General features: G+C 45.7%; 3 protein-coding genes across 3 annotated transcripts; 2 read left to right on the top strand and 1 right to left on the bottom strand.

Annotated features, from left to right (window-relative positions):
• Window positions 1-15,544: 15,544 nt before the first annotated feature.
• LOC128846062 (olfactory receptor 488-like) lies at window positions 15,545-16,177 on the bottom strand. Its single transcript, XM_054045141.1, has one exon. The coding sequence runs from the start codon at window positions 16,175-16,177 to the stop codon at window positions 15,545-15,547; it is 633 nt and encodes a 210-aa protein (XP_053901116.1).
• Window positions 16,178-37,960: 21,783 nt separating this feature from the next.
• Window positions 37,961-38,944, top strand: LOC128846061 (olfactory receptor 11A1-like). Its single transcript, XM_054045140.1, has one exon. It carries the CDS (start codon window positions 37,961-37,963, stop codon window positions 38,942-38,944), a length of 984 nt encoding a protein of 327 aa, XP_053901115.1.
• Window positions 38,945-56,387: 17,443 nt separating this feature from the next.
• On the top strand, window positions 56,388-57,095 carry LOC128846980 (olfactory receptor 11L1-like). The gene has a single exon (XM_054046280.1). The coding sequence runs from the start codon at window positions 56,388-56,390 to the stop codon at window positions 57,093-57,095; it is 708 nt and encodes a 235-aa protein (XP_053902255.1).
• Window positions 57,096-72,089: the final 14,994 nt, after the last annotated feature.

The following is a 72,089-nucleotide window of genomic DNA, read 5'->3' as shown; positions in this document are numbered from 1 at the left end:
ATTTATAATTGCTCACAGGGGGCTGCCATTAGATTAGCACAACAGAGGGCTTGGGTTATTTCCTCTAGAAAGAAGAGAGACTTGACCGGATCCCTTTGGGATGGGGCCAATAGCAGCAGTGTGGAATATTTTTAAGAACCAAGAACATGATGAGAAATTGGGGCAACTAGAGAAGGCCATTGGCCTTGTTTCTGGAGCACAACTAACCCAGGTACAGGCTGGAGTTGGTGAGTTACATGTTATTTCCGCCCTTAGTTGAATGACCTAGAAGTGGCTGACAGAGATGATATTGAATATCACTGAGGCTGGGAAGGCATTGCAGTGGGATCTAGCATGCTCAGAGATTCAGGATTTCTTGAATGACCAGCTAATGGCCATTCGGAATGATCTAGAGCATCAGGCTTGGCCCACTGCCCTTACAGACACATCAGGAGTACCATCTGATCTGTGGCCATGGAGACATACTTGGAAACTTTCTGGGTGGAAGTGCAGACATTCTCAGTGCTCCTTCCAAGCATATGGACCGGTTCAGGGGGTGTGGGCTCCCACATACCGAATCCTGCCGGGTCCATGGGGAGGATGCATGTGGGATTGGGTAATTCACCGAGACATCTGGGAAATTAGACCTCCTGGTATGCCCAATCGATTTTTAGTCAGTGCTCCTGGGATTACATCTGACATTTGGATGGGGTTAGGGAGTCAATGGACATTTTGGCTGTTACACCCCCCACAGCTTCAGTGTATCCGTAAACTGAAGCCAGGAGAAGTTGTTACTCTTCATGACTACGTTTGCTGGGAGGGTAGGGGACAAGGAACTACCCTGACAGGACACTTATTTTTTTAAGCTAATGATAGCTGTGTGTATGTTAAAGCCACCACATTGCAAGACATACATTTTAATCTCATTACCACTGCAGATAATCATATTATTTACTGGCCTGCAGATAGAATTTTGCAAGTAGTCCTTAGGTTCCAGATACCCTTTAATTGGACTAGTTTAGTACCTGATCTATTTCAAAATTTGCTTTCACTGTTACCAGAGGTTCAGAAAATCTCTGAAGTACAAGGGCAAATTCACATGCTTCAAAATATGTATCAAGTTAAAAAGTATGCCTTTCAGACAGCTTATAGAGTATCCACCTTATGTACTAAGTATGATGTATTGTGTTATATGACTAAGATTGTACAACAACCCCATCATATTATCGCTATGGGAATGTTATTGCTTGTGTTGTGCAGGAGTATGTTATTGTTGTTGTAAAGGACGTAATAATAGTAATACCTTTCATGTCCATGCTCATCATGCATTGTCATTACATCCAATCAAAACCCCTAAGGTTGAAGCATCTGATGTAGAATCTGAATTCCGAGATTTAATGCAAATAGAGATTTGAAAATGTTTGTTGTACTAGTATTACAAAAGGGGGGGTTGTGGAAGCAGAGAAAGAACTGACAGGAAGGGGATGCAATACATGACAGTTCGTTAGCAAGAGTCAGGCTAACTGTAACCCTGATAACGCGAGATTTGTAGAAGCGAGGATTGTGTGAGGCGGGTGTGAAAGAACTGTGTAAGAAGTCATTATGACCTGGTATAGATAAGGTGTAGAAGACCTTGTGTAGATAAGGGATAGAAAATATTGTATGTTGGCAAGAGTCAAAACAAGTGAGGAAATGAGATATCAAGATGGGCTATGTATAAACAAAATGCAACTGTTGCTCATTATTGTCTGTAACAAAAGGTATAAATGCTTGCTGTAATTGTTTACCTGTTGAGAGACCTGCTTAGCTCTCTCCCTCTGCGCAATTGTGAGAGTTAATAAAGCATCTGACTTGCTATACCTAAACAAATAGTGAGAACTCTGTTTTTCTCTGACACCGGAAACCTACTGACCGCTACACTTACCTACATGCCTCCAGCTTCCATCCAGGACACACCACACGATCCATTGTCTACAGCCCAAAACTGGACTCAGTACTCCAGATGAGGCCTCACCAATGTTGAATAGAGGGAAATGATCACGTCCCTCGATCTGCTGGCTATGCCTCTAATTGCACTGTAACCCATAGGTCCTTTTCTGCAGAACTGCTGCCTAGCCATTTGGTCCCTAGTCTGTAACAGTGCATAGGATTGTTCCACCCTAAGTGCAGGACTCTGCACTTGTCCTTGTTGAACCTCATCAGGTTTCTTTTGGCCCAATCCTCTAATTTGTCTAGGTCCCTCTGTATCCTATCCCTACCCTCCAGCATATCTACCACTCCTCCCAGTTTAGTGTCATCTGCGAATTTGCTGAGAGTGCAGTCCACACCATCCTCCAGATCATTAATGAAGATATTGAACAAAACCGGCCCCAGGACCGACCTTTGGGGCACTCCGCTTGAAATGGGCTGCCAACTAGACATGGAGCTGTTGCTCACTACCCATTGAGTCCGACGATCTAGCCAGCTTTTTATCCACCTTATAGTCCATTCATCCAGCCCATACTTCTTTAACTTGCTGGCAAACAATACTGTGGGAGACCGTATCAAAAGCTTTGCTAAAGTCAAGGAATAACACGTCCACTGCTTTCCCCTCATCCACAGAGCTGGTTATCTCATCATAGAAGGCAATTAGGTTAGTCAGGCATGACTTGCCCTTGATGAATCCATGCTGACTGTTCCTGATCAACTTCCTCTCCTCTAAGTGCTTCAGAATTGATTCCTTGAGGACCTGCTCCGTGATTTTTCCAGGGACTGAGGTGAGGCTGACTGGCCTGTAGTTCCCCGGATCCTCCTTCTTCCCTTTTTTAAAGATGGGCACAACATTAGCCTTTTTCCAGTCATCCGGGACCTCCCCCGATCACCATGAGTTTTCAAAGATAATGGCCAATGGCTCTGCAATCACATCCACCAACTCCTTTAGCACCCTCAGATGCAGCGCATCCAGCCCCATGGACTTGTGCTCATCCAGCTTTTCTAAATAGTCCCGAACCACTTCTTTCTCCACAGAGGGCTGGTCACCTTCTCCCCATACTGTGCTGCCCAGTGCAGTAGTCTGGGAGCTGACCTTGTTCGTGAAGACAGAGGCAAAAAAAGCAATGAGTACATTAGACTTTTCCACATCCTCTGTCACTAGGTTGCCTCCCCCATTCAGTAAGGGGCCCACACTTTCCCTGACCTTCTTGTTGCTAACATACCTGTAGAAACCCTTCTTGTTTCTCTTAACATCCCTTGCTAGCTGCAACTCCAAGTGTGATTTGGCCTTCCTGATTTGATATCCTGCATGCCTGAGCAATATTTTTATACTTCTCTCTGGTCATTTGTCCAATCTTCCACTTCTTGTAAGCTTCTTTTTTGTGTTTAAGATCAGCAAGGATTTCACTGCTAAGCCAAGCTGGTCGCCTGCCATATTTACTATTCTTTCTACACATCGGGATGGTTTGTTCCTGCAACCTCAGTAAGGATTCTTTAAAATACAGCCAGCTCTCCTGGACTCCTTTCCCCCTCATGTTATTCTCCCAGGGGATCCTTCCCATCAGTTCCCTGAGGGAGTCAAAGTCTGCTTTTCTGAATTCCAGGGTCCGTATTCTGCTGCTCTCCTTTCTTCTTTGTGTCAGGATCCTGAACTCGACCATCTCATGGTCACTGCCTCCCAGGTTCCCATCCACTTTTGCTTCCCTACTAATTCTTCCCTGTTTGTGATGCAGCCCTTAATTTTTCCACTAAAGCCAATGAGGTCTAGTATTAGCTCATTAAACACTCATGAGGTTGTGACATTGCACCCCATAAAGCTTTATGGAAATATGCTTATAAATGTATATGACATAACTGGAATATGTTTTATGCTACATATGCCATGTAACATATCTCTGTAAAGGTTATGATCCATTGAATGTATTAATCCTATTTGTATGCATGTATCATTTTTGTATTCAAAGTTATGAATATTGGCTGTGTACTGGCTTGAATTCTAAATAACCTTAGTAGAGCATTTGGTCAGTTCCTGGAGAAAGGAATGTTGAAATTAAGTACCTAATCAAGAAACACTTAAAGGACAATGAATCTTGGAATGCTCCAATCCACATAAGAAGTCTACTTGAAGACATTCGAGGTAGCATGTGACTCATGGCTGCTACCTGGTAAGAAACTATGAGTCATGCATGGACATGTGACTTTCCCAGTGACTCCCGAACTCCATCTTAGAGCTGGACTTTGCATAGGAGAGAGGAGGGGGTCTCCATCCACAAGAGAACCCTCCATTTGGTCTTCAGCTGGCTAAAGCGAGAGCCTCTCCACCCCCAAAGATACCTGAAAGAAACTGGAACAAAGGACAGTAACTGCAAGGGGTGTGAGAGAGTGCTGGACCCAGACTAGAAGGAGATTAGTCTGTGAAAGAAAAGTATTGAAACATCTCTGAGGGTGAGATCTTATCTGTATTCGGTTTGATTAGACATAGATTTGCATGTTTTATTTTATTTTACTTGGTGACTTACTTTGTTCTGTTTGTTACTACTTGGAACCACTTAAATCCTATTTTCTGTGTTTAAAAAAAACACTTTTTACTTATTAATTAACTCAGACTATGTATTAATACCTCGGGTGGGCAAACAGCTGTGCATATGTCTCTATCAGTGTTTTAGAGGGCGAACAATTTATGAGTTTACCCTGTATAAGCTTTATACAGGGTAAAATGGATTTATTTGGGTTTAGACCCCATTGGGAGTTGGGCATCTGAGTGTTAAAGACAAGCACACTTCTGTAAACTGTTTTCAGTTAAGTCTGCAGCTTTTGGGCTCTTGGTTCAGACCCTGGGTCTGGGTTTGCAGCAGGCTAGCAGGTCTGGCTCAAACCAGGCAGGGCATTGAAGTCCCAAGCTGCCAGGGCAGCTTTTCTGTGTAATCTTGGCACATCAGGTGGCAGCCCCAAGGGGGTTTCTGTGATCCAACCCATCACAGAGGTATTGAAGGATTGGCCTTTTTGGAGCCTACAACATGCCAGAACATCTGATAACATCACATAAACATGCACTGAACTAATAAGTGAATGGGAAAAAGAGCTTGTTTGCACATCAAAACCCATTGTAGAGGGACCTGTCTCCACAGCCACCTATCAGCTAGGTGCTTCTGAAATCCTATTTGGACTCATCTGCATCCTAAAGTGTCTAAATACCTTTAAAAATCTGGCCCTTTGTCACTATTAAAAATGCCACCCTAGACACCTTCCTTACTTTCCTCTCTGTGTTCAGGCAATTAAATCACTGAGGTGCTTTAGAAAACCCTACTGTAAAATTCAGTGGCAGTTGAATGCCAAGCTCACTTAGGCCTCTGAAAATCCCAGCCGAGGTCACTAGACTCTGCTGTGACCAATGGGTGACTTTAACTGCTCCTTAAACTGTTTTATTTTTCTGAACTGGCCTAAATTCTGCTGAACTCCACAGATTTCCTGACAGCTTTTTCTCCAGGTTTCCTTTGTCTTCATGAAGGGATTGAGAGGTGGAGACAAGAAGGTGGAGATCTCTTTGTTCAAGTCTCTTAGTGCAACAGCGTTTTGTAGCAAACCAGCTATTAGGTCCCATAGAAAATTGTAACCCCAATGAGGTAAGAGGAGCAGGTGGAAAATGCCTTTTGCCTGTGGTCATGGAAGGGATTCTCAGGATGGTGGTGATGACACAAGCATAGGATGCCGGGGTCAATAGAAATGGGTCAGGGTGTCTATGGAAGAGGATCTGAAGGTCACCGGTCATCCAGGTGATGCCATGGCAGGAGAGATTGATAAGTGGGGTGAAGTCACAAAAGAAACGGTCAATTTCATTGGTGGCCACAGAACATTATTCGTTACAGCAAAGATGTTACTATGGTAAAAGTCAGAAATGTACTTATGCTACAGCCATTCACGAGGCTGCAGAATAGGGTGGTTTACATATTGATAAATACCAATCATAAGACATTGCTGCTAGCAGATAACATTCAGCCACAAAACCAAAACTATCACTATTTGGTACCCTACCTGCCCCTAGGATGCTGAGCCTAATTATACTGTGGGCGTTGCTGCTTAGTGGCTCCCTCTACTGTTATGCCTTGAATTAGATTCTGTATATTACTTTGATTGTACGTCTAAGGCACAAGGTAATACTCAATGGGTACAATTTGCAAAGCCTCTAAGTGATTTAGGAGCCTAAGTTCTATTTTCAAAAGTGAACAAGGTCCTTAGAAATGTACGTTTCAGTGAAAGTCAATGGGATTTGCGTTTTTAAGGCATTTAGGCACTTTGATAATTTTACCCAATGTGCGTCAGGAGAATAGATCCTGGCGTTTTTCAAATACAGAATTGAGTAGCATTTTCTCTACATGTACTTATATGATTTGTTGTTATAAACTGATGTTTCAACAAAAACATTTTTATCATTTATTGACTGATTATTGATTGATTGATTGATTGATTGATTGATTGATAGGAAACTATTTGGGTCTTCTAAACCTACTAATCTTTGCAAGAGAGCACATATTACAAAAATACAGTCTTCCCAGATACAAAATTAGGGAGCATTTCAGAATCCAGGACACAAAGGAGAGACCAAAGAGTGTAACAATCCAAACTCACCCACTGGAATCCAAAACCAGGGCTATGCAAAATGTGTTTTCCCAACTCAGTTAGAACAGAAGCAGGGCCGGCTCCAGGGTTTTGGCCGCCCCAAGCAGCCAAAACAAAAACAAAAAACAAACCAAAAAAAAAGCCGCGATCGCGATCTAAAAAAAGCCGCGATTGCGATCTGCGGCGGCAATTCGGCGGGAGGTCCTTCACTCCCAGGCGAAGTGAGGGACCGTCCGCCGAATTGCCGCCGAATACCTGGACCTGCTGCCCCTCTCCGGAGCGGCCGCCCCAAGCACCTGCTTGAGAAGCTGGTGCCTGGAGCCGGCCCTGAACAGAAGAGCAGATGAAATACGGAACTGGAATCTTGAATTGTGCTGTGTGGAGTGCAGAGCGTATCACTGTTATGTTTGCAGTGAGGGCAGTAGTAAATAGGAGCTCTAGTATTTAATGGGAATGCGGCTGTCCCAAAACTTAGTATGTCCTCACATTCCCCATGGAAGCTCCAATGGTCATGAGCGTGAGGCCATCTAGATGCTACCACCACTGCTAGTTCAGCCAGATGGATTTGTTCCCACAACAGTCACTCCTTCTGAATTCCTGTGAGCACCATCAATTTATGGATGATCTTTTTCAGGGCCTCCTTGACCTCTTTGTTCCTCAGGCTTAGATGAGGGGATTGACCAGGGGAGTCAGGGCAGTGTAGAAGACAGAGAACACTTTGTTGAGGTCTCTAAGAGTGTCAATGTCTGGTAAAATATAGACAATGATTATAGTCCCATAGAAAATTGTCATCACCATGAAGTCAGAGGAGCAGGTAAAACATGCCTGGGGATTGTTAAAATGGTGGTGATGATAAAAGTGTAGGATGCCAGGGTTAATAGAAATGGGAAAGGGATGCCTATGGAGGTGAGTGTGATCAGGTTGGAGTCATGACAGGAACATTTAATCAATGGGTTGACATCACAGAATAAATGGTCAAGAAGTGGTTCAGGACTATTTAGAAAAAATGGACAAGCACAAGTCCATTGGGGCCGGATGCACTGCATCCGAGGGTGCTAAAGGAGTTGGCAGATATGATTGCAGAGCCATTGGCCATTATCTTTGAAAACTCGTGGCGATCGGGGGAGGTTCCGGATGACTGGAAAAAGGCTAATGTAATGCCCATCTTTAAAAAAGGAAAGAAGGAGGATCCGGGGAACTACAGGCCAGTCAGCCTCACCTCAGTCTCTGAAAAAATCATGGAGCAGGTCCTCAAGGAATCAATTCTAAAGCACTTAGAGGAGAGGAAAGTGATCAGAAACAGTCATCTCATTCACCAAGGGCAAGTCATGCCTGACTAACCTAATTGCCTTCTATGATGAGATAACTGGCTCTGTGGATGAGGGGAAAGCAGTGGACGTGTTATTCCTTTACTTTAGCAAAGCTTTTGATATGGTCTCCCACAGTATTCTTGCCACCAAATTAAAGAAGTACGGGCTGGATTAATGGACTATAAGGTGGATAGAAAGCTGGCTAGATCGTCGGACTCAACGGGTAGTGATTAGTGGCTCCATGTCTAGTTGGCAGCAAGTTTCAAGCGGAGTGCCCCAAGAGTTGGTCCTGGGGACGGTTTTGTTCAATATCTTCATTAATAATCTGGAGGATGGCGTGGACTGCACTCTCAGCAAGTTTGCAGATGACACTAAACTGGGAGAAGTGGTAGATACGCTGGAGGGTAGGGATAGGATACAGAGGGACCTAGACAAATTAGAGTATTGGGCCAAAAGAAACTTGATGAGGTTCAACAAGGACAAGTGCAGAGTCCTGCACCTAGGACAGAAGAATCCCATTCACTGTTACAGACTAGTGACCGAATGGCTAGGCAGCAGTTCTGCAGAAAAGGACCTAGGGGTTACAGTGGACGAGAAGCTGGATATGAGTCGACAGTGTGCCCTTGTTGCCAAGAAGGCTAACGGCATTTTGGGCTGTATAAGTAGGGGCATTGCCAGCAGATCGAGGGACGTGATCATTCCCCTCTATTCAAGATTGGTGAGGCCTCATCAGAAGTACTGTGTCCTTTTTTGGGCCCCACACTACAAGAAGGATGTGGAGAAATTGGAAACCATCCATCGGAGGGCCACAAAAATGATTAGGGGGCTGGAGCACATGACTTATGAGGAGAGGCTGAGGGAACTGGGATTGTTTAGTCTGCAGAAGAGAAGAATGAGGGGGGATTTGATAGCTGCTTTCAACTACCTGAAAGGGGGCTCCAAAGAGGATGGATCTAGACTGTTCTCAGTGGTAGCAGATGACAGAACATGGAGTAATGGTCTCAAGTTGCAGTGGGGGAGGTTTAGGTTGGATATTAGGAAAAACTTTTTCACTAGGAGGGTGGTGAAGAACTAGAATGGGTTACCTAGGAAGTGGTGGGATCTCCTACCTTAGAGGTTTTTAAGGTCAGGCTTGACAAAGCCCTGGCTGGGATGATTTAGTTGGGAATTGGTCCTGCTTTGAGCAGGAGGTTGGACTAGATGACCTCCTGAGGTCCCTTCCAACCCTGATATTCTATGATTCTATGAAGATAATGGAGTGGCTGATATGGGACTCAGTTAATAAAGAGTGAAATATAGTAATGTAATGAATGCCAATCAACATAAGTTTATAAAAAAATATATCCCATTAAAATAACTTGGTACCTTATTTTGATGAGATTACAAGTTTGGGTGGTAAATGTGGTAGAGTTTACTCAATATACTGAGATTTCTGTAATGCATTTGACTAGATATCAGATGGCATTTTGATTAAAAAAATAGAATATTGTAAAATTAACATGGCACACATTAAATGAATTAAAAACTGGTTAACTGATAGATCTCAAACTGTAACTGTAAACATGGAATCATCATCAAGTGGGTGTGTTTCAGTTGGATCCCACAGGGATCGGTTCTTGACCTTACACTATTTAACATTTTTATCCATGACCTGAAAGAAAACAAAATTATAATTGATAAAGCATGCAGAAGACAGAAAAATTGGGGGAGTGGTAAATAATGAAGTGGACAAGTCACTGATACAGAGCCATCTGGATTGCTTGATAAACTGGGCAAAAACAAACAATTTGAGTTTTAATGTGGCTACATGGAAATGTGCACATTTAGGAACAAAGAATGTAGGCCATAGTTAGAAGAAAAAGTCTCTATGCTGAGAAGCAGTGACTGAAAAAGATTTGCAGGGTTCGTGATGGATAATCACCTGCACATGAGCTCCCAGCGCAGTGCTGTGACCAAAAGAGCTAATACAATCTTTGGATGCATAAACATGGCAATCTCAAAAAGGAGTAGTGAGGTCATTTTTCTTCTGTGTTTGGCACTGGTGTGACTGCTGCTGGAAAACCATTTTCAGTTGTGGTGCCCACAGTACAAGAAGGATGTTGGTAATTGGAGAGGGTTCATAGAAAAGCCACAAGAATGATTAAAAGATTAGAAAACATGTCTCATGGTGTTTGACTAAAGGAGCTCAATCTATTTTGCTTAACAAAGAGAAGGTTAAGGGGTGATTTAATTGAAGTCTATAAGTATCTACATGGGAAACAAATATTTAATAACACATCCTTCCCATGGGACCGTCCTGCCCGGCCTTTGAGCTCCCGGCTGGGGAGGCTAGTCTCCAGCCCCTCCCCCGCCGCTGCACGAGCAGCACTCTGGGCTGTGAGCTCCTGCCGAGCTCTAAGCAGCAAGATAAGGGGGCCGGGACCGGAGTCAGGGGGGTTAGATAAGGGGCAGAGGGTTCCCGGGGGCAGTCAGGGGACAGGGAGCAAGGGCCAGTTGGGTGGGGCGGAGGTTCTTGGGGGGGCGGTCAGGGGATGGGGAACAGGGGGGTTGGATAGGAGTGGGGTCCCGGGGGGCCTGTCAGGGGGCGGGGGTGTGGATAGGGGTTGGGTGACTGGGAGTAGGGGTTGGATATGGGGTGAGGTCCTGGGGGGCTGTTAGGGGTGGGAGTCCTGGGAGGGGGCGGTTAGGGGACAAGAAGCAAGGGGGGCTGGATGGGTTGGAGGTTCTGAGGGGGACATTCAGGGGGTGGGAAGTGGGAGGGGGCTGTTTGGGGAGGCCCAGCCTTCCCTACCAGCGCTCCATACAGTTTTTCAACCCCAATATGGCCCTCGGGCCAAAAGGTTTGCCCACTCCTGGACAAGATGATCACAATGGTCCCTTCTGGTCTTGGAATCTTTGAATCTATGAATCTAGTTTTAATTGATCCTGCCTAAGCACAGGGGGCTGGACTTGATCTCTTGAGGTCCCTTCCTGCCCAACATTTGTATGAATCTATGAAAAGGCTAGAAGGAACCACTGTGATCATCTCTAGTCTGACCGCCTGCGTCACACATTCCACAGGGCATCCCTGAGTTCATGCCTGTAAAACAAAGCATATTTTTAAGACAGATGTCCAATCTTGTTTTAAAAAAAATCTCCAGTGATGGAGAATCCACCACGACCCTTGATAAATTGTTCCAATGGCTAATTACACTGGTCTACAATTTTTGAGAAATCGTCTGCTTCAGAGATAAAATTTGCTATTTATTATGTATTTTGATGTGCTGAATTCAAATATGACAATTAAAACAACTGATTGGCTACTGTTTCTAAGATATTTAAGTTTTTACATTTTATGTCTATTTATATTGTGTAGATAGTAGAGTTCTAATCATAAATTGTAAACCTAGGTCTTTTCATGTGTTTATGGTTGCTTTACATGATAATATTTCACCTGTCCTGTTTATGTAACACTTTAAAAATCAGCAAAAGAGTTATATAAATACAATTTATTATGAAACAAAAGGCAAAAAACTATTATGTACGTAGTTTAGTCCTATTCAGTGTCTACTCAGCGCTTCTTGGCTTGTCTCTTGTATTCATTAAATGGAGAATCTCTTGTCACTGTCCAGCAATAGTCTGCAAGCATTGATGGCTCCATTTGCCCTGATAGCATTTCTCCATTGTTGCAATGTCCTGGTGAAATCGCTCGCCGTGCTCGTCGCTCACTGCTCCGCAGTTTGGTGGAAAAAAAATCTAGATGAGAGTGCAAAAAATGTATCTAGACGAGAGTGCAAAATTGTGACATGTTGCAACCAAGGCTTTTGTATGCCTTGAGGAGGTTTTCCACCAACAACCTGTAGTTGTCTGCCTTGTTGTTTCCGAGAAAATTTATTGCCACTAACTGAAAGGCTTTCCATGCCGTATTTTCCTTGCCACGCAGTGCATGGTCAAATGCATCATCTCGAAGAAGTTCATGAATCTGAGGACCAACAAAGACACCTTCCTTTATCTTAGCTTCACTTAACCTTGGAAATTTTCCACGGAGATACTTGAAAGCTGCTTGTGTTTTGTCAATGACCTTGACAAAGTTCTTCATCAGACCCAGCTTGATGTGTAAGGGTGGTAACAAAATCTTCCTTGATTCAACAAGTGGTGGATGCTGAACGCTTTTCCTCCCAGGCTCCAATGACTGTCGGAGTGGCCAATCTTTCTTGATGTAGTGGGAATCTCTTGCACAACTATCCCATTCGCAGAGAAAACAGCAGTACTTTATGTATCGAGTCTGCAGACCAAGCAAGAGAGCAACAACCTTCAAATCGCCACAAAGCTGCCACTGATGTTGGTCATAGTTTATGCACCTCAAAAGTTGTTTCATGTTGTCATAGATTTCCTTCATATGGACTGCATGACCAACTGGAATTGATGGCAAAACATTGCCATTAGGCAGTAAAACAGCTTTAAGCCTCATCTTCGATAAATCAATGAACAGTCTCCACTCATCTGGATCGTGAATGATGTTGAGGGCTGCCACCATCGATGTTGTTGCAGGCTACAAGATCACCTTCCATGAAGAAGAATGGGACAAGATCCTTTTGACGGTCACAGAACATGGAAACCCTAACATCACCGGCCAGGAGATTCCACTACTGTAGTCTGGAGCCCAACAGCTCTGCCTTACTCTTGGGTAGTTCCAAATCCCTGACAAGGTCATTCAGTTCACCTTGTGTTATGAGGTGTGGTTCAGAGGTGGAGGATGGAAGAAAATGTGGGACCTGTGACATTGATGGTTCAGGACCAGAAGTTTCATCCTCTTCCTCGTCTGACTCAAGTGAGAATGATTGTGGTGCATCAGGAACCGGCAGTCCTTCTCCGTGGGGTACTGGGCGTATAGCTGATGGAATGTTTGGATAATGCACAGTCCACTTTTTCTTCTTTGACACACCTTTCCCAACTGGAGGCACCATGCAGAAGTAACAATTGCTGGTATGATCTGTTGGCTCTCTCCAAATCATTGGCACTGCAAATGGCATAGATTTCCTTTTCCTGTTCAACCACTGGCGAAGATTTGTTGCACAAGTGTTGCAGTATATGTGTGGGGCCCACCTCTTGTCCTGATCTCCAATTTTGCAGCCAAAATAAAGGTGATAGGCTTTCTTAACCATAGTGGTTAGACTGCACTTTTGTGATGCAAAAGTCACTTCACCACAAACATAGCAGAAGTTATCTGCACTGTTCACACTAGTATGAGGCATCTCTGCTCACTTTGGCTAAACAGAAATGTGTCCCTTTGCAAAATCAAACACTGACAAATAAGAGAGCATGACACTGTATGATTTCTAGAGCTGATATAGGGCAATTTGTTCAGCAGAGTGATGTAAGCTTCGTTATGATTACATCATCCATGACTTCTAGGAATAACATGATGCAATTCATATAATGTATGACGCAATACCAGCTTCAGATTGCATCATTCATTGTTTTGCCTAAAAAGCTAGTACTCTCCAAACCTAGTCATAGATTTATTCATAGATCCAGTCAAAGATGTATTTTAGTCATTTCTGGTTTAAATAAAGATCCCTTTCCTTTATAACTCACTTATCCTCCGCCATTCCCAAGTCAAGGGTCATATATACTGACCCAATAGCATATCTTGAAAACTAGAGCCAATCAACAATTTTAAGCATCATTTTCATTCTCAGTGACCCAGAATTAGTAAAGTTTGACTACATTTATTTCAGAAGCATTTTGGCTTTAGATCAGTGTTACCTTCTCTGATAAAAATGTGTTCCTTTAGTCTGTCACTCTAAGGTAGGTTTTCCAATCTCTTAAACATTCTCGTGGCGCTTCTCTGAACCCTCTCCAGCTTATTAACATCCTTCTTGAATTGTGCTCAGCAGAACGAGACAAATTATTCCAGTGGTGGTTATGCCAGTGACAAATACAGAGGCAGTATATCCTATTTACTCTTACTCGAGATTCCCCTGTTTATACAGCCTAGGATCATATTATCCTCTTGGTCCAAGCAGTGCACTGGGAGCTCATGTTTAGCTAATCATCCAAATCTTTTTCCAAGTCACTGCTTCCCAGGATGAAGTCCCTCATGCTGTAATTATGGCCTATGTTTTTGCTCCTAGATGTACCACTTTACATTTGACCGTATTTGAATGTATTTTTATTGATTGTGCCTAATTTACCAAGAGATACTGATTTCTCTGCATAGGCGGTCTGTCCTTTTCATTATTTACCCACTCACCCAATCTTTGAGTCATCTGAAAACTTTACCAGTGAAGATTTTATGGATTTTTCAAAAAGGGTTAAACGCCTTAAGGCTTGCAGGGCACCACTAGAAATACAGCCACTAGGTGATGATTTCCCATTTACAATTACATTTTGAGACTTGTCAGTTAGCCAGTTTTTAATCCATTTAGTGTGTGCCATGTTAATTTTGTATCAATCTAGGTTTCTAATTAAAACTGAGCTGTGAAGATGGTATTTACAGGGGACCCTGCTCAGTTATATGGCTCTTCTGCCCAGGCTGGGAAAAGACAGATCAAAAGGACAGATACAGTTTAAAAAAAAAAAGAGAGAGAGAGAGAGTTGTCAGGGGCTCTTTGCAGGGAAACAAACTGACACATTGGGCTTGTCTATACTTACGGATAAATCGGCACTGCTGCGATCGATGCAGTGGTGTCGATTTAGTGGATATGATGAAGACAAGCTAAGTCGATGGCAGAATGGTCTCCCATGGACCTCTTTACTCCACCTCCCTGAGAGGTGGAAGGTAAGTCGGCTGGAGAGTGTCTCCTGTCAACACAGCGTGGTGTAGACATCGCTGTCAATCTACCTAAGTTACGTGGACTTAAATTACATAATGTACATAACTGAAGTAGCATAACTTAGGTCAATTTACAGCTTTAGTGTAGACCAGTCCATAGACAGGCTCTTCCGGATGGGGCTAAAACAACTGGTGCATGCTAAGCTTTTCCAGAGATGGTAAGCTCTAGGTTAGACAGACAGGCCTATAGGCTATTGCTTGTTTTAAAATCCACATTAGTTAAAGAAATAGGTCTGTATGATGCACAGTTGGTAAGATCTTTTCCTTCTTTAGGAATGACCATATTGGATACTTTGAAAACTCCTACCCACACTATCCAATTTTACATACCCTGCACAAAGTTTTATCTAACACAAAGAGCTGTTTGAAAAATGGTAAAGATTTCTCATAAAAACTCAAGCTCTTAATAATCATTTTCTTTCAGCATATTTTGAAAGGGACTACATTTTAATTTATCAAAAATTGTCATGACATTTATTATTGAAATATGGAGTTGAAGAAATCATTTACTATGTAGTCTGATGTTTGTTTCTTGCTTTTTCCACAATCTCTCTAGATTTTTCCCTTTCCTTTCCCCTTTATTCCCCTTCCCCATGTTTTTCTTTTTCCTATTTTGCCAATGAAAAGGGGGATTTAGGGGAAAAGGGGGAAGAAAGGGGAAAAAAAAGAAGTGAAAAAGTGAAAAATAAAGATAAAACAAACAAACAAACAAAAACAACAAATTCTCATGGCAAGTTCCAATGGAAAAATGAAAGAAGAAAATTTCAAAAACAAATGAACTAAATTTTTTCTGAACAATTTAGTTTCTGAAAAATTGTCATTTTTTTGTTTAAATATAAGCTGGGTTCTTTCAACTTGGTGTTATCCTGAATGGATTAGCTCTGATTGTCTGAATTCTTGGGAAAGCCAAAAACATACTGGCATATTTTTTCAGAGCCTGCTTTACATCTTTGTTTCTCAGGCTATATATAAGGGGATTGACCATAGGAGTTAAGACAGTGTAGAAGACAGAAAACAATTTGTTTAAATCTCTGAGTGTGTTGTTTTTTGGTAACACATAGACAATTATTAGTGTCCCGTAGAAAATTGTAACAACTATGAGGTGAGAGGAGCAGGTGGAAAATGCCTTTTGCTTTCCCGTGATGGAAGAGATTCTCAGGATGGTGGGTATAATAAGAACATAGGAGATAATGGTTAATAGAAATGGGGGCAGAGTGAAAAAATAGGCAAATAGGAACATTATAAATTCTACGACGTTGGTGTCACTGCAGGAGAGTTTTACCACTGGGGTGAGCTCACAAAAGAAATGGTCAATTTCATTGGGGCCACAGAAAGTTAACTGTGACACGAACCATACTATTATGCTCATAGCCAGTAATGCACTTATCCAAGACCCAGCTGTGAGCTGAAGGTAGAACCTGCCTGTCATACAGGTTGCATAATGCAGTGGTTTACATATTGCCAGATACCAATCATAAGACATTGCTGCGAGGAGGTAACATTCTGTAGCTGCCAAAGAACCAAAAAAACACATTTGTGCAATACAGCCCATGACAGAGATGGTTCTGTCCCCAGTCAGGAGACTGGCCAGCAGCCTGGGCAGGATGATGGAGGTGTAGCAGGTCTCCAAGCAGGCCAAATTCCCCAGGAAGAAGTACATGGGGGTGTGAAGGTGCTGAGCAGCCATAACTAGGGCGATGATGAGCACGTTCACGATCACAGTCACAATGTAGATCACTAGAAATACCAGGAAGAGAAGAACCTGCAGTTCCTGAATATTCTCAAATCCCAGGAAGATGAATTCTGTGATTATCGATTGATTTCCCCACTCAGTGTTTGCCGCTGATTGCATCTAGGGAAAGAAAATAATCTCAGCAATTTAAATTTAAAGGAGATACTTTTAAATTTTAGCCAAGCATCTTCTATTTAATCCCAGGAATACCAAAATCCTCACCTTTCTTCTGGGATCTGGGTTCTTTACCCAAGTGCTGGGCTATTTACTTTCCCAATAGGTGGGTCAAGACCCCAGATCAGAAAGGTGAACTTTCCTGTATCTTGACATTTTAACCAACCATGTATTAGGCTCCCAGCAGTTTGAATGTCTGATATTCCCACTATACAAATTCATTATAATTCTGGTAACCAATCTCCTCTTGTGAGAGTTCAAGCAGATGCTCTGTTTATCCACACACCTGGCTGGTGCCATCCAAACTCTTTCATCTTCTTTGGTGTCCTATCTCCTCACAGTGGAATATGAGTACTCAACTTCCTTAGACAATTTTTACAATCCCAAACTCTAAAGTCAATATTCATTTTTCCTTCCGTGACATTCCCCAGGGTACAATCCGGACTGTTGAACAGCTGTGTCCCCTCCATTCTCCAATCTGGGGTGCCTTTTACACTACTTCACTGTGAATGCCACCACACCTAGTCTGTTCACACACAATCTCCAGCATGTAAATCACTCCCAGCTATATTGTACGACTGCTATAACCAGCCACTCTTGAATTACACTTCAGAACACCTGCAAACTCCCAGTCCCTGACTTCCCCCCAGAAATGTGCGTCTTGTACAGCCCAGCTCTCTCCTTCTAGATAAGCTCATATAAAGTCTGTCACTTCATCAATAGAAAGGTGGAGGTGGTGGAATCTCCATCCTTAGAGGTTTTTAAGGCCTGGCTTGACAAAGCCCTGGCTGGGATGATTTGGTTGGGGTTGTCCTGCTTTGAGCATTGGGTTGGACTAGATGACCTCCTGAGGTCTCTTCCAACCCTAATCTTCTATGATTCTATGAAACTGATACACTCAAATCCTGTTATCTAAAATGGAGTTGCCAAACACTTCAATCCAAATACATTGGTTTAGATAAAATAATAAAACAAATTTATTAACCACAGCAAGATAGATTTTAAGTCATTACAGATAAGGCTGTGAGTTGGTCATGGAGGTCACAGAAGTCATGGATTCCATGACTTTCCAGGACCTCTGTGACATCTGCATTGGCCGGTGCGACTGGCCTGGGGGCCGCATGAGTAGCTCGGGCAGCCCCGTGACCAGCCGCACCGCCCGCTGCTGTGGGAGTCTTGAGCCATCACGCTCCCCCCCCCCAGCAGCAGCAGGTGTTAGAGTGTGGGAGGGGGCTCAAGGCTAGTGCAGGGGGTTGGGGCACGGAAGGGTTTGTGGATTCTGGGCAGCGCTTACCTTATGAGGATCTCTGGAAGCGGCGACATGTCCCTCCCTTGGCTCCTAGGTGGAGGCGCAGCCAGGTGGCTCTGCACACTGCCTCCCCCTGCAGGTGCTGCCCCTGCAGCTCCCACTGGCCATGGTTCCCAGCCAATGGGAGCTGCGGAGCCAGCGCTCAGGGTGGAGGCAGCACGCGTATACCCCTGGTTGTGCCTCTGCCTAGGAGCCGAGGGACATGTCACCGCTTCCAGGGAGCTGGAGCCAGGTAGGGAGCCCGCCAACCCCCCACAGCAGCAGCAGGGGTCCCTGGCTGGCACCCCCAGAGCACCCAGGCCATCCCCAGGCCACCCCCCCAGAGCACCCATATTTAGTCAGGGGTATATAGTACAAGTCATGGACAGGTCATGGGCCGTGAATTTTTGTCAGCTGCGAGCAGCGGCACAGAGGCAGCAAACAGGGCGGCTAACAGGGGAGTTTGAGAGGGAGTTCTCATTGGAGGAGAAGGTATCTGTGTTTGTGTCTGTCTTTGTTGTCCTTGTGTGTTTGTAGAGGCCTGCAGGGGCAGGGTGCTGGGAGGGACGCCGAGCCCTGATTAGGGGGCGGGGCTTAGCTGAGTAGGGGGCCCATAAAAGCGGCCGCCCAGCCAGGCAGCGGCACAGAGGCAGCAAACAGGGCGGCTAACAGGGGAGTTTGAGAGGGAGTTTGCAGGGGAGGGCAAGGGGGAGGCAGGAGGGCGGGGTGTGGTGTGTGCTCTGGTTCCCCAGGTGCTGTGGGCAGAGACTGCAGCAGCCATGAGCCAAGCAGCAGCAGCAGACAGAATGCAGATGGCTGCATGTGGAAGCTGTGGTATGTATATAGTCCTAGCAGGAGACCCGGAACAAAGGTATGTGTGTATGAAGTGTCGCCTTATAGTGTTACTGGAGGAAAAGATTAAGGGGCTGGAGATGCAGGTAGAGACCATGGTGGAGTTTAGGCGGGGGGTTGAGCAGCTGATGGAGGATAGGCAAGGCGGGGCTGAAGGGGAATGCTCTAGGGTGCAGAAGGAGGCAGTAGTAGATGACAGCGAGAGGGGAATGTTAGGGGGAGAACAAGGGAAGTGGAAGCATGTGACTGTGAGAAGCAGGCCAAGGAAAAGGAGGGCCAGTGAGGGGGGAATAGAACTCAGGAATAGGTTTGAGTGTTTGGATAACGAGGTAGAGGGGCAGCAGGTGGTGACTGAAGCTGGGAGTGTGAGGAAGAAGATAAGAGCGGCTAGTCCAAGAGAGAGGGGGGAGGAGTTGATGGAGACAGCACCAATTATGGGCCACCAGAGGATAGAGGAAGGCATAAGGGGGACCATAAGGGAAGATAGGAACAGACATAGGTCAGGACTAGAGGGATCAGTGACTAGATTACTAGATCGCACTGTTGCCAGGCGACGGCAGGTGTATGTAATTGGAGACTCTTTACTGAGGAGATTGGACAGGCCTGTGACCAGGGCGGACCTGGAGAACAGAAGGGTGTGCTGTCTACCGGGCGCAAAGATACGCGATGTGGACCTGCGGTTGAAAAGGATCCTAAAAGGAGCAGGTAAGAACCCCTTGATAATCCTTCATGTAGGAACAAATGACACGGCTAGGTTCTCGTTAGAGAGAATCAACGGAGATTATGCCAGGCTGGGAAAGACTCTCAAGGAGATAGAGGCTCAGGTTATCTTTAGTGGGATTCTGCCTGTTCCGAGGGAAGGGCAGCAAAGGGCTGATAGGATTGTGAGGATTAATAGTTGGCTAAGGGAGTGGTGCTATAAGGAGGGCTTTGGGATGTATGGCCACTGGGAGGCTTTCGGGGACAGACACCTGTTCTTGCGGGATGGGCTTCACCTGAGTAGGGAAGGAAATAGACTGCTGGGAGGGAGGCTGGCTCATCTTATCAAAAGAGCTTTAAACTAGGAAGTTTGGGGAGATGGTTGGGAGATGCACAGTTAATCTCCACGCCAGTTTCCAGTATTGAAAAGCTGAGTGTAATAGGAGGAGACATAGCCGGGGAGATGAGATTGGACATAGGAAGGACAGGGGGGATGAACACAAAGAGGCCCGCAACATACAGTGCTACTAATGGGAGACAGGCTAAACGACATACATTAGGGTGTTTGTACACCAATGCAAGAAGCCTAGGTAATAAAATGGAGGAATTGGAGCTCTTGGTCCAAGAATTGAAACCGGATATCGTAGGAATAACTGAAACGTGGTGGAATGGCAGTCACGACTGGAATGCAGGTATGGAGGGGTATGTGCTGTTTAGGAAAGACCGGGATAAAGGTAATGGTGGGGGGGTGGCATTGTATGTCAATAGTGAAATAAGCTGTAAAGAAATAATAGTGGATGGAATAGAAAACACGGAGTCCGTCTGGGCGATACTCAAGCTGGGTAAAAGGACTACTAGAGCCTCTCCGGGGATAGTGCTTGGGGTGTGATATAGACCGCCGGGATCGACCCAGGATATGGATAAGGAACTATTTAATGTATTAAGGGAAGTAAATACTAATAGAAACTGTGTAATTATGGGGGACTTTAACTTCCTGGATATAGATTGGGGAACAAACGCTAGTAGCAATAATAGGGCTCAGATGTTCCTAGATGTGCTTGCGGATCAATTCCTTTATCAAGTGGTAGCTGAGCCGACGAGGGGGGAGGCCATTTTAGATTTGATTCTGGTAAGTAGTGAGGACCTTGTTGAGGAAGTGGTAGTGGGGGACAACTTGGGCTCCAGTGATCATGAGCTAATTCGGTTTAAACTAAATGGAAGGAGTACCAGAATTAAGTCAAAGACTAGGGTTTATAATTTTAAAAAGGCCAATTTTAACAAATTAAGGGGACTGGTAGGGGAAGTGGATTGGGCAAACGTATTAAGGGATCTAAAGGCAGAAGAAGCCTGGTATTACTTTAAGTTAAAGATGTATGAGCTGTCAGAGGCCTGTATCCCCAAAAAGGGAAAATGATTACTAAGCAAGAGATTTAGACCGAGCTGGATGAGCGACCGACTGAAAGGGGCGATTAGGAAAAAACAGAAAGCGTAAAAAGAGTGGAAGAGGGGAGGGATCAGTAAGGAAACTTCCCTTAGTGAAGTCAGAGAATGTAGAGATAGAGTGAGAAAGGCCAAAGGCCGTGTAGAGTTGGACTTAGCAAGGGGAATTAAAAGCAATAGCAAGAGGTTTTACAGCCATATAAATAGGAAGAAAGCAAAGGAAGAAGAAGTGGGACCGCTGAAGACTATAGCCGGAGAGGAGATTAAAGATAATCTAGGCATGGCGCAATATCTCAATGAATATTTTGCATCGGTGTTTAATGAGGCCAATGAAGGTATTAGGGATACTAGCACCGTTACAGAGGGGCACACAGGATGGGGGATTACCGCATCCGAGGTAGAAACAAAACTAGAACGCCTTAATGGGACTAAGTCGGGTGGACCGGACGATCTTCATCCGAGAATATTGAAGGAATTGGCGCGGGAAATAGCAGGCCCATTAGCAATTATACTTAATGAATCTGTAAACTCGGGGGTGGTCCCATTAGACTGGAGAATAGCCAATGTGGTTCCTATTTTCAAGAAAGGGAAAAAAAGTGACCCGGGTAACTATAGGCCTGTTAGTTTAACATCTGTAGTGTGCAAGGTGCTGGAGAAGATTCTGAAAGAGAAACTAGTTGAGGACCTTGAGGTTAATGGCAAATGCGATAAATTACAGCATGGTTTTACGAAGGGCAGATCGTGCCAAACGAATCTGATCTCCTTCTTTGAGAAAGTAACGGACTTATTAGATAAGGGAAATGCGGTGGACCTAATATACCTGGATTTCAGTAAAGCGTTTGATACAGTACCCCATGAGGAATTATTGGTTAAAATGAAAAACATGGGGATTGAAATGAAAATCCAGAGGTGGATAAGGAATTGGTTAATGGGGAGAATGCAGCGGGTCGTATTAAAGGGTGAATTGTCGGGCTGGAGGGAGGTTACTAGTGGAGTGCCTCAAGGTTCAGTTTTGGGACCCATTTTATTTAATCTATTTATAACTGACCTCGGGACCGATTGCAAGAGTGGGCTGATAAAGTTTGCGGATGATACGAAGGTGGGAGGAGTTGCAAACTCGGAGGAGGACAGGGATATTCTGCAGGGAGACTTGAATGAGCTTGTGAATTGGAGTATCAGAAATAGGATGAAATTTAATAGTGAAAAGTGTAAGGTGATGCACTTGGGGATGAATAATAACAATTTTAGTAACAAGATGGGGACGCATTGGTTAGAAGTAACGGAAGAGGAGAAGGACCTAGGGGTCCTTGTGGACCGCAGGATGACTATGAGTCGACAATGTGACGTGGCGGTGAAAAAAGCCAATGCGGTCTTGGGGTGTATTAGGCAAGGTATATCTAGTAGGGATAGGGAGGTCCTGCTTCCGTTGTATAAGGCGCTGGTGAGACCTCATTTGGAGTACTGTGTGCAGTTCTGGTCTCCCATGTTTAAAAAAGATGAACTCAAACTGGAACAGGTGCAGAGAAGGGCGACTAAGATGATCAGAGGAATGGAAAACCTGTCGTATGAAAAGAGACTAGAGGAGCTTGGGTTGTTTAGTCTGACAAAGCGAAGGCTGAGGGGGGATATGATTGCTATCTTCAAATATATCAGAGGGGTTAATACAAGGGAGGGAGAGGAATTATTCCAGCTTAGTACTAATGTGGACACGAGAACGAATGGATATAAACTGGCCGTGGGGAAGTTCAGGCTTGAAATTAGACGAAAGGTTTCTGACTGTCAGAGGGGTGAAATATTGGAACGGCCTTCCGAGGGAAACGGTGGGGGCGACGGACCTGTCTGGTTTTAAGATTAAGTTGGATAAGTTTATGGAGGGAATGGTTTAATGGTAAAACATAGTAGCCAAGGAAGACCAAGCAATGGTACATGAATAGCATAATGGCCAACAGGAGTCAGGCTAGAGACTCTTGACTACATGTTTGGAGTCTTACTGATCGCCATATTTGGGGTCGGGAAGGAATTTTCCTCCAGGGTAGATTGGCTGAGCCTCTGGAGGTTTTTCGCCTTCCTCTGCAGCATGGGGCAGGGATCACTAGCAGGAGGATCTCAGCCGATTGAAGTCGCTAAAACACAGGATTGGGGACTTCAACGGCAGAGTCCAGGGAAGGGTCTTGCGGCCTGCATCATGCAGGGGGTCAGACCAGATGATCATAATGGTCCCTTCTGACCTTAAAGTCTATGAGTCTATGAGTCTATGAGACCTGTATATGACTTTTACTAAAAATACCAGTGACTAAAATGTAGCCTTAATTATAAGTAATGAGGCATACAGCTCAGGAATGGTTACAAAGAAATAAATATCGATAAACTAGGCAAATACAATTTAGATGGGGCTACTATAAGGTGGGTGCATAACTGGCTGGATAACCATACTCAGAGAGTTGTTATTAATGGTTCCCAATCCTGCTGGAAAGGCATAATGAGTGGGGTTCCGCAGGGGTCCGTTTTGGGACCGGCTCTGTTCAATATCTTCATTAACGACTTAGATATTGGCATAGATAGTACGCTTATTAAGTTTGCAGATGATACCAAACTGGGAGGGATTGCAACTGCTTTGGAGGACAGGGTCATAATTCAAAATGATCTGGACAAATTGGAGAAATGGTCTGAGTTAAACAGGATGAAGTTTAACAAAGACAAATGCAAAGTGCTCCACTTAGGAAGAAAAAATCAGTTTCACACATACAGAATGGGAAGAGACTGTCTAGGAAGGGGTATGGCAGAAAGGGATCTAGGGGTTATAGTGGACCACAAGCTAAATATGAGTCAACAATGTGATGCTGTTGCAAAAAAAGCAAACATGATTCTGAGATGTATTAACAGGTGTGTTGTGAGCAAGACACGAGAAGTCATTCTTCCGCTCTACTCTGCTCTGGTTAGGCCTCAGCTGGAGTATTGTGTCCAGTTCTGGGCACTGCATTTCAAGAAAGATGTGGAGAAATTTGAGAGGGTCCAGAGAAGAGCAACAAGAATGATTAAAGGTCTTGAGAACATGACCTATGAAGGAAGGCTGAAAGAATTGGGTTTATTTAGTTTGGAAAAGAGAAGACTGAGAGGGGACTTGATAGCAGTTTTCAGATATCTAAAAGGGTGTCATAAGGAGGAGGGAGAAAACTTTTTCACCTTAGCCTCTCAGGATAGAACAAGAAGCAATGGGCTTAAACTGCAGCAAGGGAGGTCTAGGTTGGACATTAGGAAAAAGTTCCTAACTGTCAGGGTGGTTAAACACTGGAATAAATTGCCTAGGGAGGATGTGGAATCTCCATCTCTGGAGATATTTAAGAGTAGGTTAGATAAATGTCTATCAGGAATGGTCTAGACAGTATGTGGTCCTGCCATGCGGGCAGGGGACTGGACTTGATGACCTCTCGAGGTCCCTTCCAGTCCTAGAATCTATGAATCTATGAATCTATGAAAAAGGTAAAACAAAACTAATATTTAACTTAACAAGCTAAGTGAATTCAAAACAAAGGTCTCTCTCACCACAAATTGCAACAGTCTTACTGGCTGAATCTTTCAGTCAGGATCCCTCCCCCAGTCCAATTCTGCTCCTTTGTTCTTCAGGTATTGCTGATGCTGTTGGAAGAGAGAAAGGGAGAGATGATTTTGGTTGTCTGCTCTCACCTTGTATTGTTATGTCTCTTGAACAAGAATCATCTCCCATTCAGGTTCAGGAGACAGAAAGTTTGTGTGGACAAGAAGCTTAAGCTGCTTCTTTTTCAAAATGTAATTTTTTTGCCGACATCCTCTCTCCTGCCAAAAAGTGGACACTTAATCTGTTGATGGCCCATTTGATCCTGTGGACACCTGGCTGAGCTCTTGGCTAGCCTTTTGTCTCTGGAACTGGTTTGTGACTGTCCTCCATAATATGTTGGAACATGTCTTGGTAACATCATACAGTGTAATCTTATAACCCTACATACAATGCTACCCCACATATTTTACCAAAACAATAATAATCAGCAGATTATGAGTTTACAAACGATACCTCACAAGGCCTACTTTGTACAAGATTTATCGTAGTCCTTTAAAAGGGGTCAATATAGGGTTACAGACTGTCATACCTTCCGAGTAGAGTTGGTCAGTTAATGCCATAAATCATGAAGTACAACACATCCCCATGAGTGGTCAGTACTAGATGTTTCAGATGAAGAGCTTCAATGGAGTTACTCCTGATTTACACCCAATCCCATTGCTTCCTCTGAGCCAGTAAAAAATAGGTCATAGTTTCCAAAGGTGTTATGCACAGTTTTTAATGCACACACTTTCCCTTCAGTTTAAGTAAAAAAAACCCAGTTCTCTGTCATCATGGCTATAGCTGTTTTGTATCAGAGAATCAGCGGAGAGTTAGGCTTGAGCTATTCTTTACTTTCTTCAATGAGGATTTGCAGATCTAGTTTCCTTCCTGCTATCACCACCCATTTGTTTCTTTCAGCCATTCTTGTGCCTGCCTTTTCTGCTTCAGGTGGGATATCAATGATTTCTCCCAGACATAATCAGAGATGTCCGAAGCTGAAAATTAGTTTGTCAGGACATAGATTCTACAGTGATTTGTATAATAAATAATAATAATAATAAAACAACCTAAAAGAGAAAGAGCATGAGAATGAGAGTGGAATCACCTAAAGAAGTGACTAGATTTTCAAAAGTCTTCAGCCCCCAGGAGCAAATATTTCTCTCCCTGACTAGGAATTTCAAAGGAGCCTAAGGGAGTTAGGCTCCTATGGCCAGCTTTTCAAATGTATTTAGGTACCTAAAGGGGCCGATAGGAGCCTAGTGGGATTGACAAAAATGCCTAAGCACATCATGGGCCTGACTCCCATTGAACAGAATGACCCAGCTGTCTACAATGTGTAAGAAAAAAAAATCAATGATCACAGGGGACTCCAATTTGAGTGACATTTGCTGCAGGTCTCATGCTAAAACATCCCTTGAATTTCTAAACATTATAGATGATAATTCCCGAATGCAAAAGGTGTTGAATCCTATATGGGGGAATTCTATATTAGATCTTGTCTTGACAGATAAAGAGGAACTGATCACAGAACTAAAAATTCATGGTAACTTAAGTACAAGTGATCATGACTTAACCACACATACAATGTGCAAAAAGAATAACGTCTAGAGCAGTCATATATATGTATACTTGGGGCTTTAAAAGGGCCAACTTCACAAAGTTGAAAACAGTTATGAGCCAAATCAGCTGGGAGGAATGATTTAGTTAGAAAAATGTGAATGATAATTGGGAATCATTTAAGGATGCTTTATTAGTCACCCAAAAAGACACACTTAAGGAAGAAATAGATATTAGCTAAAAAAAAACCTGACTTGGTTTAGAGGGAAGTGAAGACAGTTTTCAGCTTCATCAGTGGAAGAAAACATAAAATCTTCACTGAGAAAGTTTTCAGGCGAAAAAAAAAATGGGAGGAGTGGTAAATAAGAAGAGGAAAAGCTACTGATACAGAATGATCTGGATCACTTGGTAAACTGGGCACAAGCAATTTGCATTTTAATATGGCTAAATGTAAATATATGCATCTAGGAACAAAGAATGTTGGCCATACTTACGGGAAAAAGATTGGGGTGGTGGTGGATAATCAAGTGCAGATGTGCTCCTAGTGCAGTGCTGTGGCCAAAAGGGCTAATGCAATCCTTGGATGCATAAATAGGGGAATCTTGAGTAGGAGTAGAGAGGTTATTTTACCTCTGTATTTGGCACTGGTGTGACCACTGCTGGAATCCTGTGTCCAGTTCTGTTGCCCACGGTGCAAGAAAGATGTTGACAAATTGGAGAGGGTTCAGAGAAGAGCCCTGAGAATGATTAAAGGATTAGAAAACCTGCTTTATAGAGATAGACTCAAGGAGCTCAATCTATTTAGCTTAACAAAGAGAAGGTTAAGAGGTGACATGATGACAGTCTGTAAATACCTACGTGTGGAACAAATATGTAATAATGGGCTCTTCAACTTAGCAGAGAAAGGTCTAACACTATCCAGTTGCTGGAATTTGAGGCTAGACAAATTCAGACTGGAAATAAGGTGTAAATTTTTAACAGTGAGAGTAATTAACCAGTAGAACAATTTACCATGGGTCATGGTGGATTCTCCATCACTGGTAATTTTAAAATCAAGATTGGATGTTTATCTAAAAGATCTGCTCTAGGAATTATTTTTTGGGAAAGTTCTATTGCCTGTGTTATGCAGGAGGTCAGACTAGATGCTCACAATGGCCCCTTCTGGCCTTGGAATCTATCAATGCTTAAGGCTGAAATTTTCATTGGAGACTGAAGCCCTTTACAGCTGTTTACCATATAATCATATCTATCCAGGGCCTCAGCAGGCTTGTGAAGGAAGTGCAACAATATGATAAAATCCTGCTCTGGGGCAGGGTGGTGGTAGTGGATGAACAAGATCACTTAATCCCTCAATTTCATTTCCCTATCTGATTCTCATATTTGCAAATAAAAGGAGTTATTAAATGGTTACTTTACCTTTCAGAATGATGGACACAATATTTAAACCCTGATCTGACTCCTTCACTCAGTATCACACTTCTGCAGGCTGTCTGGACTCCCCATCTATCTCATGTGCTTCAATTCTCTCAGAAATGAGACCTGATTCTCTTGTCCCATGTGGTATGTCTTGTGTTATATCCAGTGACAGCAAATGAGTGCCTTTCCTAACTCAATATTTATCCTTCCAATAGGAAGGTGCATCTTGACTCTTTTGCTGCTGGGTTTTCAAAATTAATGAGAAGGGTAATGTTAATAACATGTTTATTCTCTAGACTGTACAAACAGCCAAAAGAATAGACTTCAATCCTCAAAAGGAAAGTAAAGGAGAGAGGAGACCTGCTAAGATAAACATGTCCTTCTTTCCATCACCCTCACTCACCAACTGGTCAGTTTACAGCTAGTTGAAATGTTTGGAGTTTCACATTTTGTTACTGACATTTTCCATCAATTTGAAATGCCGATACAAAGAAATAGATAATTTTTCATGCTTGTGGGCATGAAAAATTTGTTCTATTTTTCTGGTTGAAAATGTTGTATTTCAAAACATTGATGAAAAAAGGTGAAATTCTGATGGGGGAAAAAAGGTTAATTTTGTCACAAATTTGAAAAGCTTTTGAAATTCTAATCCTCAAACACATAAATGAGGATTTAGGCGCCCATATGTATTTTCTTGCTTTAGACATTTTTTGCCTAAGGTTAAAATTGTCCAAAGCAACCAAGTGACTTAGAATCCCAAGTCCCATTTTCAAAATTATCCTTGGACCATGTCTACAAAGGTATTTAGGCAGCTAAAGATGCAGATAGGCATGTAGGGCCAGATTTTTAAAGGTATCTAGGTGCCTAAAGGGATTTTCAAAAATACCTATGCACAAAACACCCATTGAAATCACCCATTGTTAAGCAGCTAGATGCTTTTGAAAATTTAATTAGGCACCAAAGTACCTTTAAAAGTCTGGCCCTATATGACTTGCCTAAGGTCACAAGTGAATCTTTGGCAGAGCTGGTCTCTCAAGTCTCCTCCAAGTCTCCTGAACCACAAGACCATCCTTCCCTTGGTTAACTGAGGGAATGTGCCTACCAGTTGTTACCTGAGTTCAGAACTGGAGGTAGGGACCCCTCTTCTGAGGTGTGGACCCCTCTATAACTTGGTAAGCTCCAAAGCAGATTACTATGATGCACTCTATAGTGGGTCACAACTGAAATCTGCTCTCAAGTTGAAGGTCATGCAAGTTACATGAGGCCAGTTGGTAAGCAGAGTAGCTCTTCCTGAGAACACTTTTCCTAGTTCATGTCTTTGACCACGTCACCCTTCTCTTTGCATCCGTTCATAGGCTCCCTATTCTCCATCACATCAAACATAATCTATTGGTCTTCATTTTCAAGACCCTTTCTGGCCTATCCCCATCTTTCTTTAGACTCATAGACTCATAGACTCTAAGGTCAGAAGGGACCATTATGATCATCTAGTCTGACCTCCCGCATGATGCAGGCCACAAAACCTGACTCACCCACTCCTGGAAGAATTCTCTCCCTTGACTTAGCTGTAGAACTCCCCAAATCATTATTTAAATACTTCTAGTCGCTCAGAATCCTCCAGCAAGCGACCCCTGCCCCATGCTGCGGAGGAAGGCGAAAAACCTCCAGGGCCTCTGCCAATCTACCCCGGAGGAAAATTCCTTCCCGACCCCAAATATGGCGATCAGCTGATCCCCGAGCATTGCGGGCAAGATTCTCTAGCCAGACCTTCTGGAAAAGTTCTCTGTAGTAACTTTTAATATCCCATCATTGACCATTGTTATCGACCTATTGACTAAAATCACTGTATCCCATCAAACCATCCCCTCCATAAACTTATCAAGCTTGATCTTAAAGCCAGAGAGGTCTTTCGCCCCCACTGTTTCCCTCGGAAGGCTATTCCAAAACTTCACCCCTCTGATGGTTAGAAACCTTTGTCTAATTTCAAGCCTAAACTTCCTGACGGCCAGTTTATATCCATTCGTTCTAGTGTCCACATTAGTACTGAGCTGAAATAATTCCTCTCCCTCCCTGATATTTATCCCTCTGATATATTTAAAGAGAGCAATCATATCCCCCCTCAGCCTTCTTTTGGTTAAGGTAAACAAACTGAGCTCCTCGAGTCTTCTTTCATATGACAGATTTTCCATTCCTCGGATCATCCTAGTGGCCCTTCTCTGTACCCGTTCCAGTTTGATTTCATCCTTTTTAAACATGGGAGATCAGAACTGTACACAGTACTCCAAATGAGGTCTCACCAGTGCCTTGTATAACGGAACCAGCACCTCCCTATCCCTACTAGAAATACCTCACCTAATGCATCCCAAGACCGCATTAGTTTTTTCACGGCCCCGTCACATTGCCGACTCATAGTCATCCTTCGATCAACCAGGACTCCGAGGTCCTTCTCCTCTTCCATTACTTCCAACCGATGCGTCCTCAGCTTATAACTAAAATTCTTGTTAGTTATCCCTAAATGCATAACCTTACACTTCTCACTATTAAATTTCATCTTATTACTATTACTCCAGTTTACAAGGTCATCTAAATCTCCCTGCAGGATATCCCGATCCTTCTCCGAATTAGCAATACCTCCCAACTTTGTGTCATCCGCAAACTTTATCAGCCCACTCCTACATTTGGTTCCGAGGTCAGTAATGAATAGATTAAATAAAATAGGACCCAAAACCGAACCTTGAGGAACTCCACTGGTAACCTCCCTCCAGCCTGACACTATCAAGATGTCGACTCCCACCTCTGATCATCCCATTGATGCCAGCCTTCATTGCCCTCTTGTTAAGTTTTCAAACAAGCAGCTTCATGTTTTCTCCCATGCTGTCCCTCATGCCTGGGGGAGCCCCCATAAACATCCACAAAGCAACCTCATTATCCTCCTTCACATTCCTGCTTTAAAATCCCCTTTACTGTAATATCTGCAAAAAAACATGATGACAGTTAGGAAACTGGGGAGCTGAGACCACTACTTATGACGCTGACCAATATTATCTCATTGTTTCCTTGTACTCCCCTGCTGGCCTATCTGTATCCATCTGTTGTCTCTTGTCTTGTACTTACATTGAAAGTTCCTTGGGTAGGGATAATCTTTTTGTTATATATTTGTACAGCACCTAGCACAATGGTATCTTGGTCCATGACTGGGGACCAAGGTGCTATTGCAATACAAAACATCATCATCATCATCATCGTCACATGTCAACATACCAGTGTTAGCTTTAATCTAGCTAGCATTAGTACCAAGGGAAGCCACAATAACATGCACTTCAGCGTGGTGCTAATAGTACAGCCAATTGATTGAATACGAACATCTTGGTCAACTATGAACCAAATCCGAACCAACCATGGTAGATGCAGATATCTAATGCACAAATGGAAAATCAAGGAGTCCCCAGCATGGTGGGGCAGATCCCCATGACAGACCATCAAACATATCACCACCTACTGCCCAGTTTATATATATGAAGGAGGCATCACTGCAATAAATTCTGTCACTCCTGATGGTGCCATCTGGCTTGATCGACCTCAGGGGACATGGTAGTTGCTGCTCTACACCAGCCAAACAAAAGAAGAAGAAGATTGAACACATGTGTAGTTCATGATGATAAATGTTCAGAAGACCAAATAACCAAACATACCTTAATTTACTGCTAAAAGTCAATAATAGTGCAGTACCGGGAAAGAGTTACTATGTTACTGATCCTTCTGGGAAACTATTCCATGTACCATGTCGGTTCATCTTGCACAGAAGGTACACTCCCAAAGTATGCCCCCACCCCTGAATTAGTTATATTGATAGATACCAGTTACAAGAACTCTATAGATCACCCAAGACAAGAATTCACCAATCAGCTTTTTATTTAAGAACATATGAACAGCCATACTAGATCAGACCAAAGGTCCATCTAGCCCAGTATCCTGTCTCCTGACAGTGGCCAATGCCAGGGGCCCCAGAGGAAATGAACAGAACAGGCAGTCATCAAATGATCCATCCCTTCTCGCCCATTCCCAGCTTCTGGCAAACAGAGGCTAAGAACACCATCCCTGTCCATCCTGGCTGATAGTCATTGATGGACCTATCCTCCACAAACATATCTAGTTCTTTTTTGAACCCTGTTATAGTCCTGGCCTTCATGATTGTGACAGGTTCGGTCACAGAGACCTCCTTGAGACTGTCACCTGATGTGCTGAGACTACCTCTGAGCCCATTTTCTCTGCCAGTTTGGGACTCCAGAACCCTGTCTTGTTGAGCCAGACACGCAAGCCTGCTGCAACACAGACCCATGGTCTGAACCACACCCCCAAAGCTGCAGACTTAACTGAAAACAGCTTAACAAGTGCTCCTCCCTCAGTACCCAGACACCCAGCTCCCAATGGGATCCAAATTCCAAATAAATCAATTTTACTCTGTATAAAGCTTATACAGGGTAAACGCATAAATTGTCCACCCTTTAAAACACTGATAGAGAGATATGCACAGCTGTTTGCTGCCCCAGGTATTCATCACTTACTCTGGGTTAATTAATACCAAAAGTGAGTTTATTAAGTATATAAGGTAGGATTTAAGTGGTTTCAAGTAATAACAGACAGAACAAAGTAGATTACCAAGCAAAATAAAACAAAACATGCAAGTGTAAGCCTAATACATTAAGAAACTGATTACAGATAAAATCTCACCCTCAGAGATGTTCCAATAAGCTTCTTTCACAGATTGTACTCCTTCCTAGTCTGGGCCCAATTCTTTCCCTGGTACAGTTCTTGTTAGCTCCAGCTCAGGTGGTAAATAGGGGACTTCTCATGACTGGAACCCTCTTTCTTCTGTTCTATCCCCTTATATATCTTTGGCACAAAGTGGGAATCCTTCATCTCTCTCTGGGTTCCCATCCATCCTTCTAAATGGAAAAGCACCAGGTTAAAGATGGATTCCAGTGATCACATGTCACTGTAAGACTTCATTACCCACTTTCTGGCACCCACGTATACAGAAAGGCTTACAAGTAAACAGAGCCATTTACAACCAATTGTCCTGGTTAATGGGAGTCATCAAGATTCCAAACCACCATTAATGGCCCACACTTTGCATAATTACAATAGGACCTTAGAGTTATATTTCATATTTCTAGTTTCAGATACAAGAATGATACATTCATACAAATAGGATGAACACACTAAGTAGATTATAAGCTTTGTAATGATACCTTACAAGAGACCTTTTGCATGAAGCATATTCCAGTTCATTATATTCACACTCATTAGCATATTTTCATAAAATCATATGGTGTGCAACATCACAATGATATCCTCTGGCAAAGAGTTCCACAGGTTGACTGTGTGTTGTGTGAAAAATACTTCCTTTTGTTTATTTTAAATCTGCTGCCTATTAATTTCCTTTGGTAACCCCCTAGTTCTTGTGATATGCAAAGGAGTAAATAACACTTCCTTATTTACTTTGTCCACACTAGTCATGATTTTATACTTTGTTTTTTCTGGTACCATGATGTACCCTATAGCTCTTATTTTTGAACACAGCATTCCAAACCAGTGAGGCATGAAGGCATTCCTTAACTTGTACCAGGGTAGAACACTCACAGATCCTGATTTTGACAGGATTTATATTCTCTAGTGCCAAACACTCCATTTAGCCTTGCCGTGTATTGTGGGACATATAGCTCTTGTCACAAGGGAGCAAGAGTGAACCTAATACAATTTAGCATAACTTTGTGCTAATGTTTATCATGTGATGTGTAATACATATAAATATAGTGTGCAGTACGTATAACATTTCTCTTGGCCAACAGCAGGCTACCACCCAAGTATGTACCCAGAGTCCTGGGCCAGGTTTGTACAGCCCATGCTGCCCCTGTTTCATGGCTTTTGGTCCTTATGCTCGCTAGATAAAAGATAGTGTGGGTATATCTACCCCTGCTGCTGTCACACCCTGTGATTGCAGTGTAAACATACTCTAAAATCCTCAGGCTTAAGGGGGTTGTGAGTGGGACATGAATCTGTCTTGGCCATTGCTACAGGTGAATTTCACTCTGTCTGTGACCCTGCTGCAGTCGTGATCACAGCGGTGGTGGAACGCTTGCAAATGTGACTACATACACCGAAAGGCTCAGAAACAAGAATGCAAATAAAAAGCACCCTGCAATTTCTGTTTGGCTTTTGTTTATCTCATGATTTTCAACCAACCTCATGCGATTTTTGGGGCTGACTCATGATTTTGGGATTGGGGTTGGCAATCCTAGTGTGTGTGTATGTTTGTGTGTGTTTGTGTGTGTGTGATTTGTTGTGTTTCTTTCTGTGTGTATATGAGTGTGTCTTTGTGTCTGTCATTGGGTAGGATCTGCTGCTGCTTTATTTTTGGTTTTGGCAGGATGGCCAATCCCAAGTGTTAAAAATAAGTGAGTTCGGTCACAGAAAATAGAATCATAGGACTGGAAGGGACCTTGAGAGGTCATCTAGCCCAGTGCCTGCACTCATGCACTCAATAATAATTACATTATTAATTATTAATTATTATTATTATTATTATTAATATAAAACCATGGGGCTGCATAAAATTATGAATATCAAGCAAGACGTGGAGATGTTGTACATCCGATGATATGATACAGAGGTTCCCAAAGTGGGGTTCGTGAACCCCTGGGGGTGTGCAAAATGTTACAGGGGGTTCTCAGGAAAAAAATCCCTAATGGCGGACAGAGCTGTCCCTAGGAACCCCGGGCAGCACAGGGGAGGCAGCCTGGAGCCCCTAGATTTCCAAGAGCTCAGCAGATCAAAGCAAGCATATCTATCACACTGAGGAGATTTAAACTTCAAAACTCCTTATAAGAAATGGAAAGGGAGGTGGATATTTTTTGCTGTTTTTAAAATTAAATAGGCAGCTAGTATTGTTTTAAAAATTATTATGAAGAATAAGTTTAAGCTTTGTTGTAACGTGCGTTGCTTGCCTGGACTGCTCAAGACCTGAATGCTTGTGTAGGAGGGACTCTTTGAGTTGGCTTTTTACATACCTTCATGCTGTTTCACACCTGATACTCCTTGATGAAACATAAGAGCCTTATCTTATAACAGGCTTATTCAAAGTGATACAAGCTATGAAAGTGAGATCTTGGAAGAGTGTTGCCGTTTTCATAATGTTATACAAATACTGTAATGATAAATAATAAATAGTGTGTAATAAGCATGTCATAAAAACAACTTTTATATTTCCAAGATCACTGTTTTTATAATTTATACTCAGGTAAAAGAGAAAATCCCTGGAAATATTCATTTTTAGGAGGGGGGTTGCGAGACTTGACATTTTAGTGAAAGGGGTTCACAGGTTGTTAAAGTTTGGGACCACTGTGATAGAGGGAAAAGTCTGCTATCTGTGGAGGAAGCAATTAAAAATGAAGAATATAACATCAATTCTGTGAGGAGTCAGTCAGAGTGAAAGGTCATGATACCAAGTGATGGCCAAGAGTGCATCCCAGGCCAAGAAAGCATAAAGGAGAGAAGAAAGCAAATCTCCAAAGACAAATAACCTTCATGGATTTGCTGAGCTCTCGTCTGTGCCACTGTAGATGTGATGGGTGGGAGGCACAGTTTGCCCTGTCCTATCTCTGCATTTCCCTTCTCATTGCTGCTCACCAGCTTCCTTTGTGACTTCTTGAGACTCCCATCTCCTGTGAGATGCTGTCAGGGACCTCGATGCACATGCTGGAAAGGGAAGGGAAGTGCAGAGACATGACATGGCACCAAAGGGGGTTGGGTAAAGGTCTGTTAATTGGCAAGGATGGGAGCTCTTCTTAACTGACATGCTGGCCAGGTGCTCAGGGAAGCCACTGAGAAAGGGATAGGGCCAATGAATGATTTAGTTGGGGATTGGTCCTGCTTTGAGCAGGGGGTTGAACTAGATGACCTCCTTAGGTCCCTTCCAACCCTGATATTCTATGATTCTATGAAAATATGTATGATCACCCCACTAAACTTATCTTCATGGTCTGGTAAGTTATTGCTTCAAAGTTACCTGAGCTGTCATCTCATCTACCTAATAAAAACAAAGACATCCTTTGAGTTAGAAGTTCTTCTCATGCCTTAATTTTTCCTTTGAGTTTAGAAGTTGACTCCATTCCCACCTCTGCTGATACTGTCTGGAGAGTATAGATATGATTAGCTTTTCCCCTTTGGCTTATTTCAAGCACCTATCAGCCAAAGTGCCAAGGGAGATGCCTCCTTCTCACATGAAGGATAAATAATGAATCACAATAGACACAGGCTCTTTAGTACTACATACAAGACACGGAAAACCAAGCAGGCCATCTGGACCATTGCTGAGAGAACGAAGACAAGTGAAGAAGATTGTGACTGACTGCTGAGAATGCAATCTGCATCCGGCTCTCCAAAAGGCTGACTGAAGAGGTTATATCAGAGATTCAAGATCATGCAGATCAGTCTTAAAGGTAAAGCAATCTTTCCCCCCCTTCCTATTTGAAATGATAGAAACAGATCAGGAAATAAAAATACAACCATTCATAGATTCCAAGGCCAGAAGGTACCATGGTGAACATCTAGTCTGACCTCATGCAAAACACAGGCCTTTGGAACTTCCCCAAATTAATTTCTGCGGCACCCACTAATAAAAGAAAATGCTTCTGTGTGCAATACTGTGTCCGCCTGAAATATTTTCTCATCTGGAACTGAAATGTAGCTGGATTTCCAAAACAAGCAGATATTTATATGGCCAGCAATACCAAATTTGCATTCACAGCGATACGGTCATGGTTTATGGCTGTGATGATTTGGGGAATTTATCTGTGCAATTTATGAATTCTGGTTGATGCTATGAAGTTGTTATAAAATGGATGTATCCGGGAATGCCTCTAAGTGGATGTGGACACCACTTGCTAACACTGGCAGAAGGATGTACCTACCGGGCAATGGAGAGTTGTTAACCTTAATGGGTGAACTCTGACTCAACAATTGGTATGCTGAGGAAGTGGGCTGGTGCTTGGAGAAGCTACTTCCTCCAGATTGTTGCAGGGGGTCTGGTGATGAAGGATTTGGAAAAACACCAGGAGCAGAACAAAGGAACCAGGTTTTGGTAGGGGGACATATACATTCAAGACACTTGCTAAGACAGGAAGACGAAGTTTTGGGTAGGAGAGGAGAAGACACAGAGAAACTTTTGTAGTGGAGGTCCTGTTTAGCTGCAGACTAGCCAAGTCAGAGAAGGCTGGCTGGGGTAGAGAAGTCATGAGCCACCAACAAAGGATCCTGTACACCCAAGCCCAGAGAACTCTCCAGGGTGCGGAGAAAGCTGAGACAGGGAAATGTGGATCGGTGTGTTGATTGTTTTGTATAGCTCTGTGTATCTCTCGTGCTGTTAAGGAAAGAGCAATGGGGTTTTAGAATCCTGTACAAAGTCTGTCTGTGCATCTGCTGGCTCTCACTGTAAACCAGAGGGCTCACACCTTTAGTGGCATTGTGGGGAATGCAGAAGAGCTGCTGGGGAGGCCTGAGGAGCTGATGCTAGTTTCAGGGCCCGGGCAATTGGATCTGGCAAGAGGGGTGCCAGACAAAAGTTCTGAACCTGGAGTCCCAAAGCCAGGGACAGTGCCTAAACTTGGCCCAGCACCAGCAAGCTAAGAGCATATGTCATTCAGCATTTGGAACCCCTGACAGCATTCTGACGCGTGTCCAACACGGGGAGCGTGACTAGATCCCTGACAATGGCGTTACACAGATGTTGGTGTTATCCTTGTCACTTCTATTCAGGTAAGTATCCCGCACCAATCACAATCATATCACAGCACCTACAAGAGTGAAAAACACTAAAGAGCAATAAGGAAATCCCCAAAAGTATCAAATAATGAACATCATCAGCAGTGGACTCTTCACTGAAGGAAAGCATTTTTCTGCTCCTATATTTAACGCGTGACAGAAAGTGAGCAAATAATCTGAACTGTTATGACAACACTTAGGTCTCTGCATACTGCTAGGGAAAACTTTTTCACTGAGGTGCTTCTTTTGAAGCAAAATGGCTTTTTAAATTGAATGGAATATTTTGTGAAAATTTCCATATTCTGCTAAATTTCTGGGTTTTTTTCCTTTGAAGAACCAAAACCCCAAACACTGAAAACAATGAGCAAAAAATGTAGATGAAAGCATTTTTTTTCTTTTTCAACTTTTTTTTTCCAGGTAAACAACAAAACAAAGAAATTTCCCAACCACCTCTAAGTTGGGTAGCCTGAACCATTATTTGATCTTTTACTGGTGGAGTTTGCATGGCAGAATATGCATGTTTTGTTCCGAAATGAGAGATACCAGGCAAATAAATACCATGGTCTGGGGTTTTGATCCAATTGTTGGAAAGGTAAATAGCAGGGAATGATGAGTTTTGAACATTTCTGGAATTTAAAAGAAGATATGGTTTAGATTTATTCTCTTCAAGTTGTATTTTTGGATTTGTTTGTGTTCCCTAGATATGACAATGACAAATGCAGAGTGGAGAAATCAAACAACCATAACAGAATTCATCCTCCTGGGATTTGGGGATCTCCCCGCATTGCAGATTCTTCTCTTCCAATTGTTGCTAGTGATCTATATTGTGACCTTGGCTGGGAACATCCTCATCATTGCACTAGTTGTGGTTGATCAGCACCTTCACACCCCCATGTACTTCTTCCTGGGGAACTTGTCCTGCTTGGAGACCTGCTACACCTCCACCATCCTGCCCAGGATGCTGGCCAGTCTCCTGACTGGGGACAGAACCATTTCTGTTAGCGGCTGCTTGGTACAATTATATTTCTTTGGTTCTCTAGTAGGTACAGAATGTTACCTACTAGCTGCAATGTCTTATGATCGGTATTTAGCAATATGTAAACCACTGCATTATTCAACCCATATGAATGACAGATTCTGCCTCCACCTAGCAGCTGGGTCTTGGCTAAGTGCATTTTTGGTTGTTACCATAATAATATTTTTAATGTCACAATTAACTTTCTGTGGCCCCAAAGAAATGGACCATTTCTTTTGTGATCTCACTCCAGTGATAAAACTGTCCTGTAGTGTCACCCACCAGATGGAACTTGTGACCTTCTTGGGCTCCTTCCTATTCACTTTACCACCATTTCTATTAACCCTGACATCCTACGTTTGTATAATAACTGCCATCCTGAGAATCTCTTCTAGCACTGGGAGGCAAAAGGTATTTTCCACCTGCTCTTCTCACCTTATTGTGGTGACTACTTTTTATGGCACGCTAATCATTGTGTATATTTTACCAAAAACCAAGGTGCTGCGAGAGCTTAACAAAGTGTTCTCTGTCTTCTACACCATCCTGACTCCCCTGGCCAACCCCCTCATCTACAGCCTGAGAAACAAAGAGGTCATGGAGGCCCTGAGAAAATCTGTCAGGAACTCTGTGGCTTTCATGAGTTCATTTATAGAGGGTGACATTAAATGTAGTGTATGATCTATCAAATGTATTTGGGCCTAAGCTTTCATGGGCTAAACCCACTTCATCAGATGCATGGAGTGGAAAATACAGTAGGCAGGTATAAATACACAGTACATTAGAAGATTGGAGTTGCCTTACCAAGTGAGGGGTCAGTGCTAACAAGACAATTCAATTAAGGTGGAAGTGTGCTATTCTCAGCAGTAGAATACCAAGGGAGGAAAAAACACTTTTGTAGTGGTAATGAGGCCAATGTAGTCAGGGTGGCACATTTCAAACAGTTGACAAGAAGATGTGAGTAACAGTAGGGGGAAATTAGATTTGTAGTGACCCATCCACTCCCAGTCTTTATTCAGGCCTAGTTTGATAGTGTCCAGTTTGCAAATTAATTCCAGTTCTGCAGTTTCTAGTTGGAGTCTGTTTCTGAAGATTTTTTGTCGAAGAATTGCCACTTTTAAGTCTATTATTGAGTGTTCAGGGAGAGTGAAGTGTTCTCTGACTGGTTTTTGAATGTTATAATTCTTGATGTCTGATTTGTGTCCAATTATTCTTTTGTGTAGAGACTGTCCGGTTTGGCCAATGTCCATGGCAGAGGGGCATTGCTGGCACATGATGGCATATATCACATTGGTAGATGTGCAGGTGAACGAGCCCCTGATGTTGTGGCTGATGTGGTTAGGTCCTATGATGGTGTCCCGTGAATAGATATGCGGACAGAGTTGGCAACGGGGTTTGTTGCAGGGATAGGTTCCTGGGTTAGTTAGAACGCCACTAGCCGTCACCTTCAGCCCCCAACTAAAACCTCTCCAGCACATCATAAAGGATCTACAACCTATCCCGAAGGACGATCCCTCACTCTCACAGACCTTGGGAGACAGGCCAGTCCTTGCTTACAGACAATGCCTCAACCTGAAGCTAATACTCACCAGCAACTACACACCACACAACAAAAACACTAACCCAGGAACCTATCCTTGCAACAAACCCCATTGCCAACAATATCAGCTACAGTGACTGTCAATACAGGGATTTCCTTTATAAATGATTTTATGTCCCATATCCCCCATGACTTTAATGAATCTTTGCTGGTTACTCCAGTTGGGGATTTGACCATTAAAACTGAAGTATAACTCCCCCTCTGCCACCATTTTCATTTGTTTTTGGAACTTTTTCACACACAAACCCCAATATTTTGATTTTAAAAGTTTTCAAGTTTTTGTTGTTTACAGAAAAACTGAGTTTTAAGTGACTAAAACATAAAAGGTTTGAAGATTTCACAAATTAAAAAAAATATTACAATTCCATAAATTGTGCAGGAAATTAAAGTTTTCAAAATTATTCATAGTTTTAAATTATAAATATATTAACTAGTTTTTTTAAAACTATATACTTTTTAAAAAAAAAGACTTCTTTCTAAAATGTGAATGCAAATCTTATAAAATATTTGACAAAAATAACAAAAATAATTGACAAACTCAGCAAGTTTTTGTTAAAACTTTTAATTTAAAAAAGGCCATTTGTCATTCGGGTGAGACACTTTTCCTTTGAAGAACGCTGACCAGCTAAAAAGTAAAGAAAATGGGAAAAGGGATATTGTTAAAATGAAATGATCATTAACTTTTGTGACAAAGGTGCATGTCAGGGTTTCAGAGGGTTAACATGATAAATCTGTTCTTGTTTTCTGCGTCCTGGCTGCCGCACCTTGTAGATTACTTCCCCCACGGGTTCAACCACCTCATAGGGCCCCTGCCATTGGGCCAGAAGTTTGCTTTCTGCTGTGGGTACCAACACCATAACCTGATCCCCTGGTTGGAACTGTTGCACTTTTGCTTGGCGATTGTAATGGGTTCGCTGGGCCTCCTATGCCTTCTCCAAATGTTTCCGTACAATAGGGGTGACCTGGGCTATCTGGTCTCGCATCCGCATTACATGCTCTATTATATTTCTCCCCTCATTGGGTTCCTCTTCCCAGGTCTCTTTGGCGATATCTAGTAGGCCACGGGGGTGATGCCCGTATAATAACTCGAAGGGGGAAAACCCAGTTGAGGCCTGAGGTATCTCCCGGATAGCGAACACAAGGTAGGGTAGTAAGGTGTCCCAATCCTTCCCGTCCCAACTTACTACCTTCCTTATCATAGCCTTCAGGGTTCAGTTTAACCTTTCTACCAACCCATCAGTCTGCGGATGGTAGACCGAAGTTCTCAGGTTATGTATATGGAGCAGCGTACAGAGGTCCTTCATTAGCTGCGACATAAATGGGGTTCCTTGGTCGGTTAGTATCTCCTTCGGTAGCCCCATTCGGGCAAAGATCCCCACCAGCTCTTTGGCTATAGTTTTAGAGGCCGTGTTCTGCAGGGGGACGGCTTCTGGGTAGCGAGTAGCATAGTCCAAAACAACAAGTATATATTGGTGGCCCCGAGCCGTCTTCTCCAGGGGTCCCACTAGGTCCATGGCTATTTGCTCGAAGGGGCCCTCTATGATGGGAAGGGTTACTAAAGGTGCCCTCAAGTGGGGACGGGGACTGTGCAGCTGACACTCCGAGCAGGAGGCACAGTACCGCCGCACTTCTTCATGTACTCCAGGCCTGGGTCTTCTCTACCCCCAAATGCCCCCCAAAAAGATGACTATGAGCAAGACTTAATACAACGTTCTGGTGTTTTGAGGTACTAGGATCTGCTGTACCTTCTGCCCCTGTACTGGTGCAACCCGGTATAAGAGATCCTTCTTCATTATGAAGTAGGGTCCTGGTCCCTGGGTTTTCCCTTCCACGGGGACCCCATCTATTTCAGTCACCTCCTTCCTAATGTTGTCATACCTTGTGTCTTCTGCCTAGTCCCGTCCAAAATTTCCTCTCCTGGGGCTAATCAGCCCAAGATCTAGGGGTTCAGTCTCTGTTGCCTCTACTGGTTCAGAAGCATTAGGGTGGGGGTCAGACTCAGGTGCTTCTCCCTCCTCCATGGCCTCCTTTTCAGCTGCGCGGGTCTGCCTACCTACAAGAGCGACCCTCTGGCTTTGGGTCAGTATTCGGGTTCCCAAGGCCTTAGCTGCCCTTCTTTCCCTTTTTGTCTTTCTACCCTGTCTGGGGGTGGAGAACAAATCTGGGGATAGTTCAGAGAAGATTGGGGGTTGACAGTCTGCTGTGGATGCTTCACCAATTTTAGGGTCCCCATCTTTCTCCATTTACATATAGAAAACATTTTCCCAAAGCATCATTTACTTCAGAGGAATGAACCTAGATGAGTGGGTGGCACCGATACCAGGTCTGCCATGTTTCACTGGCTTGTAAGTGATGGAAAACTCGCCCAGGTAGTGGCCAATCATCTCGGGCTTGATTTCCACCTGGTTGAAGGTTTTGCCGTTGTATACGCCGACTATGCTGCCCACCATCTCGGGGAGGATGATCATGTCGCGCAGGTGAGTTTTGACTACCTCTGGCTTCTCCATGGGAGGGGCCTCCTTCTTGGCCTTTCTGAAGAAATCATCCTGGCTGGGATGATTTAGCTGGGAATTGGTCCTGCTTTGAGCAGGGGGTTGGACTAGATGACCTCTTGAGGTCCCTTCCAACTCTGATATTCTATGATTCTATGATTCTATGAAGAGACGCGGCCAAGATGGCGGAAGTCGAACAGAAGAAGAAACGCATCTTTCTCCAGTCCCCCTACTGGGAGTAAGTTTCCAAACCCTGGGATATCCCTCCCTATGAGCACCGGGTATGGGAGTTTAGGGACTACACCTGCTGCTACCTCAGTAGTGTTCCCTTGGATCTCGATTTTTACTGGGATGGTGGGGTAGTAACTTACTGTCCCATGGACACATGTTATCCCCGTACGTTTAGCCTGCAGCAGCTGACTACGCTTCACGAGCTTCCCTGAGATAAGAGTGACAGCACTGCCCGAATCATCCAGTGCTGTGGTCCCTACCCCATTTAGTTTCACTGATCTGGTATACATATGTGGGGTTAGTGAGACCCCCACAAGGTGGATTAGGGAGCATGGATTGGCCCATTTCCCCAGGTTACACTGCATAGGCTCCTCAGCACTGGGACACTGTGCAGCTATGTGTCCCCACTCCCCACAGGCATAACATTTGTATGGAGCCCTAGGCGTTCCCTGGTCTCTTGGTTTGGCCAGTCTAACATCACGATCCTCTTCTCCCTCAGTGCTCCGACTCTTTGTGGCCTCTGATGGGCCTTCAGCCTCTCTCTTTTTCCACCTGGGCCCTCCTGGTGGCCCAGTCACCTGAACTTTAGGACTTGGTGCTGCTAGTTTAACCTGGGGTGCCTCTTCCTTAACTGGTCGGGTCAGCTCCCTCGCTGACTTTCGCCTCTCTACCAAGGCGACAACCTCGTCATAGCTGGAGGGTTCGTTCTGGCTTACCCAGACACAAAGGTCTGGTGGTAGTCCCCTTATGTATGGGTCGATGACCAGAACCGCTAGTATCTCTTCTGGACTCTGGGACTCTGTCTGCAACCACTTTCGTGTGAGATGGATGAGGTCATACAATTGGGACCGCGGGGTTTTGTCTTCCTGGTACCGCCAACCATGATACTGCTGGGCCCGCACTGCTGTCGTTACGCCAGATCTGGCCAGGATCTCTGCTTTCAGCTGGGAGTAGACCACTGATCTCGAGGGCAAGCCTCCCATAGGGCTGTCCTCTCGAAGGCCAGAAGATATGCCTCTACATCATCCTCCCATGTCATTTTCTGCAGCCAATGGCTGGCCCGTATGATCCACGTCCCATCATGGCCATGATTCAGCTCTGTAAGGGACTTTACCTGGTTTACCAATTCCCACAACATAGCTCGGTCTTGAGCAGCCTGGTCCATCAGCAGGCAATTAGTCTCTTGCTGCAGCCGCACTGCCTCCTGTTGGGCTGCTGCCTGGACACGGGTAGCCTCCTGCTGGGCTGCCATAGCTTGTATCAGTGCCCGCACTACGTCATCCATTGTGGTGAAAAAAATAAACCCTCTCCCTTTTTTTTTTGTTTGTTGTTGTTGTTTTTTAAATCACCCTCCTTCTTAAGCCACGCTGTGCACCCTAAGATCCCACCCCTGACACCAGTGTGACAAAGTTCCTCCTCTATCTTGGTGGGTCCTGCGCTTATTGGTGGATTTTCTTGCCTCAGAGATTCACCATGTGGGTTGTGGAACAGCCCAGAGACCTTCCCCTCTGGAAGAACCCACAGTCCAGGTCAATTGGGAGGTTTTGGGGGGAACCCGGGCGCGCCCTCTACTCCGGGGTCCAGCCCAGGGACCTGTGGACTGCAGCTGTCTATAGTGCCTCCTGTAACAGCTGCATGACAGCTACAACTCCCTGGGCTACTTCCCCATGGCCTCCTCCAAACACCTTCCTTATTCTCACCACAGGACCTTCCTCCTGGTGTCTGATAACGCTTGTGCTCCTCAGTCCTCCAGCAGTACAACCTCTCAGCTCCTTGTGCCTCTTGCTCCCAGCTCCTCACACTTGCACCACAAACTGAAGTGAGCTCCTTTTAAAACCCAGGTGCCCTGATTAGCCTGCCTTAATTGATTCTAGCAGCTTCTTCTTAATTGGCTCCAGGTGTCCCAATTAGCCTGCCTGCCTTAACTGGTTCTAGCAGGTTCCTGATTACTCTAGTGCAGCCCCTGCTCTGGTCACTCAGGGAACAGAAAACTACTCATCCAGTGACCAGTATATTTGCCCTCTACTAGACTCCTGTACCCCACTGGTCTGGGTCTGTCACACTTTATAAGTTTCAAATATTTTAACTGTTTCCTTCCTTTTCTGCATATATAGTAATATAATAAAATAATTATTAATGGTCTTTGTTACAATGGGAATAAAAAAACAACAATGTTAACTTGATCTGAATGGCAGGTCAGACTGAGCTGTTCAATATTTTCGCAATGAGCATGGTTTTTAAACCAATAATATTCACTTTTGAGTCTATGACACCCACCCTGAATAATACATCTGACCTTTCACAAGTTCTTGGAGCAAAGAGAACATAAGAACGTCCATATTAGGTGAGACCAAAGGTCCATCTAGCCCATTATCTTGTCTTCTGACAATGGCCAATGCCAGGTGCTATGGAGGGAATGTACAGAACAGGCAGCAATCAAGTGATCCATCCCCCATTCATAGCTTCTGGCAAACAGAGGCTAAGGACAATATCCATGCCCATCCTGGCTAATAGCCATTGATGGACTTATTCTCCATGAACTTATTTAGTTCTTTTTTTAAACCTGTTAGTGTCCTGGACTTCACAACATCCTCTGGCAAAGAGTTCCACAGGTTGACTGGGTGTTGTGTGAAGAAATACTTCCTTTTGTTTGTTTTAAACCTGCTGTCTATTAATTTCATTTGGTGACTCCTGGTTCTTGTGTTATGAGAAGGAGTAAATAACACTTCCTTATTTACTTTCTCCATACCACTCATGATTTTATAGACTTCTATCATATTCCCCCCTTAGTCATCCTTTTTCCAAGCTGATAAGTCCCAGTCTTATTAATCTCTCCGCATATGGAAGCTGTTCCATAAACCTAATCATTTTTGTTGCCCTTTTCTGTACCTTTTCCAATCCCAGTATATCTTTTTTGAGATGGGGTGACCAGATCTTCACACAGTCTTCAAGATGACTGGACAATTGAAAAAAGGCAAATATAGTGCCCATCCTTAAAAAAGGGAAGAAGGAGAACCCGGGGAACTACAGACTGGTCAGCCTCACCTCAGTCCCTAGAAAAATCATGGAGCAGGTCCTCAAGGAAACCATTTTGAAGCACTTGGAGGAGGGGAAGGTGATCAGGAACAGTCAACATGGATTCACCAAGGGCAAGTTATGCCTGACCAGCCTGATTGCCTTCTATGATGAGAAAACTGGCTCTGTGGATATGGGGAAAGCAGTGGATGTAATATAGACTGATTTTAGTAAAGCTTTTGATACGGTCTCTCACAGTATTCTTACCAGCAAGTTAAAAAAGTATGGATTGGATGAATGGACTATAAGGTGGATAGAAATCTGGCTAGATTGTTGGGTTCAATGGGCAGTGACCAAAGGCTCGATGTCTAGTTGGCAGCCGGTATGAAGCAGAGTGCCTCAGGTGTTGGTCCTGGGGCCGGTTTTGTTCAACATCTTTATTAATTATCAAAGGGGTAGCCATGTTAGTCTCGTGCCACAGGACTCTTTGCATCTTTATTAATTATCTGGATGTTGGGATGGATTGCACTCTCAGCAAGTTCGCAGATGACACTAAGCTGGGGGGAGAGGCAGATACAATAGAGGGTAGGAATAGGGTCCAGAGTGATCTAGACAAATTAGAGGATTGGGCCAAAAGAAATCTGATGAGTTTCAACAAGGACAAGTGCAGAGTCCTGCACTTAGGACCGAAGAATCTCATGCACTGCAACAGGCTGAGGATTGACTGGTTAAGCAGCAGTTCTGCAGAAAAGGACCTGGGGATTACAGTGGATGAGAAGCTGGATATAAGTCAGCAGTGTGTCCATGTTGCAAAGAAGGCTAATGGCATATTGGGATGCATTAGTAAGAGCATTGCCAGCAGACCGAGGGAAGTGATTATTCCCCTCTATTCAGCACTGGTGAGGCCACATCTGGAGTATTGCGTCCAGTTTTGGGCCCCCCAATTACAGAAAGGATGTGGACAAATTGGAGAGAGTCCAGCAGAGGGCAACGAAAATGGTCAGGGGCTGGGGCACATGACTTACAAGAAGAGGCTGAGGGAACTGGGCTTGTTTAGTCTGCAGAAGAGAAGAGTGAGGGGGGATTTGATAGCAGCCTTCAACTACATGAAGAGGGGTTCCAAAGAGGATGGAAATCAGCTGTTCTCAGTGGTGGCAGATGACAGAACAAGGAGTAATGGTCTCAAGTTGCAGTGGGGGAGGTCTAGGTTGGATATTAGAAAACACTATTTCACTAGGAGGGGGGTGAAGCACTGGAATGGGTTACCTAGGGAGGTGGTGGAATCTCCATCCTTAGAGGTTTTTAAGGCCTGGCTTGACAAAGCCCTGGCTGTAATGATTTAGTTGGGATTGGTCCTGCTTTGAGCAGGGGGTTGTACTAGATGACCTCCTGAGGTCTCTTCCAATCCTGATATTCTATGATTCTATGAGGGCGTACCATAGATTTATATAGAGGCAATGTGATATTTTCTGTCTTATTTCTATCTCTTTCCTAACGATTCCCTACATTTGGTTAATGTTTTGACTGCTGCTGCACATTGAATGGATGTTTTCAGAGAACTATCCACAAGGACTCCAAGATCTCTTTCTTGAGTGGTAACAGCTAATTTAGACTCCATCATTTTATATCCATAGTTGGGATTATGTTTTCCAATATGCATTACCTTGCAAGAGGATGCACGGAGGTTTCTGACTACGGTACTCCTCACGAAGGGCTAACTTTGGATAGTGAATCAGGTCAATAAACCCACCTGCCTATTCACTTGTGTCTCTAATAGAAGCTTGGGACCAGATTGCACTATACAAGTCTAATAATTTCACTAGCTTTCGGCAACAAGAACTTAACCTAGAACATCTCTTGGTTAAAAGCATGAGCCTCTACTGTATGAGATAAAGGAACAATTGTCAGCTTGGAGCCTGGAGCGGACACAGAAATCTCTGTAATCAGTCTAGCCACTAAAAGGGAGCAGAGAGCTGCAATTTGCTAGCTTGTGTTAAACGTGTATGGGCAGTAGCACCGGAACCTGGGGGTCAGGGGCCATGGCCCTCCCACTTTTAAAGGGGACTGACCTAGTCCATCCACTTTTCACCAGGGCGGACCCTGCCCCATTCCCCATCTCTTCCCCCTGAGGCCTTAACCCCCAGCCAGGCCAGTGTGGAGGTGGACCCTCCACCTGACACTGGTGCAGGGGGCCTGCTAAGAGCAACCCCTGGTCCATGTCCCTGCCAAACCAGGCTCCTTGCCTGGCCCAGGGCAGGTGCATGTGGAGGGTCCTCGACTCTGTTCTATCTCCCCACAGCTGCCCATGTGGCTCCCCCCAAACCAGCCTCAGCCCAGCCATGTTAAGAGCTTCACAGATAGCTTTGGGAAGCCGCGGACACTCCACCTGCCCTGCGCAGCAGGCAGGGACACTGGATGGGGACTGTGCTCTCACCACTCGCAGGTGGAGGGTCCTCCATGGCTCCTCACAGCTGCCTGTCTGTCTCTTACCATGGCTGGGTTGCAGCTCCAAGGCCCCCCCAGCCAGAGCCAGATTGGGGCAGCCATGCAGGCAGCTGTGAGGAGCCTGGGTCTCTCCACGTGCCCTGAGCTGAGGGCTCAAAGGGTGGTGACACAGGTTGGGAGCGGGGGGAGAGGGGATCCCTGATTCTTCACCAGCTTCCATCTAGGGCAGGACCTCGGGGTGGGGAGGGCAGAGTTACTTTTGGGAAGGCTCCAGCGCCCTGGAGTATGGGCCATAGACATCACTATCTTGCAGTTTACTTTTAATATAAAGAAGACACATCTTCTCCCACTCTGCCCTCCAGCTATTGGATAGAGCAGTGGTTTTCAAACTGTTTACCATTGTGGGCTGAATATGCAGCTCTCTATGTGTTGTGTGGGCCATCTCCACACAATATATCTATATAGGGTGACCGTAATTACTGTTTTGGCTGGGACAATCCCTTTTTTTAAGTCCTGTCCCAGCTGTGCAAACTTTTTTTGACAAGAGCAAATGGGACAAATGCCCATTTTTGCCAAAAAAGTGGGGTGCGGAGGAATGTGCGGGGGGAGGTGAGCAGTGATGCCAGTGAGCCAGCACTCAGCTGAGGGGCATGCAGGGCTCAGACAAGCAGCAACTCTAGTCCCATACTGTTGTGGGGGGGCATGGACAAGCAGCTCAGTCCAGCCCCATGTGGTGTCCCATTTTCCCTTTGGGAAATATGGCCACCCTATATATATGCTACCTGTATGGCCCCGAGGATGTCACATGGGCTACAGCTGTATTTTGATTGGGCCGCAAGTGGCCCATGGGCCGCGGGTTGTGAACCACTGGGCTAGGGAAACACATGCTTCCTTAGAGTTGTCACAGATTGCCTCCAGCATTCAATGGGCAAGAAACACATGATCTGGCTTCTAAGCTGAACTTTTTGCTTTGGCAAGTTATTATTTCACAATCATAGGAAATCTCATCCCATCTCATCCCTGGAAAAGAGGAATATTTCCTATGTGTTCAGAAGCTTTCCTCTTTCTGTTAATTCTGTTTTGAGTTTTCACGTTGATTCCATTCCCACAGCTGCTTCCGCTGTCTGGAAAATAAAGATATAATTAACTTCCCCTGCCTCATTAGTTATAAGTTCCAGTCTGTCAAGGAAGTATTTCACCTTCTCACATGAAGGATAAACAATGATTCAGGAGAGACACATGCTCCCTGGCATTTAATACAATGTTCCAAGCAGGACAGCACAACCAGATTTCTTCATTGACAGAACCAAACCTCAGACAGAATATGGCGATAGAAGAACCTATATCCTGGCTTATGAAGCAATGAATGAAGGTTATGTTCAAGACTTGGGCTCTTGTGCACCCATCTTAAAGGTAAACCAACCTTTCCCACATGTTTACATAAATTGTTTTCTCTCTCTCTTAAATCGTTGTCATCTTGTGTTTACTGAGAAGTCTGTATTGGCATATCTCTTAATGCAGTTACACTAGTGTGAATTTTCCTCATCTAGATGAGCCCTCTTCCTTTAAGGACTTTCTTAATTGTCACTCCAGAATTCCTCTGACACAAACGTGGAGCAGAGATGTTGCTTGTACAATCTTTCAGTTCTATGATGCTGCAGTAGTTAAAAAGTCAACAAACTCTTTTATGTTAATGGCCTTATTGGCACATCTGAAATGTCTCTTTGTTTTAGTATTAGTGTCAGTCAGAGAGAGAGAGAGAGAAAATGAATGTCTGGTGATAGATAGATAGATAGATAGATAGTTAGATAGATAGATAGATAGATAGATAGATAGATAGATAGATAGATAGATAGATAGATAGATAGATAATGATCTCTGGAACTATAATGCATCAAAAGGTACCAAATAATTTTATAACCATAAAATAATATATTTCTTTTTGCCTCAAGGAGTCAACCTGAAAAAGCCCTCTTCCCAAATCCAGAATTATTTTATAACTTTATGGGCAATAATAAACTACGTACTGTCTGAGCCCATCACAAGTATTTATTTATTTATTTGCCATGACAACACACCTCTGAGCAGGAGTGCTGAAACAATTCTTATAGTGGGGGTGCTAAGAGCCATTGAACCAAACTGTAAACCCTGCACCTATGCCTCCGAGGTAGATCAGTATTTGTGACAAAATATGACCATAGGTATTAATGCATACTTCGATGTATAGCCCAAACCATGATTTATGTCCTTGACTTCCAAGATGATGAGTTAGGCTAACAAAGAGGAACAGAGAGTTCCAACTCCCTCACCTACCCCAGGCTAATGTTTACACCCATAGAGACTCATGACCAAACAATGGTACTGCCATCATCATGGGGGTGTTCTTTTGGGTAGATCTTGTTGGATGCTATGGCTGCCTAGAAAGTCATAGTTTGACTAGCATGGGTCAAAGAGAAGAAAGGTGAGAGACCCTCACCAACTAGCGATGAGAAAGGAAGAACAATAGGGCAAGCTGTCAATGGGGAGTCAATGGGCTGGCCTGGTGAATGTAACATGGCCAAGATCTGTTCCTGTAATTTCAGAGGAAGCCTTAGTTAGTGCAGTGTAAGATGGGATAAGATTATATATGGGTAAAGGCTGTTTTCTGTTTTAAAATCCTTTTTCTAGCTGATAAATAAAAATATTGTAAGGCGGTGATTAGTCAATATATTACCGTTCACAGATTCCCAAAGGGACGAAATGCAGGTGCCCAAAACCCGATCAAAGCACACCTAACCTCCTCCTCCTCCTCATGGGTTAGGCATGCTTTGAGAACACCTACCAGATCAGGCGAGATAGGCAGGGGAAAGCTTTCTTTGTGAATCCCACCTGGGTTTAGGCGCCAGCTGCATCAAGACAGAGGTAGCTGTGCGCATGCCACCAGCAGATGTTTAGGGACTTTAGGTGCCTTTAGGGTTAGGCAGAGTGGGGGTCCAGAGGATCTCAGTGGCACTTCAGTGTTGGACTTAGGCCCCTAAAAGTGGCAGTGAAGTGTCTAAGTCCCTTAGTGGATCTACTTTCAAAGGCAACTTTGAAAATCCCAGCCTAAGTGAATTGTCCAAGGTAACGCTGTGAGCCTTTCACAGAGAAAGACGTCCAAACCCTGCTCTCCAGCTTACCAGGTTGGTACCTTAGCCACAAAATCACCGTGCCCATATTATCCTCTCTCCCTGAAAAATGTAATCCCTTGTAAAGATAGATGTCACAGACTGAACAACAGTGTGTGCTTGCAGGAGGATTTCCTCCATATGCAGAACACTGACATATTTGTAATGAACATTAAAGTGCATCAAGGGTTGTTTAATTATATATGCAGACAATAAAACATCACCTGGTGACTACCAGAAGCTATGGAAACGCATCTGAAGAAGGGCATTTTTCAGCTTGGGAGGTAGAATATATAAGAAAATCAATAGCTGATGTAAAATTTCATGGCATTAGTCAAGTCTCTGATTAGCAGGAGGGTGTTCTGTTCTGGCAGGAGGGTGTTCTCTGTGGTATCCCAGCTCATCAAGTGATGGTCTCAAGGGAAGATAAATGGAAATTGATGTACAATTTGCCTGGGGAAAGCCTGACCTGGAAAAAGAAAAGGCTGCCCACCAGCCTGGACTTAAGAGACAAAGCAATTAAGACCCAGAAGCATGACCTGGCTGTAATGGAGTGGAAGAGGTGCACAGAGACATGTATCCTGGAGCTGGAAGTTGGGGTCCTGGTGACTGCTGCGGTGGGAACAAACCCCAAGGACTCTAGCTGGAAGCAAACCCAACCTGAGTGAAAGGGGGGGGGATTTTGCTGGCCAGCGAAAGGTCCCTCATAGCTGGAAGCTGTGAGCCTACAGCTGGGTCAGGGTCTCTTTCCCTTTTGGGGGACACAGGAGTGTCTGTCCCATAGTGGAGCCCAAAAACGAATTTTAGGTATACTGCCTCCGCCATGGTCAGTGTCCAAGTCTCTGGCAGTAAGTTCAGGAGGAGGGTGTGACGTTGTGCAGTCTATATGGTTTTATAAAAACTTGATAATAAGTCAATATAATGTAACTGAGATAGTTTTAGAGAAAATACGGTAATAAGTGAATGTAAGTAACTGGGATATGCCTCATGCAAAAGGTCTCTTGTAAGGTATCATTACAAAGCTTATAATCTACTGAGTGTGATCATCTGATTTGTATAAATGTACCACTCTTGTATCTAAAACTAGAAATATAAAATGTAACTCTGAGGGCCTATTGTAATTGGGTAAAGTGTGGACCATTAATGATGGTTTGGAATCTTGATGACTCCCATTGTCTGCAGATGGCTGTATTTACCTGTGAGTCTTCCTGTATATGTGTGTGCTGGCAAGTGAGTAATGAAGTCTTGCAGTGACATGTGATCATGTCACCTGAACTGGAATCCATCTTTAACCTGGTGCTTTTCCAGTGAGGGGGGGTGGAAACCCAGAGAGACAAAGAGTTCCCGCCTTATGCAAAAGATATATAAAGGGGGGAAGAGAACAGGGAGGGAGAGGAGCCATCATGAAGAATCCCCTAGCTATCACCTGAGCTGCAACAAGAGCTGCACCAGGGGAAAGAATTGTGCCCAGGCCTGGAAGGTGTCCAGTCTGAGAAAAACTTACTGAAGCATCTCTGAGGGTGAGATTATCTGTATTCAGTTTGATTAGGCATAGATTTGCGCATTTTATTTTATTTTGCTTGTGACTTACTTTGTTCTGTCTGTTACTACTTTGAACCACTTAAATCCTACTGTCTGCATTTAATAAAATCACTTTCTATTTAGTAATTCACTCAGAGTATGTATTAATACCTGGGGGAGCAAACAACTGTGCATATCTCTCTATCAGTGTTATAGAGGGCGAACAATTTATGAGTTTGCCCTGCATAAACTTTATGCAGGGCAAAACGGATTTATCTGGGTTTAGACCCCATTGGGAGTTGGGCATCTGAGTGCTAAAGACAAGCACGCTACTGCGAGCTGTTTTCAGGTAAACTTGCAGCTTTGGGACAAGTGATTCAGACCCTGGGTCTGTGTCTGGAGCCAGACGGGAGTGTCTGGCTCAGCAAGACAGGGTGCTGGAGTCCTGAGCTGGCAGGGAAAACAGAAGCAGGGGTAGTCTTTGCACATCGGGTGGCAGCTCCCAAGGGGGTTTCTTCTTTCTACACATCGGGATGATTTTTTCCTGCAACCTCAATAAGGATTCTTTAAAATACAGCCAACTCTCCTGAACTCCTTTCCCCCCCATGTTATTCTCCCAGGGGATCCTGCCCATCAGTTCCCCGAGGGAGTCAAAGTCTGCTTTTCTGAAGTCCAGGGTTCGTATTCTGCTGCTCTCCTTTCTTCCTTGTGTCAGGATCCTGAACTCAAAAATCTCATGGTCACTGCCTCCCACGTTCCCATCCACTTTTGCTTCCCCTACTAATTCTTCCCGGTTTGTGAGCAGCAGGTCTAGAAGAGCTGTGCCCCTAGTTGGTTCCTCCAGCACTTGCACCAGGAAATTGTCTCCTACACTTTCCAAAAAATTCCTGGATTGTCTGTGCACCGCTGTATTGTTCTCCCAGCAGATATCAGGGTGATTAAAGTCTCCCATGAGAACCAGGGCCTGTGATCTAGCAACTTCTGCTAGTTGCCAGAAGAAAGCCTCATCCAGCTCATCCCCCCTGGTCTGGTGGTCTATAGCAGACTCCCACCATGACATCACCCTTCCTGCTCACAGTTCTCAACTTTATCCAGAGACTCTCAGGTTTTTTTGCAGTTTCATACCGGAGCTCTCAGTAGTCATACTCCTCTCTTACATACAATGCAACTCCCCCACCTTTTCTGCCCCGCCTGTCCTTCCTGAACAGTTTATATTCATCCATGACAGTACTCCAGTCATGTGAGTTATCCCACCAAGTCTCTGTTATTCCAGCCACATCATCGTTCCTTGACTGTGCCAGGACTTCCAGTTCTCCCTGCTTGTTTCCCAGGCTTCCTGAATTGTGTATAGGCACTTAAGATAACTCACTGATCGTCTTTTCCCTGCACAGGGAGGATGGACAAAAACACCACTTGCACCTCATACTCCTTTATCCTTATTTCCAGAGCCATGTAGTCTGCAGTGATCAGCTCAAGGTCATTCTTGGCAGTACCATTGGTGCCCACGTGTAGAAGCAAGAAGGGGTAGCGATCTGAGGGCTTGATGAGTCTCGGCAGAATCTCCGTCACATCGTGAATCCTAGCTCCTGGCAAGCAGCAGAGCTCTCGGTTTTCTCGGTCGGGGCAGCAGATAGATGACTCATTCCCCCTGAGGAGGGAGTCCCCGACCACCACCACCCTCCTCCTTCTCTTGAGAGCGGTGGTTGTGGAACCCCCATCCATAGGACAGTGCATCTCATGCCTTCCAATCGGTGGAGTCTCCTTCTGCTCCCTTCCCTCAGATGTATCATCTAGTCCACTCTCTGCATTAGTACCTGTGGAGAGAACATGAAAATGGTTGCTCACCTGTATATCCATCGCTGGTACATGGACGTTCCTCTTTCTTCTTCTGGAGGTCACATGCTGCCAAATTTCTTCACCGTTCCTCAGTCCCCTCTGCACAGCCTGCTCCGATTCTTCAGAACATTGTGCCCATAGAAGCATATCCTGACGTCTGTCCAGGACATCTTCATTTTCTCGTATGCAACACAGGGTCGATACTTGTTTCTCCAGACCTCAAACCTTCTCTTCCAATATGGAGACCAGCTTGCACTTTGTACAGACAAAGTCACTTCTGTCCTGTGGAAGAAAGACAAACATGGCACAACCTGTGCAGGTTACAACAGCTGAACGCTCACCATCCATATCACCTTCCTTCTAGGAGCTTCCTCGGCTGTTGCAGCAACTCAGAGAAGCCTGCAAGATGAAAGCCTCAGTACGCTCTCCCCACGCGAGCTCCCAGGCAAACTCCCGCTGTTAGCCTCCGCTGTTCGCCGCTCAGCTGGTTCGCTGCTGACTGCCTTTTTATAACAGTCAGGCCCACTCAATGTCCACCTGGAACAAAGCACTCCCAATTCACACTGTTCAAACAAACAATCAAGCACACGGTCAAACTGACAAACTGTCCCCTGCAACAGACACTCAGAAACTCACCAACACAGCCCCCCTAATGCAGCACTTCGCGTACCTCCTCCCGGACAGATCCCAGGCAAACTCCCTCTGTTAGCCTCCGCTGTTCGCCGCTCTTTAGGTGCCCAAAAGAGTTTAAGGGAGTTAGGTGCTCAACAATGGGAATTGGGTTCCTAACTCCCTTTGTCTTCTTAGAATAGCCCAGCTTCAGGCATGTTCAAATTCAGTGGCTGACAACCTTATTTGTGGCCTCTGACCTGGGTAAATGTCGCTCTGAGGCTGAGGAGGGTGGCACTAACTGAAAATGTGCAGAGACTGGTGATAGAGTGAAAGGGTCTCCGATATTTGACACAAGGCAAATGAAATTAAGCTGCGGGGATGGACCCATGTGCGTGTGACGGGGTAGGAATATCACAATAGCAAATTTAATAAAATTAAAAAAAAATGACCAAATATGTCTAACATCCTTTTTGTGATCTTCCACCACTCTGCTTTTTTCTTGCTTTCTTAGACTGTATTTTCCCTAATACTCTTTGATAGGCATCTTTACGAGTTCCACTTCTACCTGGGGGGGGGGGGGGCTTTCACCTTCAGAATCAATGCACTTGCTTAGAAAGGGAGGTGTGGTAATTGAACAGTGAGCAATTATACTGTTTATAGCTTCTGAGGAATGAAAGCAAAGCAGGCCTGGTGAGGCAGATGGTCTTGCTGGGGAATTCACTGCACAGTCAGGGAACTGTGCAGCCTGGAAATATGCTGGGGGTCAGGAGCGTGGGAGACACGAGTCTCTGCCCAAGAGAGAGGAGCCAGGAGCCATAGAGTGGGTGCCCCCGCTGGACCACACACGGGGATGAACTGTATCAAAGTGCACTTGGGGCTGAAGTGTAGAATAGGTCATGAGCTGGCCCCTGTGCACAGGGGTGAATTTCACCAAACGAGTCAGGCCAGAATCTAGCCCTTACTGAGGAATGAGTAAAGACAGAGTAAGAACTTCAGATTTGTCTCTGTAATACTTGCATTATTATGTTGTTTTTCTCCAGCTAAATCCTATATGGCAAAACTCCTTCCATCGGTCGGTCACGGAGTTCATACTGCTGGGATTTTCAGAGAGCCATGAAATACAGCGCCTACTCTTTGCGTTATTTTTACTTTTCTACCTCGTAGCCCTGGCAGGAAACATTCTCCTGCTCATCACACTGGCTGCTGAGTGGAGCCTTCATACCCCCATGTACTTTTTCCTGGGTAAACTCTCCTTCCTCGTGATCTGCTACACAACCAACATATTCCCCTGTATGTTAGCCAGCTTCCCTGCTGAGGCAAAATCAATCTCTTTCAATGGCTGTATGGCCCAGTTTTGTCTGTTCGGTTCCTTGGGTGGTACCGAATGTCTCCTCCTGTCCATGATGTTGTACGACCGGTATCTAGCCATATGCAATCCGCTCCGCTATGCAGCTGTTATGAGCAGGGGCATGTGCCTTTGCCTGGCAGCTGCCTCCTGGATCAGTGGCTTTGTGATTGCCTTAGTGACTATTCTGTTCATGTCGAGCTTAACATTCTGTGGCCCCAATGAAATAGATCATTTTTTCTGTGATTTCACCTCGCTCCTGAAGCTGGTCTGCTCAGATACTTACCTCTTCGAAAAGGTCTCCTTCTTCTTGTCTTCCACTCTGACACTGGTCCCCTTTTTGTTAACCATGGTGTCCTATATTTATATCCTATCTGCCATTCTCAACTGCCCGTCCACCGCCAGGTCACAAAAGGCCATTTCCACTTGCTCATCTCACCTTATAGTAGTCACCACGTTCTACGGGACTCTGATTGCTATGTACATGGTACCAGCTGCTGACCACTCCCTAAATCTGAATAAAGTCTTCTCCATCTTCTATACCATGGTTACCCCCCCACACACCCATGGCGAATCCCTTCATATATAGTCTGAGGAACAGGGAAGTACGCGAAGCCCTGAAGAGGCTGGTAGGTAGAAAATTTGCTTCTTGTTGGAAACAAAAGAGTGGGAAGATGTGACTGCCCAAAATGGTATTGTGTCCTTTATTCTTAATTAGACATTTAACTCCATGAAGGCAGGGATATTTCTGTTGGTTATAACACAGTAGTTGGCTGGGAGTATAGGAAATATGTGTTCAGTTCTTAGATCTGTCAATGACTCACTGTGTGACCTTTGATATTTCAAATAACCTCTCTATGACTCAGTTTCCTCCTCTATAATACTGCCTTATTCCTTTAATAGTTATCTGACACCTGTAATGAAGTGGGGGTGGTGTTTTTAATGTTTTGTCTGACTAGTGTGTGTGCCTCAGTTTCCCCTGTGTGTTACCCCAGTATCTATGTGGTGGGACAAGGGTGTGTTGATCATTGCAGAGATGCCTAGCGGGCAGGTGTGACTGTCATCTGGCTGCCTGGGCACAAACAATGGCTGACACTCTGTATCCTGGCAACTCTGCAAGAGTCAGCTGGAGGTGTTGGAGAACAAAGCAAGAAGTGGAAGCCAGGTGACCAGTTTGCCCGGGAAAGAGACAAAGGATGGAGGAGGGGCAACTGGACATGACTGAGGGTGGGCTGCTAGAAGTAAGTCAGTCTCCTTTTGGGACTCAGGGGAGAGCCCAGAGCTCTGGATTCCCCAAGATGGACTTTGCTGAGCTTCTGTGCTAACAATATTTGTTCTACGCTGTGTCCCAGTTGACTAATAAACCCTTCTGTTTTACAATGCTGGCTGAGAATCACTACTGACTGAAAAGTTGGGGTGCGCAGCCCGACTGAGGGGGGTGTTGTAAGGCTTCCCCTGGTATCTCATTCAGGCAGACTCACTGTGGGAATCTCACAGTGCAAAAAGAAGAATACTGAACGCTCTGAGGTCAGACCCAGGAGGCGCTGAAACCAAGGAGGCTTACCCCAGTGAGAGTGTGCCTGGAGGGGTTGTCACACTACACCAGAGGGGTCCCATCTGAACTTCATTCTAATGGTTCCAAGAGCACCGAGGCTGTGCACTCCATGACAACACCATGATATAGGCATCTTAGTGCGATAGATAGATAGATAGATAGATAGATAGATAGATAGATAGATAGATAGATAGATCAACACATATTCAACCTGTGGAACTCTTTGCCAGTGGACGTTGTGAAGGTCAAGACTATAAAAAAGGGTTAAAAAAAAAACTAGGTAAGTTCATGTAGGATAGGTCCATCAATGGCTATTAGCCAGGATGGGCAGGGATGGCGTCCCTATTAAACCCTCTCTTGTCAGAAGCTGGGAAACGGTGACAGGGAGGGATCACTCAATGACTGCCTGTTCTGTTCATTCCCTCTGAAGCACCTGGCTGCTGATGGACCTGTGGTCTGATCCACTATGGCCATTTGTTATGTTCTTTTATGGCTTTGTAGATTTACACCTCCCAGCTTGCTCAACACTAACTCTCCATATGGACAAGCCCTTAGGGTCCCTTTAGCCTAGAAAGTCACACTTTATTGCTTATATGTTGGGTGGAACTGGCTGAGTGGGGCTGGGAAGGGAGATGTGGGGAAAAGTTACCAGAAAAATTAGGAGAAGCCTGATTTTCACAAAAATTCAGGCCCAGAGAATTCCCCTTTAGCGGTCGAGGGAGAGAGGAAGCTCTCTGATCCTCTCAACCCTCCAGCCCCCAAGAACACTGAATCATAGAATCATAGAATATCAGGGTTCGAAGGGACCTCAGGAGGTCATCTAGTCCAACCCCCTGCTCAAAGTAGGACCAATCCCCAACTAAAGCATCCCAGCCAGGGCTTTGTCAAGCCTGATCTTAAAAACCTCTAAGGAAGGAGATTCCATCACCTCCCTAGGTAACCCATTCCAGTGCTTCACCACCCTCCTAGTGAAAAAGTTTTTCCTAATATCCAACCTAAACCTCCCCCACTGCAACTTGAGACCATTACTCCTTGTTCTGTCATCTGCTACCACTGAGAACAGTCTAGATCCATCCTCTTTGGAACCCCCTTTCAGGTAGTTGAAAGCAGCTATCAAATCCCCCCTCCTTCTTCTCTTCTGCAGACTAAACAATCCCAGTTCCCTCAGCCTCTCCTCATAAGTCATGTGTCCAGCCCCCTAATAATTTTTGTTGCCCTCCGCTTGACTCTTTCCAATTTTTCCACATCCTTCATTTAGTGTAGGGCCCAAAACTGGACACAGTACTGCAGATGAGGTCTCACCAATGTCGAATAGAGGGGAATGATCATGTCCCTTGATCTGCTGGTAATGTCCCTACTTTATACAGCCCAAAAAATGCCGTTAGCCTTTTTGACAGCAAGGGCACACTGTTGACTCATATCCAGCTTCTCGTCCACTGTAACTGCCTAGGTCCTTTTCTGCAGAACTGCTGCCTAGCCATTCGGTCCCTTCCTAGTCTGTATCAGTGCATGGGATTCTTCCATCCTAAGTGCAGGACTCTGCAATTGTCCTTGTTGAACCTCATCAGTTTTCTTTTGGCCCAATCCTCTAATTTGTCTAGGTCCCTCTGTATCCTATCCCTACCCTCCAGCGTATCTTCTACCACTCCTCCCAGTTTAGTATCATCTGCAAACTTGCTGAGGGTGCAGTCCAAGCCATCCTCTAGATCATTAATGAAGATATTGAGCATAACCAGCCCCAGGACCGCCCCTTGGGGCACTCCGCTTGATACCGGCTGCCAACTTTAGACATGGAGCCATTGATCACTACCTGTTGAGCCCGATGATGTACCCTGATTTCTATCCACCTTATAGTCCATTCGTCCACTTCAGGCCCCTAACCCCTCTCCCTTTAAACCAGGGGTCGGCAACCTTCAGCACGTGGCCCATCAGGGTAATCCATTGGCATGCCCCGAGACATTTTGTTTACATTGACCGTCCCCAGTCACAGCACCTCGCAGCTTCCCGCAGCTCCCATTGGCGGTGAATAGCGAACTGCGGCCACTGGGAGCTGCAGGAGGCCATGCCTGTGGACGGTCAACGTAAACAAAATGTCTTGCGGCCCGCCAGTGGATTACCCTGATGGGCCTTGTGTGCTGAAGGTTGCTGGCCTCTGCTTTAAACCCTAACCCTGAGGTCACTGTGCCTCACCCCTCTATCCAGATCCTATGTAAATCACATTGATTCAGATATGAGTGGAAATGAAAGCAGATTAAAAATTTTCAAGATGGAACATTTTTCTGACAGAAAAACATAGTTAATTAAAATGAAAACTTGCAGGTCAATTTCAGTTAAAGTTTGTTTTAAAACAAAAAAAAATAATATAAATTAATAAAGAATTTATAAAAATGTATATGTATATATTATATATATGATAAAATAAAACAAAAGAATACAAAACTAAAAATACAATAAAAATAAAGAACAAAAACTTAAAAAAAGAAAAATACATAATATTTTTTAAACAGTAAGAAAAAGTTTTCAAAAGTGTAAAAAACTAAAAAAAAAATGAAATTGAAATGTGTTCAGAGTCTGTGGGACCTGTGCTCCCAAACACATGCCAGGAGCTTTGCTGTGTGCCTCCCCTCTCTCTGCCCCTTGGGGACGGGGCTAGACAGCAGTCTGACTCCGGCCATGCGGCCACCCCTGCCTGGAAGTGAGGGGCAGCGCCCTCCCAGGCTTCTGGACCCACAGACAAAGCCCGGGGGGAACCACTCCCATTTATACTTGCTGGACACAAGGCTCTTGCTCGTGTTGTACAGGAGGCTAAGTGACCCCCCTGTTATACACTGAACAATGAGGGCTCCCTCCGTGTGGGGCAGAGGTGAGACTCTGCGCTTCAGGGCCGAGGTAGCTGGTAGACAGACCCCGCCGGAGCGGCGAATGTCGGCAGGCGCCACTCTGCCTTGGACGGAGTCATCTCCACTTGAGCAAGCGAGACTCCCCGCAACTGCTGTGGGAGGTTCAATTCTCCCTCATCCAAGGTGGCTGTATTTTAAAGAAGCCTTATTGAAGGCGCAGGGACAAATCATCCCGATGTGCAGAAAAAATAACAAATATGGCAGGCGAACAGCTTGGCTTAACAGAGAAGTCTTAGGTGAGCTTAAACACAAAAAGGAAGCTTACAAGAAGTGGAAACTTGGCCCTGGTCTACACTATGAGTTTAGGTCGACTTTAGCAGGATTAAATCAAATTAAGCCTGGACACGTCCACACGACAAAGCCCTTTCTTTTGACTTAAAGGGCCCTTTAAACCGGTTTCTTTACTCCACCTCCAGCGAGGGGATTAGCGCTAAAATCGGCCTTTGCGGATCGGATTTGGGGTAGTGTGTACGGAATCCAATGTTATTGGCCTCCGGAAGCTATCCCACAGTGCTTCATTGTGACCGCTCTGGACAGCGCTCTCAACTCAGATGCACTGACCAGGTAGACAGGAAAAGCCCCGTGAACTTTTGAATTTCATTTCCTGTTTGCCCAGCGTGGAGAGCACAGGTGACCACGCAGAGCTCATCAGCACAGGTAACCATGATAGAGTCCCAGGATCGCAAAAGAGCTCCAGCATGGACAGAACGGGAGGTACGGGATCTGCTTGCCATATGGGGAGACGAATCAGTGCTAGCTGAACTCCGTAGCAGTAAACGAAATGGCAAAATATTAGAAAAGGTCTCAAAGGCCATGAAGGACAGAGGCCATAACAGGGACGCACAGCAGTGCCGTGTGAAAATTAAGGAGCTAAGGCAAGCCAACCACAAAGCCAGAGAGGCAAATGGAAGGTCTGGGGCAGAACCGCAAACATGCCGCTTCTACGCGGAGCTGCATGCCATTCTAGGGGGTGCAGCCATCACTATCCCAACCGTGTGCTTTGACTCCATCAATGGAGAAACATGCAACAGGGAAGCGGGTTTGGGGAACGAGAAAGATGATGATGATGATGAAGACAATGAAGATACCTCACAGCAAGGAAGCAGAGAAACCGGTTTCCCCAACAGTCAGGATATGTTTATAACCCTGGACCTGGAAACAGTAACCCCTGAACTCACCCAAGGCGTGCTCCCAGACCCTGAGGGCACACAAGGGACCTCTGGTGAGTGTACCTTTGTAAATATCACACATGGTTTAAAAGCAAGCGTGTTTAATGATTAATGATTAATTTGCCCTGACAATCGCGGCCAGTACAGCTACTGGAAAAGTCTGTTAACATGTATGGGGATGGAGCAGAAATCCTCCAGGGACATCTCCAGAAAGCTCTCCTTCATGTATTCCCAAAGCCTTTGCAGAAGGTTTCTGGGGAGGGCTGCCTTATCCCGTCCGCCATGGTAGGACACTTTACCACGCCAGGCCAGTAGCATGTAGTCTGGAATCATTGCATAACAAAGCATGGCAGCGTATGGTCCCGGTGTTTGCTGGCATGCAGACAACATCCATTCCTTATCTCTCTTTGTTATCCTCAGGAGAATGATATCATTCACGGTCACCTGGTTGAAATAGGGTGATTTTATTAAGGGGGCATTCAGAGGTGCCTGTTCCTGCTCGGCTGAACAGGAATGTTCCCCGCTGTTAGCCACGGGTGGGGGGGAGGGGTGAAGAGATCATCCCATGGACGTGCACAAGTCCATGGGGCCGGATGCGCTGCATCTGAGGGTGCTAAAGAAGTTGGCGGATGAGAATGCAGAGCCATTAGCCATTATTTTTGAAAACTCAGGGCGATCGGGGGAGGTCCCAGATGACTGGAAAAAGTTTAATGTAGTGCCCATCTTTAAAAAAGGGAAGAAGGAGGATCCGGGGAACTACAGGCCAGTCAGCCTCACCTCAGTCTCTGGAAAAGTCATGGAGCAGGTCCTCAAGGAATCAATTATGAAACACTTAGAGGAGCAGAAAGTAAGCAGGAACAGTCAGCATGGATTCACTAAGGGGAAGTCATGCCTGACTAACCTAATTGCCTTCTATGATGAGATAACTGGCTCTGTGGATGAGGGGAAAGCAGTGGATGTGTTATTCCTTAACTTTAGCAAAGATTTTGATACGGTCTCCCACAGTATTCTTGCAGCCAAGTTAAAGAAGTATGGTCTGGATGAATGGACTGTAAGGTGGATAGAAAGCTGGCTAGATCATTGGGCTCAACGGGTAGTGATCAATGGCTCCATGTCTAGTTGGCAGCCGGTTTCAAGTGGAGTGCCCCAAGGGTCGGTCCTGGGGCCAGTTTTGTTTAATATCTTTATTAATGATCTGGAGGATGGTGTGGACTACACTTTCAGCAAGTTTGCAGATGACACTAAACTAGGAGGCATGGTAGATACACTAGGGAATAGGGATTGGATACAGAGGGACCTAGACAAATCAGAGGACTGGGCCAAAAAAAACCTGATGAGGTTCAACAAGGACAAGTGCAGAGTCCTGCACTTAGGACGGAAGAATCCCATGCACTGCTACAGACTAGGGACCGAATGGCTAGGTAGCAGTTCCGCAGAAAAGGACCTAGGGGTCACAGTGGATGAGAAGCTAGATATGAGTCAACGGACCTGTCTGGTTTTAAGATTAAGTTAGATAAATTTATGGAGGGAATGGTTTAATGGTAAAACATAGTAGTCAAGGAAAACCAAACAATGGTAGGTAAATCGTATAATGGCTGACAGGGGTCAGGCTGGTGACTCTTGCCTATATGCTCGGGGTCTGACTGATCGCCATTTTTGGGGTCGGGAAGGAATTTTCCTCCAGGGCAGATTGGCCGAGTCTCTGGAGGTTTTTCGCCTTCCTCCGCAGCATGGGGCAGGGATCTCTAGCAGGAGGGTCTCTGCCGATTGAAGTCACCTAAAACAGGATTGGGGACTTCAACAGCAGAGTCCAGGGAAGGGGTAGGGACGGTTTTATGGCCTGCAGCATGCAGGGGGTCAGACTAGATGATCATAATGGTCCCTTCTGACCTTAAAGTCTATGAGTCTATGAGTCTAACTTGGCAGGAAGTGCTCTTCTTGCCAAGAAGGCTAACGGCATTTTGGCCTGTATAAGTAGGGGCATTGCCAGCAGATCAAGGAATGTGATCGTTCCCCTTTATTCGACATTGGTGAGGCCTCATCTGGAATACTGTGTCTACTTTTGAGCCCCACACTACAAGAAGGATGTGGAAAAATTGGAAAGAGTCCAGCGGAGGGCAACAAAAATGATTAGGGGTCTGGAGCACATGACTTATGAGGAAAGGCTGAGGGAACTGGGATTGTTTAGTCTCCAGAAGGGAATAATGAGGGGGGATTTGATAGCAGCCTTCAACTACCTGAAGGGGGGTTCCAAAGAGGTTGGAGCTCGGCTGTTCTCAGTGGTAGCGGATGACAGAACAAGGAGCAATGGTCTCAAGTTGCAATGGGGGAGGTCCAGGATGGATATTAGGAAACACTATTTCATAGAATCATAGAATATCAGGGTTGGAAGGGACCTCAAGAGGTCATCTAGTCCAACCCCCTGCTCAAAGCAGGACCATTTCCCAACTAAATCATCCCAGCCAGGGCTTTGTCAAGCCAGGCCTTAAAAACCTCCAAGAAAGGAGACTCCACCACCTCCCTAGGTAACGCATTCCAGTGCTTCACCACCCTCCTAGTGTTTCCTAATATACAACCTAGACCTCCCCCACTGCAACTTGAGACCATTGTTCCTTGTTCTGTCATCTGCCACCACTGAGAACAGCCTAGCTCCATCCTCTTTGAAACCCCCTTTCAAGTATTTGAAGGCTGCTATCAAATCCTCCCTCACTGCAGAACTGCTGCGGGTGGGGGGGTGAGGGATCATTTTCCAGGAAAGGTTTTAGATCTACAAAATGAAGTAACTCCCTGCTCTCCATGTATCAGTATATAATGCCTGCATCTGTAACTTTCACTCTAGGAAAGCTTATGCCCAAATAAATCTGTTAGTCTTTAAGGTGCCACCAGACTCTTTGTCATTTTATTAGTATTTCCCAGGCTGTAGCATACTCATTAATCTCTCTCTACGTGGTCTCGGTGCCACTACATGAGACAGAGCAAGAAACCCAGGTTCTTACCCATGAAAGCTTATGCTCCCAATACTTCTGTTAGTTTTAAAGGTGCCACAGGACCCTCTGTTGCTAACGACAAAACTGATACACATATACAGATAGCATAATTATAATCAGCCAATCAGAACCTCTCCAGAGACCCCTTCCACGACAACCTTTATACAATATTGGCTGCAAATATATAACAGTGGTTGCAATGGTGATCTATACAGTTACAGATTGTGTCAATAGTGTCACAGGAGGTGACACGGCATCAGTGAGACTGATATTGGAATACTGCATCCAGTTTTGGTGTCCTCCTTTGAAAAAGATGTTGTGAAATTGGAGCTGGGGCAGCAAAGAGCCACCAAATATTCTGAGGGCTGGAGAAAAATGCCTTCTAGTGAGCGATTGACAGAGCTCAACCGGTTTAGCTTATCAAAAGAAGATTGAAAGGTGACTTCATTGAAGTGTTGAAGTGCCTTAATGGAGAGAAAAGATTGGGTATTAAAGGGCTCTTTAATCGAGCAGAGAAAGGCAGAACAAGACCCAGTGGCTGGAAGGTGAAAAGAAACAAATTCATATTACAAATAAAGCACAAATATTCAACAGCGAGAATGATTCACCACAGGAACAAGCTACCAAGGAAAGTGGTGGATTCTCCATCTCTTGATGTCATTGAATGAAGACTAGATGCCTTTCTGGAATGTGTTTGCACCCAAAGTAGCTATGGTGTCATACAGGAGGCCTGTGACATGCAGGGCGTCAGATTAGATGCTCTAATGGTCTCTTCTGGCCATCAAGTCTACTAATTTCTGAAAAACTGAGTGTAGCATTGGGACCAGCGTCTGAGGTTTTACTGTCTAGTCGGCTTGCTTCCTGAAATGAACACGCCTTGAGTGGGGTGATCCACAGGGAGTAGCTCAAACCTCCCAAGTGCCTGGCCAGGGGCAGGACATTAGCACAGCAAGGGAAGGGCATGGCAGTGACATCACAAAGGCCTTTTGCAGGACTTCAGACTATTGGTCAAAGGTGGTGACCTCACAGAGAGATGCTGACATCAGCCAGGCAGGACAGAGACGAGTGGCCCGGGAAAGCTCAGAGACCCCTGGAGCTTTGCTTCAGCAAGTCTCTCTCTTGAGGTCTCTCTTTGAGGACTGAGAGAATATTCGGGTTCACGTACGTGAGCGGCAGGAGGAACCTCTTTTGAGTTTTCTCCTTCCCTTTTCGTGATTGTACTAGAAAGCAGACGTCCCTGTATAGAAGGTAAGAGCCTCCTCTAGGTGTGAAACCTGTTCAGTCTGATCCATCGGGTGAGAGTTGAATTCTAGGCATGGAAAACACGAGCTTAAGGAGGCAGCATTTGATTCCGCACCTGGGATTTTGTCCCTTAGAATCACTGGGGACATTGGGGTTTGTCCTTTTTGTTTCACCTTTTCCTCCAGCCCTCCCTCCTTTCTCTTCTCTTGCTTCTTTTGTCCTTTCCCCTGTTCCCCTCCCAACACCAGGGTGTGTGTGTTTGTGTGTCGCGGGGGAGTGCTCTGCAGCTCCCACTGTGGGAGGTCCACCCAAAAATGTGGGGCTGAAATAGTGCTCCGGCAGTGATCCCCACCAGTAGCATAGCTGCGGGGGTGCAGGGGAAGCAGCCACTTCCCCTCAGCACATTTTCGAAAAGCGGCACCTTAGTTAGGGGTTACTATGGCGCCAGCAGGCGGAGCCCACGCTTGGTTCTGAAGCTTGGCCTGCCCGGCCGGCGCTGACCTCCTGCACGCAAATGGGGGGCAGCACGGCCGGAGGAGCCATGGGGGGGCAGTGGGGGCAGAACGGCATGGCTGGAGGAGCCATGGGGGGGGCCGAGGGGGCGGCATGGCATGGCCGGAGGAGCCATGGGGGGGCGGCACGGCCGGAGGAGCCATGGGGGGGCAGCGGGGGCAGAACGGCATGGCTGGAGGAGCCATGGGGGGGGCCGAGGGGGCGGCATGGCATGGCCGGAGAAGCCATGGGGGGGGGCACGGCCGGAGGAGCCCTGGGGGGCTGCGGGGGCAGAACTGCACGGCCGGAGGAGCCATGGGGGGGCCGTGGGGGCGGAATGGCACGGCCGGAGGAGCCATTTGGGGGGCCGCGGGGGCAGCACGGCATGGCTGGAGGAGCCATGGGGGAGGCCAAGGGGGCGGCACGGCATGGCCAGAGGAGCCATGGGGGGGGCCGAGGGGGCGGCATGGCATGGCCGGAGGAGCCATGGGGGGGCACGGCCGGAGGAGCCATGGGGGGGGCACGTCCGGAGGAGCCATGGGGGGGCCGCGAGGGCAGAACGGCACGGCCTGAGGAGCCATGGGGGGGCTACCCCACTGATCCCCACCAGTGACCTGGGCCATCCTTTGGGCTCTCTGGTGAGAACCCTCAGCCTCCCATCCTCAGCCTCTACCCTGACTGGCTGAGCAGGGGGTTATTGACAGGGAGGAGACTCAGGTCCTTGTTCTCTTTTAATACTAAGTAAATAAGTCATAAGCAGTTCTAGGTTTGATGAATTTTGCTGCTTCTCTGCATTAATTGTCTCTGAGCAGCTCATGAGTCTCTCTACCATTGCAGTTCTTCTAAAATACTTGCTGAATAATTACTGTGTACTGTTGTTGGTCTGGAACTCATCTGAGAGCACTTTATTCAGGTCATTCAATGTATGAAATTCAAGATCCGATGGTTAGTTTGAAAATCAGGGCTCTTGGGTCCTAGTCCCAACTCTGCCACTGACTGGCTGTATGACCTAAGACAAGTCAATTCTCCTTTCTCAGCCTTAGCTTCTCCCTCTTTCAAGTAGGGATAATAATGATCCTCACGGTGGGTGGAGAATGGGGATCCATTGGAGAGTGTCACTAGGAGCAGTGCATAAGATGAGATGTCCTATCATGTTTACTCAGATCAAATTGTGACATAATAGAATAGCTGAAATAGTCGATTTTATTTGTATTTTTTTTATTTTGAAATTGATAAGAGCAGCAACTACTTAGCTCAGACTGAGGCATCTTATCTAATTCTCGAGATCTAAGTGTCTCCTCTTGGTGTGCGAGGAGACAATTTAACACACTGTGACAAACAGCAGATGCTTTTGCAACAAAATCTTTTTGCAAAGAACTTTCATCCCACTTTTTATGAGTTCAAGAAACAAAGTGGTTTAGTCTGAATGGGATTTACTGACAGAAACGGTTTCAATGAAATTTCCCCACCATCTCGATTCCTGGGCTCTATCCCTGCCCAGGGGTGAAAGGAACTTAAAGGATTTACTGTTACGCTGGAGTCCTGAGCGGGGGTGTGGCCTCAACCGGAAGAGGCTGGGAGCCCCAGGGCCTTTAAATCACCCCGGAGCTACCAACTGCAGAGGCGGCTGGGAGCCCCAGTGCTCAGGGGCAAATTAAAGGGCCCGGGGCTCCGGTCACCGTGGAGCTCTGGGCCCTTTAAATCACCGCAGGAGCCCGGCTGCTGGAGCTCCGGCAGCGCTTTAAAGGGCCCGGGGTTCCCCGCAGCGGCAGGAGCACCGGCCCTTTAAATCACCGCAGGAGACCGGCTGCTGGAGCTCCGGCGGTGCTTTAAAAGGCCCGGGGCTCCCTGCAGCGGCTGGAGCCCTGGGCCCTTTAATCACCGTGGGAGCCTGGCTGCCGGAGCTCCGGGCCCTTTAAATCCCTGCCCAAGCCTGGCTGCCGGAGCCCCAGCGGCACTTTAAAGGGCCCGGGGCTCCCCGCAGCAGCTGGAGCCCTGGGCCCTTTAAATCACCGCAGGAGCCTGGCTGCCAGAGCTCCGGCAGCGCTTTAAAGGGCCCGGGTCTCCCCGCAGCGGCAGGAGCTCCGGCCTCTTAAAGAACCGCGGGAGCCCGGCTGCCGGAGCTCCGGCAGTGCTTTAAAGGGCCCAGGGCTTCCCGCAGCGGCAGGAGCACCGGCCATTTAAATCACCGCTTGAGCCCAGCTGCTGGAGCTCCGGCGGCGCTTTAAAGGGCCCGGGGCTCCCCGCAGCGGCCAAAGCTCCGGACTCTTTAAATCCCCGTCCGAGCCCAGCTGCCGGAGCTCTGGAGGCACTTTAAAGGTCCCGGGGCTCCCCGCAGCGGCTGGAGCCCTGGGCCCTTTAAATCACTGCTGCAGAAGCCAGTCCAGTCCGGCACGGCACACTGGCTCTTCCCGGTACGCTGTACCAGACCGGACCAGCTTACTTTCCCCTCTGCCGTGCCTCTGGGGGGTTTGTTTTCCATTAGAACAGGAGTCAGGACTGGTGGCTTCTCTTTCTGGCTCTGCCACTGCCTTGCTGTCTAGGCCCTTGGATAAGTCCCTTCCCTTTTCTGTAGCTCAGGCTCCTCCCCATCTGTCCAATGCGAACAGGGACAATTCTCAAACTCTGGGCAGTCCTGAGCCTAAGTGAGATAAGGGGCGTTAAAGCCCTCTGTGAAGGAGAAAGGGGAATTTCTCAGTGTTTAGCACCAAGGAATTCTAAAGTTTGCTAAAATATCTAGTCTGTGGAAACAAGAAATGGTGGGGGCCAAATTTTTTAAGCATTGTCATTTTAAAAGCAAATTCAGGGATGTGAGGCCCTGTCTTTTAGGTACCTGGGGTTCTTTGCCAGCAGGAGAGAAGAGGTTCCTGCCTCCATTTTTGTGGCCTTAACAAAGCAGGTGCTGTGCCCCAGTTCTCGTCTGAGATCCCTGAAAAAGAACATCTTCCCATGCATTAACAAGACAGGACCTATCTGTAAAAGGGGAACAAAGAGAACCCTGGGACTTACAGACTAGCCAGCCTCACTTCCATAGCTGGAGAGAGACTGGAATACATCATTAAACAATCCCTTTGTCAGCACCTACAGGATAATTTGGTTCTTAGTACTAGTAAGCATGGACTTGTCAAGAACAAATCATTCCAAACCAATCCTAGCTCCTTCTTTGGCAGGGTTCCGGACCTAGTGGAGATGGGTAAACAGTAGATGTGATCTCTCTTGGTGTTACTAAGGCTTTTGAAACAGTCCCATGGGACATTCTCACAAGCGAACGAGGGAAATGTGGTCTAGATGTAATCAGTGTAATGGGAGTGCAGAGCTGGTTGAAAGCCCAGACTCCAAGAGCCCTTCTGCATGTCTGGCTGTCCAACGGAGAGGGTGTACCTACTGGGTCCGGCAGGGATCCATCCAGGGGCCGGTACTATTCAATATTTTCCTTAAGGATTTGGAAAATGGAGTGGAGAGCATGCTTCTACAATTTGCAGATGACACCAAGCACTTTGGAGCACAGGATTGGAATTCAAAACTCCCTTAACAAATTGGAGACTTGGTCTTCTTGAGCCAGACTCCATGGCTGGGCCCCTCTCTCTAGACTGGGCTGAAGTGAAACCCCAGAGCCAAACACTCCTCCTCCTGGGCAGTGCGCTCCCACCTTCAATGACAGATGCTGCTTAGCGCTGTCAGAGCAGCTTTTGCTGGGGGCTTCTCCCAGCACTTTCCAATAGTGGGAAAGTATGAAATCCCCGTTTGACTGCTGGGGACAGAGCCAGAGAGGGGGGAGCAATTTGCTCAAAGTCCCACAGGGAAAGGAAAACACGCAGCAGTGGAACGAACAGGAAACCCAGCAATGGAACTCAGGAGTCCTGACTCCCAATCCCCTGGTCCAGTCACTCCAGCGGAGCACACTCCCTCTCAAAGCAGGGGGAGCGGATGTGAGGGCCTGGTTGTAATTGCCAGCTGTGGGAGGGAGTGTGCAGCAGTGGTTAGCAAGGGGCCTGGAAAGAAGGCCTGCTGGGTCCCATCCATTCTTCTGACATTTGGTATGACTCTGAGCCAGTAACTTCCCCTCCCCAGGCCTGGTTCTCATCAGTGGTGTTGGGGTCGCAGTCCTGACAGCCCAGGGGAGTTGGGAGGCTCCAGGAAGGTGTGTAAAGAGCTGGGATGTGGGGATCCCGGACGCGATGTCACCCCCGCACTAGGGCGGTGTCCAGCACCCCCTGCTGCTGGCCGAGTTTCTGTGTCCCTTGGCAATAAGACAGACTCTTGTTTTCACAGCCAGCCGATCGCCCCGTGCCATCACCCTGCCTGCTTGCTGGGCAGGGCAACTCCTCAGCTCACCACCACCCTCTCTAGCCTGCCTTGGGCTTGGAGAGTGAGGAGAAGGGCGAGGGACGACCCTGAACATCCTCCATCCATCGCTCCATCACCAGAGCAAGTGAGGGGCATTAGGATTCCTCGGCGGCGTCCCCTGTCTGTCATGGGAGAGGCAGAAAGAGGGGGAGAGAATCTCTCCCAAAGGAGATTGGATTTGCAAACAGCCCCCAGGAACCTGTTGCACTCAGACCGGGGAGGGGCTTCTCCAGAGCCATCTCCAGTGTGTTTGGCAAGGTCCCAGAGATGGGGCTCCCAGCCCTTCCCTTGTGGGAGACTGTTCCCCAGGCTGAGAGTCTCTGAGCTGGGCCAGACCCGGTGAGCTGCTGAGCCTGGAAATCAATGGGAACCGAGGGGGCCCTGGCCTTGCTATGCCTAGGGACTTTGAAATGGGGAATGGTTTCCCAGAAGAAGTCCAGACTCCTGGGTTCAGGGCTGGCTTTAGCAAGTGCGGGGCCCGATTCCTGGGGATGCACTTCGGATTGCTGTCTGGGGGAGGGGGACCCGCGGGGCTTGCCGCGCTCCGTCTGGAGGTCTGGCCGGGCTCATGGGGCTGCGGGGCTGTCACGGTCCAGCCAGGGTTGAGGGGCTGCGGGGCTGCTGCAGTCCGGCCGCGGTCGTGGAGGTGCCGCACTCCGGTCAGGGTCACGGGGACACAGGGCTGCTGTGCTCCAGCCTGGGTTGCGGGGTACGGGGCTGCCGTGCTCCAGCTGGCGCTCTGGCCAGGGGAGCAGGGCCCCGGAAGACGACTGCCGCCGGGGTGAGTGCGCGGTGCCCTCTTAGGCGTGGGGCCCGATTCCGGGGAATCGGGCGAATCGGCCTAAATCCGGCCCTGCCTGGGTTCTGTTCCTTCTCTAGCCTGGGCCGGGG

Source organism: Malaclemys terrapin, chromosome 12 (assembly GCF_027887155.1).
Source record: "Malaclemys terrapin pileata isolate rMalTer1 chromosome 12, rMalTer1.hap1, whole genome shotgun sequence".
Classification (NCBI taxonomy): domain Eukaryota; kingdom Metazoa; phylum Chordata; order Testudines; family Emydidae; genus Malaclemys; species Malaclemys terrapin.
This window is presented reverse-complemented; position numbering and strand designations above follow the sequence as displayed.

Excerpts from the sequence above, each read along its gene's own strand:
- LOC128846062 (XM_054045141.1), bottom strand. The coding sequence starts at position 16,177 with ATGTCTTATGATTGGTATCTGGCAATATGTAAACCACTGCATTATGCA.
- LOC128846061 (XM_054045140.1), top strand. The coding sequence starts at position 37,961 with ATGACAAATGCAGAGTGGAGAAATCAAACAACCATAACAGAATTCATC.
- LOC128846980 (XM_054046280.1), top strand. The coding sequence starts at position 56,388 with ATGTACTTTTTCCTGGGTAAACTCTCCTTCCTCGTGATCTGCTACACA.